The sequence below is a fragment of the Camellia sinensis genome, chromosome 6 (genome assembly GCF_055761805.1).
Source record: "Camellia sinensis isolate YWXY chromosome 6, ASM5576180v1, whole genome shotgun sequence".
In the NCBI taxonomy this organism is placed as follows: Eukaryota; Viridiplantae; Streptophyta; class Magnoliopsida; order Ericales; family Theaceae; genus Camellia; species Camellia sinensis.
The window spans coordinates 50193508-50265596 of NC_138966.1; the positions used below are offsets into that span (position 1 = coordinate 50193508).

The 72089-nt window shown below is 38.3% G+C and overlaps 1 protein-coding gene and 1 long non-coding RNA gene across 2 annotated transcripts; one reads left to right on the plus strand and one right to left on the minus strand.

The window, feature by feature from the left end:
- The first annotated feature begins 36378 nt into the window (after nt 1-36378).
- On the plus strand, nt 36379-38993 carry LOC114314870 (uncharacterized). Its single transcript, XM_082876085.1, has 4 exons — nt 36379-37451; nt 37690-38502; nt 38662-38734; nt 38820-38993. The coding sequence occupies exons 1-4, from the start codon at nt 36379-36381 to the stop codon at nt 38991-38993; spliced, it is 2133 nt and encodes a 710-aa protein (XP_082732211.1).
- Nucleotides 38994-39115: 122 nt separating this feature from the next.
- LOC114314815 (uncharacterized) lies at nt 39116-39787 on the minus strand. Its single transcript, XR_014331664.1, has 2 exons — nt 39659-39787; nt 39116-39568 (listed from the first exon to the last, which is right to left on the minus strand). It is a non-coding gene; the product is annotated as an uncharacterized LOC114314815 (long non-coding RNA).
- Between the last annotated feature and the right edge of the window lie 32302 nt (nt 39788-72089).

Consider the following 72089-nt stretch of genomic DNA (forward strand, 5'->3'; position numbering starts at 1 on the left):
ACCAAAAATGCACGCGGAGGAGGTACCACGTGTCTTCCGATTAGCTATCGGTGAAGTGGGGATTTGGTAATGTTGGTTATGCCTACTTCCAGACACTAACCTAGGGACTACTTGAGTCGCATTTACTGCCCTTTGAACTTTATTGAAACTATTAAATGGTCGAATTTTTAAAGTTTCGTTGTGCATGAACGTTTTCAAAAGACAAAGATGCATTTTGGTATATGCATTTCATCTCATGAGAATTTTATAAACTGTATATATTTTGGTAAGAATTTTTTAGTGGGTTTTGTGCTCACCCTATGGGATTTTGTGTAGGAAAAGATATGGCAATTCCACCAAACTAAAGACGTATGTTATATGTTGAAGAGCACAAGGCTCTTGTTCTTGTCGTAATCAATATTTTTTTGTGTAACCGGGCTTAAGCCTTGGACTTTGTAGCCTTTGAGGGCATTTAATTGCACTTGACTATTATGTCATATGCTATAGATACATGTACTAAGGTTGTTGAATGTATACTTGCATGTGGGGCCTTCTTTTGTAAATCTCTTAGCGATTATGAATGCAAATGTTGGAAGCAGGGATGAAGTTAATGTTGGGATTTATTTGTTTGTACCATAAGCTAAGGTCATTGGCGCCTTTTTATTGTGAAATTTTTAGGGCATGACAATACTTGTGCTTCATAGGTTTCAAATTATCTATAGTTGATCCTCCAGAAACTTATTGGGCTAAAAATTTCCTGACTACTCTATGTGTGTGTGTGCATTCAATTGTAACTAGTTTATTAACCAAATTAATTTCAATAGAATTGATCGACTAATAGTAATTTCAAAATTGAGTGGTACATTTTTCTCAAAATTCAGTAAGTAACCGGTACGGCTATGACATGTTTGTCGAAATATCCATACTTTATAGTCTTAAGATAATTCTAAATGGGAACTTATATATATATATATATTTTTAATTTTTTTGCAAAGTATATATTATTTAAAAATTAATTTTTTTTCATTATTGAGATATAAAATATTTATTAAATATTTAAATTTCATTTTTTTTTATATATTTGGGGGGAAAATTAATTTTAAGGTATAGTTTTGGGGGTAAAATGACTCTAAATGACCTTTGGTGCCACGTCAACACATTCCATCCAATTATAGATGGAATGTGATGGCGGAGATTAAATTGATCAATTTGTTGAAAGTTCAGGTACTAAATTGAAATAAATCAAAGTATGGGGGTCAAATTGAAAAAAGCATGATAGTTTGGGGGGCAAAATAATGTTTTCGCTTTTTTTTATTCACATTTCACCTACATTTTCTTTTTTCATTATCAAATCTCTCAACCAAACACACCGCTATAAAGATTGTCTACTTCTCTGTTCAAATTTTGGATGTAATGAATCCAGTTATAATTACTTTGAACTTTCTCATTGCGTTACATTGTGGGAAACATTACTTGAAACAAACAACCCTTGAAAAGTGCACTATATGAAGCTGGTCTCACTGATGCCCCCAACAAGCTTCAAACACATGTCAAGTCACCCATCCTTAAGAGATTATTTCATTTTTACCCCTATATTTTTGCACGATTTTCAATGACCTCCCCAGTTTACTTTTATTTTCACGTGTACCCCCATACTATTTAAGTTACTATCAATTTTGCCCCTGCCATTACATTTGAAACGAAAAATGTTAAAAAAATTACATTTTGGCCTCAAATTTCAAAAGAATGATGCAAACCCACCCTTTCCTGCCAGCAAACAATCACCACCAACCACCACTTCAAGCCTTTCTATCTCTTTCGTCATAACCCCGTTTTGTCTCATTTTTACGTCGTTGGATTCAACTCACAGTCTAATTTTCATATCACATCTCACATGTCTCGTTCTTCCTCTTTTTCCATGCTATCGAAGCTTCAAAAGTTGATTTAAAAAAAAAAAAAAGACTTTTCTTCTCATTTTTGACTTTTCTTCGAGCCATCTTCGAACTTCATATCTTTCTCAATTCTTGACGGTTGCACTTCATTCTTTCGCCATTCTCTTCACCACACTTCCTATTTCACCTTACACTACCTCGCTTTTTCACTTTTTCATATGATGGGCGGTTTTGGTTTGATGAAAGTTGTTCGAAACCTAATTTTGAAAATTTCAAAACATTACAACCCATATGTTGCAATTGTGTGAAAAAAAAGTGTTTAGTACCCTTCCCTTGCATCTCTCGTCATCATATCCTGACACTCCCATCTACAGAGTCGGTGAAGACCAACCCATCAAATCCGACAACCACCGAATCATCATGAACATGAATCGATTCCAAGCATTTCGAATTCAATACTTTCCAAAGCTTCATTGTCTTATCCCAAGAAGCTGATTATAACAAAGATTTGTCTTCGCTTAAACTAAGACACGGAATCATATCGAAATGTTTGATCCAAACCATATTTCAATTCCTTCTCACCTCAACACAATTGCTCGGATTGATCGAGCTTTTTATATAAGGTTTCAATGTAGGTAAAGTCCCGATTCGTTTGTGAATTGTTGGATTCTTCATAGACATTTTCCATAATTGAATCTTCCCGTCTTGATGGCCCGTGAAGATGATTTCATTTGCAATTACAATGGCTTTAACTAACCCACTATTCGATTTAAACCCAGAAAACTCCTTCTGATTCTTCTATACCCCAATGTTCTTGCTATCAGAACTACTGTATAACAAGTTGCCTCTTCTTGAGCTTTTCACGGTTGTGTTCTCTCATGTATGGAAAGGTTTTTGTTGGGTGAAATGAATTTGGAAAAGAAACTATTTGGTTCTAATGGAAATGAAGAAAGAATAAAGAGAAAAACCAGGTTCTCAGAAAATCGAAAGTGATTTGATTTTTGAAGGGGAAAGAAAAAAACATAGTAAGGAAAGAGAGAAACAGATAGAAGGGTGATTAAAGAATCAACAGGTTGGAGAAGATGGTGTCATATGCAGTTATATATATATATATATATATAAATTGTAGATAAGAAAAAAAGGGTTGTAATGGTAGTTCTCAGGGGTAGAGGCTTAATGGTTTACTAAGGGTCCTAAGTTTTTTGTAATGTTTTGAAATTTTCAAAATTAGTTTTCGAACAACTTTCGGCATACCAAAACTGCTCATTACACAAAGAAGCGACAAAGCGAGGTAGTGTAGGGCGAAGTAGGAAGTGAGGTGAAGAGAATGGAGAGAGAATGAAGTAGAACTGTTAAGAATCGAAAAAGATATAAAGTCCGAAAAATGGCTCAAAGAAAAGTCAAAAATGAGAAAAAAAAAGAGTCTTATTTTTTTTTTATCAACTTTCAGAGCTCCAATAGCATGAAAAAGAGAAAGAACGAGACGTGTGAGATGTGATACGAAAAGTAGACCATGAGTTGAATCCAACGACGTAAAAATGAGGCGAAATGGAGTCATGATGAAGGAGATAGAAGGGCTTGAAGTGGTGGTTAGTGGTGGTGATTTGCTAGTAAGAACGGGTGGGTTTGCATATTTCTTTTGAAATTTGGGGCCAAAATGTAATTTTTTAACGTTTTCTGTTTCAAATGCGATGGTAGGGGCAAAATTGATAGTAACTTAAATAGTATGGGGGTACACGTGAAAATAAGATTAGTCTGGGGGGTCATTGAAAATCGTGTAAAAGTATAGTGGTAAAAATGAAATAATCTCCATCCTTAATGCCAACTTCTGAAATTGCCATTTTAGTCTTCTAGTGTGCAATTATTTACAAGAAACATGGTTGTAAACATAAAGGGATAATAGTGTAAATAATTGATTTAACTTATTGTTCGGTTTTCTTTTTCTTTTTCTTTTTTTTTTTTTTTTTTGAACAAGTAAGTCATATTATAACTAAAAAAAAGAAATTTATTCAATGAAATTTAATAAATATTTTTTATAGGGAGCACAAAAATGAACAAAAATAAATTACTCATATCAAAAGAAATAAAACTAAGCTTGCAGAGGAAAAACAACATTCACAACAAAAATGACTCAAAACTACCCTCTAGCACTCCTCAAATTATGAAGTTTTTCTTTGAGTTTTCTTTTAATTATCCTCCTTTGTAGTCTCCCCATTACTAGAGTTACTTGGAGATGGACTCGCTCTATTTTTTAGGATTTTCATTTGGCACAACAATTCTTGACTTGATTCGCCATTCCCTAACTCTCCCATATGACACTAGGAAAATTGACAGTAGAGGATTTGGAAATGCATAAACTTTTGGATATGTTAATGTAATGAGATACAACAAGGTTTCAAACAAAGGATGGAGAGTTGAGAGGTGTGGGGGAGCACAAGATTTGTATTATATGTGGATGTGTTATGAGCTTGTGCGTGAGTGTGTTTGTATCTTACCTTACCATCTTGTCCATGTCCTAGCTTATAACAATTTATTGTCTTTACATTTGTATGGTGCCAAATCTATCTCTAGTTGTGCCCTGTCTTTGTGTTCATGAATGAAAGATCTGTATGGTAAGTATCCTCATTTCATTCAAGAGATTCGTTCTTTTATGTAGGACGCTAACCATTTCAGTTGAACTCACTAAATGTTTGAAGTCTATTAAAGATAATGCCTTTTTTGCATCTGATTATCCTGTTGTTATCACTCTGGAAGACCACCTTTCCCCAGATCTTCAAGCTAAAGTGGCTGAGGTGAGTATAAGCATTTCTGTAGTGATTATTAACGATATTTAATTTAATATGCAGGTTAGTTATTTATTCATTTATTTAGTTTTTCCATTTTCTTTCTCCCTCCTCCCTCCATGCAGAAACTTTATTGTTGTAGAGCCAGTTTGCTACATGCACTTCCTATGTTGAATTCCTGAATTTTGTTTGTTGTTCTGTGTATATATAAGCTTTATTTCTTTACAAAAAAAGAGTAACATCAACCAGGGTTCTTTTTGTTACCCTTTTCATAAATAATAATTAAGTAAATTGAAAAGTATTGCCTATAGAACCAGAATAGCAAGAAATATTTAACTCAAGTGTCTGTCTTTGCAAGAGATTCAGCGATTAGATGGGAAATATGAAAGCCAAAGCTACACTCGGGTTTATCGTTCTGTATAACTATGTAATTAGGAGCAATAATAGAATCATTGGTCTATTTCTGATTCAAAGGAATTGATTTTTTTAAGTTTCAAAAATTCTGAAGTAAAGCTCAAGTTATATGCGGTTTAATTGGTCAATGCTTAATTGGATTCTTATGAAAGCTACACATGTGGCCGAGGAAGCTAATAGCAACTGTTCAGAACAAAGCTTACCAAAAGAATCTCCCATAATAATGTAGTCATCAAATTTTTAGCCTTCTACCGCATGGTTTGAAATTGTTTGAAGCAATGACTAATCACATCATTATTTGCACCATAAGTTGTTTGCAATTGAACTCACCAATCTATATATGAACTGTGCTTTGACTGGATAATTGATTTGAGCTTTGGAGATTTGTTTATTAGAAGTTTAAATAGACAAAAAAATAAATACCAAGAATGTCTTTTTTTTTTTTAACAGGGCTATTTACGATCATTGTGGTTGATGCATGGGATGCTTAGGGCCAATGGTGGTTGTGGATATGTGAAAAAGCCCGATTTTTTGTTGAAGGTCGGTCCAAATAATGAGGTCTTCGATCCTGAAGCTATATTACCAGTCAAAACAACTTTGAAGGTGAGTGAAGCATATTCAAATCTGATTATCATCTAAGAAGACTTTGGATTCTCTACTGGAATTATAGGAGGTAAGAGATTATCTTACCCATTTACTTGTGTTTTTTTTTTCTTTTTTTTCCTTTTGTGTTGTGTAGGATTCTAACAATGTGATGAGTAATTGATACTTTCGAAACGTTATTAAAATTTGATGTACCTGTCAATCTTCGTTCCTTTGTTTACATGTTATGCTTATGTTGGCAGGCATTACTTGAGAAGAATCTATCCATTGCTCAAGCCACAGATGGTATGGCATGTAATTTTTTGTAGGCCATTCTGAAACCTGAGTGTTAGGCATTACTTTCTTTGAAATTCTTTGTATCAAGTAATATGATGATGTTTGTGTCCTCTCCTTCTGCTTTGAGCAGAGAAGTTATGAAAGTATATCCTTTAAATTTTTCTTGAAGACTCTGTTTATCATGAATAAACTGTTAGGCAGTACTCTCTATGATATATAGGATTGTCAATATGGGAATTTTGAACCCCTCCAATTTATACTTTGGGATTATATCTCTATATGACTTTGTATATGATGGTATCTAGAACATTTTTTTACAAATGTGCAATTACGAATTGTAGACGTGCCCGAACGCCTCGGTCCCGCGCGCGAAACGGTGCAAAAATCCAGTTTGTTCATTAGCTTACTACAGTTCGGATTCAAATGTCACGGTTCTGAATCTAATCTCGCAAAGTGCAATGCAAGACTGATAAATCACCAAAGAGTTCAAATCCGGCAAATCGTTTTGGAAAACTGATTTTAATAAAGAAGTGCCAAACATGGACTGCTTTGTCAGATACAGAGTCGCCACCTAAATATTTTATTTGTGGAGAATTTAGGAAACCCTGACTCGTGCCTAAGGCCACGTGTCCATCATCACCAAAGTTGCCTCGGCTCAAGAACTTGGGTACGAGAAGGGAAGGTCATGCAATGAGCACCCCCACTTGCTCGATCAAAGATCGGCCCTTACTAAGCATGATATATTGTTTTGAAGACATATGTGTTCATATTCCGGCTATTAGCTAGAATTACTATGTGATGCGCACAACATACAAGTATAGACTAGATCGCCTAAGTTGGAACAAAACATCTCATGTTTGTTTGAAAATGGTTTGAAGGTGCTACTCGCAAGTAGGCTAAGACGTGGATTTGCCACCCTCAAGTGGGCTTAGAAAACATGATTTTGCCACTCTGCAAAGTGGGCTTAAAACTCGCATTTCGATGAAGTGTTCTAATTCAAGCAATCCAACCTTCACCGTGGGTCCTTCTCAGTACCAACATTAATTTGGGTGATTTCATCAACCAAGGGTTTTACAAACCTCTCCTGCTCTTGTTCTAGCAAATATTTCAAAACTGGAGGAATTTTTTCCTCGTCGTTTTTATCGAAATTTTGAAAGTCTGAATTAATGCAAAAAATCAAGGGCACAGAAAAATACTCAAAGGCCACAGCCATTCCATTCTCATTAATCACTTCTAGGTCGCCTAATTCCTCTGTTACAACAGACTCAAAGGAAAAAGAAAAAGATGACCTAGACAGGACTGTGGCATCCGGGTTGTCACCCCCAGGAATACCGGACTCGGACTTAGACTCAAACGAGCTAGAACTTGATTCCGACTCCACAGACTCGGTGGAATCAGATTTCGGCCCACTACCTAACCCGGTGCTGCTCGATAAGAATCCCTCCTCGTACTGCCAGACGAGGGAGGGTGCGATGGACGCATCCAGAATGTTTGAAGATGGGCTCGCAGCCGTTTCATTCCCGATCATAGACACTGAAAGGTCATCCCCCAAGCACTCATGTACGATCAGAGGATCTGAAAGTAGACAAGCCAGTGCTACCCCCATTTCAATCTCTGTGCTCTCAGAATCCACTTCCTTACACTACTCAACCTTAGCTGATGGGTCTGTCTGCTCTTCGAGAACATCATCCCTGGTCAACTGCAAGTCAAAGAATATCTCGAACCTCGGCAAGCGTTGCCTTTCTGCGTTTAACCATGGCTCTGGGAAGCCGCATAATGGAAAGTCTTTCCCCTCCCGGACAAAGTGTCTATTCAGGGTGCCTTGGATGGGCCGATGCATCAACTCATAATGCTTCCCGATCTGCTTGGCCCTGGCTCTCCCGGCCATTTCTATGCCTTTCCTCACCCAGTCCTCTTTGGTAGGTAGATAACCTAAAACAAAGGTATGCGGGTTGTGCGGCACTTCGGCCGATAGAGTGATGCCCTTCCGGCCACTTTTTCCTAGTCTAATCCCAGGGATATACTGGAGCTTGTTCATGAGGTACACTTAGTGTGCGTTGACATATAACCCCTCATCAACAGCTAAGATATTCTGTATGACCCGGGCCTCGGCTAGGGTAAATCTTGAATGGAACACATCCTCCGTGCCATGCTCGATTTCCAAAACCGGTGTAGACACCTCTAGCGGCGGATAGATTGACGAATTCCCAAAAACTATAGCCACCCTTTTCTCATGGGGGTATTTCAACATTTGGTGCAGGGTGGAAGAGACCGCCTTCACCTGGTGCAGCCACGGCCGCCCTTGGAGTAGATTAAAGGTTGCAGGAACATCCAAGACATGAAAGTCAATTTCGTGTTGTCCTGGACCAACCTGTGTCCGAATCTGCATGGTCCCTATCACTTCTCTGCTCGTATTGTCATAGGCCCTTATCACCTGGGTAGTTGGCACAAAGTCCGTGGGCTTTAACCCGATTGCATATACCGTCATTGACGGTCACACGTTGATAGCGGATCCTATATCGACAAAAACTACCGGTATCCATTTGTCTTTACACTCGACAGAGATGTAGAGAGGTTTGTTATGGTTTGCGCCCTCAGGGCCAGTTCTTTGTCAGTGAAGGCCAACGTCAGGGAAGCTCCTCTCGGAAAGACCAGTCCTACTAGCTGCTCAGGCGTGGTATCTATTGAAAGTTTGGCCTTGTCCATTGTAGAAAGGATAGCTTGTCGATGAACTCTTGAGGCCATAAGTAGTCCCAAGATGGAGATGTCTGATTGTATCTTCTTAAGCTATTCTAGTACAGCCTCCTCCTCGAGTAGCTTATCTTTTTACTTCTCTGCCTCCTTGTCCTTTCCGGACGCCTATGGTTGATCTAAATGCGGAGGCTTGAATTACCACCCACTCCTAGTCATGTGGTCAACTTCGCCAATATACCAGGTATCATCCGGCTGGCTTTGCCCCTATCTTCATCTATGTGGGCAAGACATAGGTCGTCATCTTCCCACCATATGCCATCGGCAGCCGACAGACACCTGTTCGACTCCGTTACAACTATTCCTATGTCCGCAACATCCTGTGTTCCTGTGCTCGCAGCACGCTCCATTCCTGTGCACACTGCCCGTTCTGTCCCCACGGGGGCTTTGGCCTTTCTGGCTTTCTCAGAATCTTCGATCCTTTCCTGCTCAAACCGCTTCAATGCAGCTTGCTGTTCAATTTCTTCCGTACCCAAACTGCCCGTATTCTGAGCAAAATTCTTAACACCGATGCTCTCCGGCGGTGCATGCTGATTCCCGGCCCTTCCGGCCACTGTTGATGTCCCCGTCCCTGACGGACCCTGTTCTAGTTGAGGTTGTTCAACAACATCCGGCTGGTCGTCAAGCCACCCAGTAGACTCTGCTGACCCATCAAAATCAAACCAGTTGACTGTCACGTCTCTTGGATCTTGTTTGTTGAAAAACTTAAGGTTAGCAATGTCCTCTTCCAAATCCGCTAGGTCATCTAGCCCCTGATTAGGTCCATCCTCTCGTACTACACAAATCTCTGCCCTCACTAGCAATTCCACATTCGGCTTAGCCTGGCCTGCTAATGTAACGTAACCACTCGGGTTGTACATGAAGCTCGCAGACCCCTCAGGCTTTGTATTATCATTCTCATCTGCCCCCACAATCGACCCACTTCTATCTTCGATAGCCACCACCACCATTTCAGGTTGGCTTTGGGAGATGTCCAACACGCACAAGTCAATGCTGTCAGGAATGAACACCTCCGGCTTGGGTAGGTGAGAAGGGTTGATATATATGCTAGGGTCGTATGACATAACCCCAGTTTGGATCATATTGATGTGTTTGGGAGGTGAAGCTTGGTTATGTGGTGGGAGAGGGTTGGTTGTGACATTCGGTTTCTCCAGAGGCACGATCACCCTGTTGTCAACGAGATCCTGAATCTCGTGACGCAATCAAAAGCACTGGTCGGTGTCATGACCATGCTGTTGGTGAAAGGCGCAATACTTTGACGGGTTATGGAAGGGGGGAAGTTTTTCTGGCAATGGCCGCGGCTCTAGGGGCTTCAAGTGTCCTTTCCTGATCAAAGCCCCCAAAGCCTTGGACAAAGGCATGTATAGTGGGGTAAAGGTTCTTTGGCCTCAAGGTGAAAACTTGGTTGTTTGTGAGCTACTTCCGGACGCATCGGTGAATGGGGTAGCTGTAAGGGTTCTTGGGGTGGTGGTGGTGACCATACCGACATCTGAAGATCTGGCAGCTGCAGCACTGCTTGTGCCTGTATTCGCGCTGCGGTTGAATACCCTCTTGGGCTGCTCTCTTTCATGATCAATGAGGCCCTGCTTCATAGCATCCTCAATCTGCATCCCTATCTCATGTAGATCTGCAAAGGTGGGAAAGGGGAGGACAATCATCTTTTGCATAAGCTTGGGTTGGAGGTTACGCACAACCATCCGAATCTAATCTTTATCCACAAGCCTGATGGTCATCATCGAGGCCTTAGCCCTCCAGCGGGTCACAAAATCGGAGAAGCTCTCCTTCGGCTCTTGCCTAGTTGTCTCGAGATCACGAGTTGTGATCTTGATTTGTGTATTGTAGGAGTATTGGGCTACAAAGGCCTCAGTCATCTCCTCCCAGTTCCTCTTGACAGATTCCTCCAGTTTTGTATACCAAATAGCCGCTACACCCGACTGGGTCCGGCCAAACAGAGAAAGCTTCTGCAATCTGGAGAGGCCCATCAGCCTTTGTATATCCGAAAACAGCCGTAAATGCACCATAGGATCTCCAGACCCATCGAAATGATCTATGTGCGACATTTTAAACCAGTCTGGCAGAGTCATGGCCGAGTCGGTGTACCCATCCTCAATATCCGGAATGGACTTCACACCTTGAGACTTCTTGAACAGCTTTTCAAGCTTGCTCACTTTTAGGGCTGTCGGATCCACCTCGAACTCAAACGGTGTATCCCTCAGGTTGGTCTGTGCTTTGCATAGCTGGGGTAGGATTGAGGACGAAGCTGGCCCCGTTGGAACGTCCGTATTATCCTAGACGTGTGCTGTCTCCTCAAGTATTGGAATTCTTGGTGGGGGAGGAGGCGGGTGTGAAGCCGATGCTCCGGCTTGCTGTGGTGGTTGTTGTTGTTGCTGTAGTCTAGCAATTAACTCTGTCTGTTGTGCCATAACCTCGGCTTGGTGTGTAGCAAATTCCGCTTGACGGGTAGCATCCTGCTGTATGGCTTTCATACTTTCCTGGAGCTGACACATCATCTCCTCTATGCATGCCATGTTTTACTGATCTATCTGAACAACCGGTATATCTGTCCCTGTAGTAGAAACTGAGACCTCAGCCTAACTGTTCACTGGTGGGGTAGACCACTGATCTAGTGACCGCTGTACCAATACACTGCGCCTTTTTCACCTCCGTCTGGCAACCGGTAAAGAAAGGAACACTGCTTGTCGGTCTATCAGATCCCTGGATCAATTAAGTCTATGACCTCTAACCAGAGTGCTTAGGGGATATCTGCCTGGTCGGATGCAATGGTGCTAAACTACCTTGCAAAAAGATAAATAAAGCATAATAAAGAAATAACTAACAGAAAAACGGACATAATAACAACTTAAATAAAAACAACACACCGTTGGCAAACACAAGCTAAAAGAAATGTCCTCAACCACTGATCACTGTTCCCAAATCACTGCCCCAAATTTGAATCTGATACCCACAGGTAAAACTAATTCCCAAAATACTGATGCCCGCAGGCCAGATACCCAAACTTGTAGACTGATACATGCATTCCTGTAGAGACACACTCTAAAAGCACATAATAAGCAAGTGAGAGCCAAAACACCCCTATGTTGGGGTGGGGTTTTCTTGTCATATTTTGTTAGGAGCTAGGGTTTCACTATTCACACAGAGGTTTCAAACAACCTATAATCGGGTAAGCAACCTGTCCTAGCTTGGAATGGTCACTACAGTTTCCGAAATGCACTAGGTCGAATGGTCAAAAGGGTGCCCCGATAAAAACCGAGGTTAGTGTTCCCGTTGTGGCAGAGCCCGCAACCGGTCAGCCTTATGGCACGCTTCTTAAAGCGAGCCTCTGGCAAACCATTCAGGAATAGCGTACGGCAAACACGGTGTCCTAGGCACACCAATGCAAATGCAATGCAAAGAGACACATAAGTGTAAACAAAACAAGATATCATGAGTTCGAGTCAAGTTCTCTAAGTCGCCAGAAACTGTAGACGTGCCCGAACGCCCCGGCCCCGCACGTGAAACGGTGCAAAAATTCGATTTGTTCATTAGCTTACTACAGTTCGGACTCAAATGTCATGGTTCTGAATCTAATCTCGCAAAGTGCAATGCAAGACTGATAAATAACCAAAGAGTCCAAATCCGGCAAATCGTTTTGGAAAACTAATTTTAATAAAGAAGTGCCAAACATGGACTGCTTTGCCAAATACAGAGTCGCCACCTAAATATTTTATTTTGGGAGAATTTAGGAAATCCTGACTCGTGCCTAAGGCCACGTGTTCATCATCACCGAAGTTACCTCGGCTCAGGAACTTGGGTACGAGAAGGGAAGGTCATGCAATGAGCACCCCCGCTCACCCGATCAAAGAACGGCCTTTACTAAGCATGATATATTGTTTTGAAGACATATGTGTTCTTATTCCGGTTGTTAGCTAGAATTACTATGTGATGTGCACAGCATACAAGTACAGATTAGATCGCCTAAGTTGGAACAAAACATCTCATGTTTGTTCGAAAATGGTTTGAAGGTGCTACTAGCAAGTAGGCTACGACGTGGATTTGCCACCCTCAAGTGGGTTTAGAAAACATGATTTTGCCACTCCGCAAAGTGGGCTTAAAACTCGCATTTCGATGAATTGTTCCAATTCAAGCAATCCAACCTTCACCCACAGGCATCCAGGCAGTTATATCATTTAAGCACATAGCCTCATGGCAAGCATGCTAACATGGCAACATGTGCATTCATGCAAGATGCTAAAGCATAAAAGCTTACCTAGTACTCTGAGCCAAAATAATAGCTAGTTAGTCATCAATGCACGATCCTAGCTTATGCTAAGATGGCTAATGCAACGCATGCAACATGCAACTAGAAATAGGCTAGACTATTCTAAGATGGCATATGAGATGCAACTTGATAATCATGTATTCAAGTAGGAATTTAAATACAATGCAGTTTGTATGATGTGCCGAGCCCGGTGCATGCAATACAGATGAATGGATGTAAACATGCGAGCACGGGAATGCTAATCGAAATATGACCTAGGACTAACCATCATAAGCGGTTAAGTAAAAGAGAGAAAGACGTGGGATTGGAAGACATTCACACACTCACGCACACTTATTACAAAATCCGCCCTCTCGACGGAGCGTCCGAATAAATAATACAAACCAACTAATTAATTAACTACCCTAGCTAATTAATTTTTACAAAACTCTTAACTAATTAAACAAATTAATTAAGTTACAAAACAGTTAAAGCAGGCCCGAGAAGAGGGACATATGCATGCTCGGTCGGCTTCGCTCGGAAATCCGTTGCCATGCCTCATGTTGCCTCTGTTTGCACTGTCTTGCACATCTAAAAACTGTACAAATCTTTGTGATGCTCTTAAACCACCTCATGGATACTGTGAGAGGTCATCGACCAAATGGTATGGCCATCGGCCAAAGGAAAAGGGTCATGGACCATTTTTTAGTCCATCAGCCAAAAATTGTTAGCCGATCGACCATCTCTTCTTGTAAACTGCTCCTTTTGCTGCAACAGAGCACAAACAGAGGCATGGCAATACATTTGCAAGAAAAATGTTGTGCAATTACACCCCTTATCATGTTTGAAGCTCAAAGGAGTGTAATGCCTGACTCTCGAGCCATCAATCACGTATTCCGATGCGTGATGGCCAAAGAGGCCGAGTTGCACAATTCAATATGAATGAAATGCACGAAAACACACAAATACCTTAAACTCTATCATGTTGGATCAAGAGTGTCGGCGACCGAGGATTGAGGCACGTTTCATCATTTCAAGTGTGAAACGCCCCTCGTTCCTCGTGTTTGGCTTGACACCCCAAACCAAACACAATGCAATGCATGCAACATGGAGATGCAATACAATGCAACATAAGCATGCCAAATGCAATATGACTCAAGCATGCACACAAGGCTAAGGTAACAAGCATGCCAAATGCAATGCAACCTAAACATGCAAACATGTAATGTGCCAAGCATGCAAAATGCAATGCAACCTAAACATGCAAGCATACGATGTAATAGGCATGCAACAACAATATCAACAACAAGCATGCAACAACATGCAATGCGATAAGCATGCAACAACACACAAACCGCATGATCTATGGACTTATACTGAAAATGGATAGACCTCAGCCATACCAAAAACAGTGGCCAAAACGCTATGAAAATGAAGCATGAAAGCATATACAAACATGCATACACTTTGGTTCACAAACAAGGTATGAAGACAACTACTCTCAAACATGAGCAATGAATGAAAAGCATGGATGTATGACAATACTATAGGCCCTGAAATCATGCATGGAATGGTGCCAAACCACTCACCTAACATAAGGATAGCATGCAAGAAAGCTCAAAGTATGAAACTAACATAGGGACTTAAACAATGGCCATGCAAGGCAAACCCCAAAGGGCCAAGGGCACCCAAAACAGTCCCAAGGCAGGTTAAGACAAGACCAAAAACAAGTTTGAACCTAGCCAACATAAGCTAGAACAAGAGTCCGAAAGGCATGAGGCATGCAAGGCTAACATGGGGTATTACATTACACCTATTACAACCAAACATGGCATGACTTAACCAATAAAAATCAGAGTTATGGCATGTCAAAATAAGCCCCCAAACCCACTTAGATGGCATCCCAAAGACCTAATCAAAGACGCATGCACAATGATCCATTCTTGAGGCATAATGAGCCAAACTTACAAAGCATCCAATGAGTGAAAGATGCAAGTGTATGACCACATTACATGGACTGAAATAACATATGAAATGATGCCAAATCATGAAAATGGTCTAAGCAATGCATGTTAGTAACTTGGACACCTAAACCTAACAAGCTAGATTGAACCATAGCTATACAAAGCATCACATGCATGACCAAGACAATGCAAATCAGAGCTAGAGCATGGTAAAACAAGGCTAAAAGCTCCTTTGAGCTAAGCCAAAATATGCCAGAATGATAGTCTAAATGCATGATGCATGTTAAGGCAAATGAGAGGATTGCACTACAAGTGCATGGTGCATGCAAGAGGTCATCAAACCAACTTTAGACAGAGGTATAACATGGCGAAATAACACCAAATACTTGCAAAAATGGAGCCAAAACAAGCCAAGCAAACATGCTACTATTATGAGCCATTAATACAAGCATATGAGACACAAGGAGAGGGGGGTGTCCCTCTCCTATTCAAGACTCCAAAACCACCTCTCCACTACTGAAAATCCTCTGGATTTTAGTGGTGAGAAGGTCAAGACAAGATGGTTCCAAAGCTCAAAAAGAAAGGCACAAAACAAGGCCAAACAAGGCTAAAGAGGAGGTAAACTACCGCCAACACAAAAGTGACCTTAAACAATCATCACAAGGATGAAAATTTAGAACTTTTTTTAGTTTAGAGTTAAGCTTAAAACAATATGAAAATAGGTCTAAAAGCTTAAGCCAAAATGGGGGATTAAAAGGCAGTTTACTCACCCTTGAAGAACACCTTCAAGAACACAACTCCAGCACCTTTTCTGAGCTTAAACCACTCCAAGAACTCTAAAACCAACTCCTAAGGACCTCAGCAACCAAAGGATGGTGTTCTACTAGGTGTTTGTGTGCAATAGTATGAAGATTCTACACTTTTGAGCACAAACAAGAGCAGAGAGAGAGAGAGAGAGGTAAAATATAGAGAGAGAGATATAGAACTTGTATCTCAGATTTTCAGAACCTCTGGAAAGGGAGGGGAGGCTCCCTTCTTATAGAATTTCAATTCTCAAGCTTGTTCAACAAGCTTGAGTCTTGAAACAAATCCCTTCATACACGTGTATGGAGGATGAGAATTGTGCCCACCAGCTGCCACAGCTGGCACAAAATATTTGCAAAAAGCAGATGGAAAGGTCTCGGGTAAAAAATATGGCCGATCGTCCAAAAAGAGTGCCAATCGACCAAAAATAGTGTCGGTCGACCAAAAATAGTGCTGATCGGCCAACACTTATGGCCGATGACAAGAAAACATGGCCGATGGCACAATGTCTTAGACGATGGGTTGAGGGGACGGCCAACAAGCCACCCTCTTCCCTTAGAAGCAAAAACACAAGTCCTTGGTCCACAACCAAGCACAAAACAAACAAGTTGAGAGATCCTAAGGTAAGGCGCGCAGCCGAGACCTTCGGGAACTCAAACATGGATGATCATCGAGTGTTCAAACGATGACGTCCAAGTCTTGAGGATGGCCAAAAATGAGGTGTCTACACCAGTATGTGTATGCCCAAGGAGTTGAGTTGTTTTTCTTCTTTCAAAGGTAACTCTGGCCAACCTCCCAAGCGTTCAGAAGTTTCTAGGAGCTCAAATAGAGAAGATGATGAAGAATGGTCACAAATATCTGGCATGCACTCAAGGTATTTGTACAATCAACATTCAATTGTATTTCTTTTGTAGAACATTAAATATTTGAGATGGATAGAGCCTATTAAACTAAGTTGTTGGTTATATTGAAATTTCCGTTGAACTTGCCATTTCTGTGGGTAAAGTGACATTTTGTTTTTACATGCTTCATATCATGCTAGAGGTTTTTAATGTTAAGACATTTGAAGGGGTGTGATCAGTCGGATTTTATCTTTTGTAAGATTAGAGCAATCTCTACAAATAGTTAGTTTATTCATATGTTTCTAGTGGTTTTTGAATTAATTTGTGTTTACATTTTTCAGATCAGGAATTTCTTGGAAAGATGCAAAATATGGTCAAAGAATTTAAGAACTTAGTTTTTCAAATTTTTTAATTTTTTGATATATGTAAGTACAGTTTAAAACTTTTTATTTAATTCTTTTCTATATACTTTTGAACATATTTAACTTTCATTTATGAAATATATGACGTTATTCCATTCAATATGTGGTTGATTCAAAATATAGTATATAGTGTGTATTACATTCTTGAAATGCGCGTACAAAAATAATATTGATTATTCTTCAAATATGTCGAATCCTTTTTTTATTACACACATTAAATGAGATGAGAAATGCATATAACGTGTGATCTTATCTCATTATTAATCACAGGTTTTATTAGATATTAATCACACTTAAAATCTGTGATCTAAATGTTTATTATCACAGTTTTTATTAGTAATTAATTACACTTAAAAGATGTGATCTAAATGTTATTAATCACACTTAAAATATGTGATCTAAATATTTATTATCACAAGTTTTATAAGTTATTAATCACACTTAACAGATGTGATCTAAATATTATTAATCACGCTTAAAAGATGTAATCTAAATGTTTATTGTCACATGTTTTATTAGTTTTCAATCACACTTAAAAGATGTGATCTAAATGTTATTAATCATACTTAAAACATGTGATTAAAAATGATCCTTTTTAATCACTCCCAAATATCACACTTTGACAAAACTTAGAAAGTGTAATTAAATAACATAGATCACACAAAAAAAGTGTGATCTTTGATAGTAGAAAACTTGTAAACTATATAGGTTTTGGGATCCGTTTGTTTTTAGAGGTAGAATAGAGGGTATTGTCAGTGAGGGAACTATTAGTGAGGGGATTGTTAGTGAGGGGATTGCTAGTGAGTAGACTAAGAAAAATTGTACTTGTTTGATAACCAATGGACTAGTAATAATTCATGTTTGTTTTGAGATATAGGAGTGAGATTAACCATGTAAAATTACACAAATACCCTTATTGTATTAGTATTAAATTTAAACTTACACCAACTAATAAATGCATTATCCAATTAAACTATTCAAAAACTAAAATTAAAATTAATAGTTAAAAATAATAAAGAATTCAACTATTAATCTATTTATTATTATTAAAGAAACCAACCAAAGATTTCTCCAAAACCAGCCAATGGTTTTGAAAAAGGAAAATCCCATTGTGGACTTGGCCTTCTTGTGCAAAAATCCTGCTCTCTCACTCAGGTGTTTTTTCTACCTCATGTGTCTCCCTCTTGCTCAAGCTTTGCCATTGATGACCACAACTTCAAGCTGATTGGAGCTCTATTATTGACATGATCTCAACCTTCATATTCGTCAACAACCATGTTGACCTTCAAATTCAAGGTCAGGCAAACTCGATGAAGACCAGAGTGCTGGATCAATCTTTTCTCTTGGTGATTTTGTTGATTTATTATTATTATTTTGTTGATTTTGAGAACTTGTTGGATGATATTTGTAATCTGTTTGTGAATTTGTTGATCTTTTTTTGTTATTATTTTTTGATATTTGTAATTTTGAAAATTTGTTCAAAAAAATTTAATGCAGTTGAATTTTATTTTATTTTTTTTTGGGAAATTATTGATTGTTTCTGAGTGTGGATAAAAATTTGGAGGAGGGATCTGTTTTCTCTGTTTGATGATGTGGTGGATAGGATGGTCATTTACATTGTAATCCCAACGGCTTCTTTTTTCAATACCAAGTCCTATTAGGAATTGTTAATCCATTGGTTTGAGGGGATTAATAGTCCGTTCCGACTATGACTCCAGTGTAACATTGTCAAAATAATTAGGAGGTATGTACACTGTTCATCATTCATAGTCCACTCTGGACTGTGAAAGAAGAAAATAAATGGGGCCTTGGGTCTTTAAGAGCAAAACATTCATAGTAAGCTATTTCATTTTATATAAAATTTATGCACAATATTCTATTTGTATGGCATTAAATTTAATATTTTATAGTGCTATAAAATTAATTAAAAATTATATGATGACGACATTTTAACAATTCAATCTTGGTAGATGTTTTATTTTAAAATTTAAAATTCCAATGATGGCACCTATTTTATTCAAAAGTTGAATAGGATTACTCTAACAAATGATAAATGATACAATCGGACTTATTTACTCTCGAACACATTTATAAAAAAAAAAAAAAAAAATCGAGTGTGTGGGACCCCATACATTTACGTACAACCCACACTCACTTTGGGTGATCAAGTGATCGTGTTTGCAGCATTGATTCTAACAAATAATAGGTCATGCTGAGTAGTATCCATGGTTGAATGATAATGTATTGAAAGGAACATACATTTACGTAGAGCCCACACTCACTTTGGGTGTTCAAGGTGGGGAGTTGGGGTTCTTGTTGTGTCTTAAGGCACAACAGACTGTTGTAAGATCTGTTAGGAGCATATCCCGAGTCTTTTTTAATGATTCGAACCGTTCATATTGTAAGGTTCGTTAAATAGATCATTCATGCAAAAAATCAAGTAAATTGGACATTTGTAACCTTATAATAGAGCACATTTGTTTTTTAAAAAATAAATAGCTAACATGATTTTAATAATTTTTTAGAACAATTAGGAAATGATCATGGGATTATAGATGTCTGATTAAGTTAATTTTTTAAATGAACAATATACTCGACAAACCTTATAATATGAACGATTCAAATTATCAAAATACAGTCAAAAAGGGCCTCCACGGAACCTCACAGCAGGGTTGCTGTGCCTTATGGCACAGCAGCAACCCTCAGTCCGTTCAAGTGATAGTGATTGCAGCATTGATGCTAACAAATAATAGGAGCTGCTGAGTTGTATCCATGGTTGAATCCTAATGTATTGAAAGGAAATCTTTCGGAATATGTGGTGACCTGTACATAGAAAAATATCAAAATGCTCAAGTCTTGCCAAACAGCTTTAAAGAAACTTGGGACTGAACCACTCCATATTTGTAACAAAATATGAGGCACTCAAAAGTAAGTTGATTGAGGTTGCATTGGGAATCTAGTTAGGCATGCCAAACGCGCCAATACTCAAAAATTATGTTTCTCTGTATTTAATAGCCCCGCTACAGACCCCAAGGACCCTCACAATCCCACACATTTGTGAGAGAGAGGGTGGAAAAAAAAAAAAAAAAACATAATGAATGGTCACTACAATTGGGAGTTGTAGGGGTCACAAAATTTGAGGGTCTTAGTATTTCCCTTAATATACTTTCAATCGTATAATAGTAACAAATCTCAAAATATAATTATATGCCAGAAAGTGTATTGAATATAATACTCTATTTGTTTAAAGTATAAAAGATTTTTCAATCGAAAACATTTGAAAATTGTTCGTAAAATATGTTTTTTTGTTTAGTTATGTCCCTAAAACTAACTAGTACTAGTTGTTACATTAATGGTGGTGGTGTTAGTGATTGTGGTGGCAGGTTGGTTGTGGGGTGATGGTGGTGTTGTTGGTAGTGGAGGAGAAGGAATTGGTGGTGATAGTGACGATGATAGTGATGGAGTTGATAGTTGAAATGTTGTGGAGTTGGTAATGATAGTGGCGGCAATGACAAAGTAATGGTGGGGTGGAATCGGTGGAAGCAACTGCGACAATAGTGGTGACAAACGAATTAATTTTTGAAAAAATTACATATAAGTGGGATTTTTACAAATGATGAATGAAATGTTTATAAATTTAATTATTAATATTTATAAAGTTTACCATGAATTTGATTTTTTTTTTTTTTGAAAAGGTACACTGAGTCGTAATTCCTCCTTAATTTTTTTTTAGTATTACTTTTTTTATTGGTTTACTTTTTAATCTATAATTAACTTGGGAGCAATTATTCACATTTCACTTTGCTCTAAAAAAATATACTTCTTTCTTTACCTTTATTATACATGATTACATTAGTATCCTTTTTATTTTTTACACAGGGGCGGCGGAGGCATAGCAGGTCGAGGGGGGTCACGTCCCCCCCTCAATTTTGATTATTTATTTATTTATTTATTATTGTTATGTATAAAATGTATTATCTTTTTTCTCTTAGCATGTTCTTTCGCTAAGGGTTTATTGTATGGTTCATAACAAGTAATTATTTGATATTTTGGGAACACTATGTGGTATTGTTTATGTAGTAATTTAAATCAATAGTGTAGCAACAAATATTATAGATTGGATATAATGAACTCATTATTTTCAAGTAGTTGACATATCACTTAGCGTGAATTGTGATTTTCTATACTTTGAGCATCACGTAGGCAACGCCATATGGTACTCTAAGACTGTTTAATAATTTTCATTCAAAACACATCATTTATAAGCAATGTCATATCTTTAATATTTTTCTGTCAAATAAAAATTAAATAGATTTTATAATAATTTGTGCTATAATTGATGCGTTTTTTTTTTTTTAAATTAGGAATTTTGATTCATAATTTTTTGTGCTAAAATTGCAAACTTACATCATCCTCCTACACCAAGCTATTCCAAACTATTATAGAATTTTGATTTGTTCTTATTAATAATGAATATGCAATTTTTTATGTTTAAATTTATCTCATAATGTTTGGTTCTGTTTTTCAGAAAATAGTTTTCAAAAAATTCTACTTTTTTATTTTCCGTATTTTAATGTTTTCAATGATTTTTTTTAATATTTTAAGCTAGTTTTTTAAATTTTTAGATACACCTAACATAAATATACTTAAAAATTATAATATTTGTGAAAAAAATATTTAAAAATACAATAAGTACCAAAAATACAAAAAAAAAATATAAAAATTCAGTATATTTTTCGTATTTTGTGCATTTATTAATTTTTAAAAATATTTTTTCACAAATATTTTACTCCTACTTTTTAGATATATCTAAGTAAGGTGCATCAAAAAAAAAAAATTCTTAAAATTTTAAAAATATTTACTAAAAACAAAAAAACACAAAAAACAAAAAACTCAATTTTTAAAAAATTGAATTCAGAAAACAGAAACCCAGCACACTTATTATCTTAATGTTGCTCACGATTTTTTTTTTTAAATAAAAAATTATAATTAATAAGTGTCTCTTTAACTTAATTTCTTGACCCTGCTACTATTTTACCTATACCTCAATTATTGAACTATTTTAGTAATTATGTGTGGGTGTAAAGGTAAAAAGGGTTCTAATGTAATTACGTATAATAAAGACAAATAAAGAAGTGTATTTGAAGTAAAATGAAGTAAGAATAACAGTTCTCATTAACTTTTAACTAAAACTCACGAAGGAAGTTATAGTGCAAGCAATGAGTGACATTGATAAAATTTTAATTTCAAAAATATTCATTACCTAAATAAATTTAATTTCTTTTTGTTATATGAAATACTTTAAAAATAATAATAATATTTTTTTTGTCTAAAGGAGTAATAGAATAGGAATTTTTTACAAGCTGGCAAAGCATGCAGGTCCCCTAATGAAGAAATGATATGAACCAGGAAGTGGGTAAAACTGAGTTGTGGTGGTTGGAGAAAGAGTGAATCCACGTGAATGAATGTTGGTTGTTGTTTGGCGATTTAATTCGTGATGACGGTCGTATAATTACAGAGAAATATTTAGGATCTCTTTTTTAGGGGTTTCATGACCCTTAATTTGACTTGACTTGATAGTGTGTGGGGTTCACTCATATATGTGTGGGCTCCATATTATAAATGGTTGTGATGAAAGTGATGATTGTGAGTGTCATAAATGTGTAGGGGTCTCTATCACAACTGATAATTAAATATATACTAATAAATGGTGATGAGGCTATCTTCTAACTACTACTATTCTATCGTGGTAGGCAGGGGTAGGGCATGCTACTATGAGGTTAATTAAAAGCTTTTCCGAAACATATTTTGATAATTTAAATTAGGGAAAATTAAAAAATAAAATAAAATCTCAGAGTTTCGCGTGTTTTTCAAATTAAATCTTGTAGTTTCAATTTTGACAAATTAAACCCTGAAATTTCTTCCGTGTTTCAGAGTGAACCCTCCGTCCATATTTGTTTGATTGAACTAACAGAATCTGGGCAAAATTCTCAGATTCGAGTACACATGTTCAAATACTTATATCTCCCTCGTCGTAACTCCATTTCGCCTCATTTTTGCTTCGTTGGATTCATCTCATTGCCTAGTTTTCATTCCATCCCTCATATGTCTTGTTCCATCTCTTTTTGTGTGCTGTTGGAACTCCGAAAGTTGAAAAAATTGTTTTTTCTCTCTTTGGGCAAAATTTTCAGATTCAAACATACATGTTCAAGCACTTGTATCTCTTTCGTCGTAATTCCATTTTGCCTCATTTTTATGTCTTTGGATTTACCTCATGGCCTAGTTTTTGTATCACCCCTCATAAGTCTTGTTCCACCTCTTTTTGCATACTGTCGGAGTTCCGAAAGTTGGCCAAAAATAAGATTTTTCTTTCTTTGGGCAAAATTTTCATATTCAAACCCACATATTCAAGCACTTGTATCTCCCTCATCGTAACTCTGTTTCGCTTCATTTTTGCTTTGTCGGATTTACCTCATGGCCTAATTTTCATTTCACTCCACATGCACCTTATTCCAGCTCTTTTTGTGTGTCGTCAAAGCTCCAAAATTTGGCAAAAAATAAATTTTTTTTCCCTCTATTTTCTATCTCCATACTTCTTCCTTCCTACTTTCTTTCCACAATTATTCTTTTTTTCCTTTTCCTTCATGGCCCTTCCACCGAGCTCGTGATGGCCACCGAATCTCCGACGGTGGCGGTGTCGTCGAGTATGAATGTATATGACTTACAAGAACAGAAAGAATCATAAGAGTGGGGAAAGGGCCATGAAGGAAGAGGAAAAGAAAGAATAATTGTACAACGGAAGGAGGAAGGAGGAAGGAGGAAGGAAGAAGTATAGAAATATAAGATAGACGGAAAAAAAAAAGAAAAAAAAAAGAACATTTTATTTTTGGCCAACTTTCGGAGCTTCGACAATATGCAAAAAGAGGTGGAACAAGGCGACTATGAGGTAAATCCAACGACGCAAAAAAAAGGCAAAAAGGAGTTACGACGAAGGAGATATAAGTGCTTGAACATGTGTGTTTGAATTTGAAATTTTTTCCTAAAGAGAGAAAAATCTTATTTTTGGCTAACTTTTGGAGTTCCAATGGCACACAAAAAGAGGTAGAACAAGACGTATGAGGGATGAAATCAAAACTAGGCAATGAGGTGAATCCAATGATGCAAAAATGAGGCAAAATAGAGTTACGACGAGGGAGATACAAGTGTTTGAATATGTGTGCTTAAATCTGAAAATTCTGCCCAGATTCCGTTAGTTTAATCAGACGGATATAGACGGAGGATGGTTCACATTGAAACATGGAAGAAACTCTAGGGGTTAATTTATCAAAATTGAAACTATGGGGTTTGATTTGAAAAACATGCGAAACGCTGGGTTTTTTTTTTGTTTTGTAATTTCCCCTTTAAATTATTTATAGAGTTAATTATTTAAAAATTTTATTTACAAATATTATTGTAGTTCAGATCATATTTAAGATTTTAAAAATTAATAGGTCCTATTTAGTAAAGCTGAGAATATTATCAGTTTTTTCCAATTTGTAAAACTAAGAATATTATTAATTTTGCATAGTAATTGTCATGACCCGAACTCGCCCCTATGGGTTAAGGTCATAACCGGCCAGTAATCAAGAGATTACCTGCGGCCTCAAACCAACTAAATAAATTTACTCTATCAGAGTTAAGGGGCCAAATAGAAGCAACTAAAAAATTTTGTCCATAGAGCTGTGTTACATGTCACATCATAACATTTCACATATGTTCATTAATAACTCACATCATAAAGGAAAATAATTCACAGTTCCATACGTACAGGATCATTCAAGTCTAAGTCAGTCAAACCCAAAGTTTATATACAAAAGTGATCTAGTCTTTTCGCCATCATAACAAATTATAACAAAAGAACAAAAGAGGCGAAGACAAGTCTCGTGCATGAGACGTTTGGGCTGACTCTCCAAAACTTGATCTTTCTCACAGACTTCACTGGGGCTGGGTTTGGACTTTTTTTTGCTCACCTACATACACATGAATGAGTGTGAACGAAAGCTTAGTGAATAATATCAAATAAAGAAGGTACGCAAATGAGAGTCACACATATCGAACGGCCTTGGGCCTATGTAGAATTCTATTTAGTGCATTATTTTGGTACATTAGACGATTCAAGCCCAAACGTATCGAACAGCCTTCGGCCCACTTCGTTCCTTAACAAATGGCCTTGGGCCCAATTCATTCATGTATATCAAACGGCCTTCGGCCCAACCATTCGTATCCAACGGCCTGTGGCCCAATCGTTCATGTATGTCAAACGACCTTTGGCCCAATCAGTTGTATCCAACGGCCTTTGGCCCACTCATTCATTCGTTCATGTCAAACGGCCTTCGGCCCATTTATTCATTCATGTCGAACGGCCTTCGGCCCAGTCAATTGTATCCAACGGCCTTTGGCCCACTCATTCATTCGTTCATGTCAAACGGCCTTCGGCCCATTTATTCATTCATGTCAAACGGCCTTCGGCCCAGTCAATTGTATCCAATGGCCTTTGGCCCAACCACTTGGCATAACAGATATTTGTCCCAAATTCAATTTAACAAACTTATAAGACTTACATGGAAGTAGGCAATTGGACAAATAACATACTTCAAATATCTTTATTAAGATATTACTCACAATGATCTACTGGTGGATTTGCACTCGTGCTTGACCCTACACATTTCATGAACATAATGGGTCACAAACGATTCAATCCATTCTTAATTCATACATCTCTTTTAGGCTTCTTTCTTATCTTTTTAACTCATTTACAAAGATAAATGTATGCCTAAGAGTGCATAGAAATGGAAGAGAATGGAAATTGAAACACAAAATTAACTTTACCAAATTTCTAAAACAGGGAGCGTAGCTTTGGCCACTCGAATGGACCCCTATTGTCTGCAAAAAAAAATGCCGGTTGCCTTATTTTTATGCTCGAGCGTGAATTCGGGCGCTCGAACTGAAAGTCACACTACATGGCTCCCCGCTCGAGCGTGAATCTCCCCGCTCGAGCGGACATCCATGTCTACAAAAGTTCTAGGAACTAGCATTTCACGCTTGAGCAGCGCTTTCCCTGCTCGAGCGGACATGCCAATTTCTGGGTTTTCCAGAATTGTTCTTCAAGTGCAACCTTGATATTCAAAGGTCCAACATTCATGTTTTTGGTCCAAAAATATGGAAACACAATATATAGTATAAGGATGTAAGCAATATGAGGCCAATTATTCAAAATCCATAATCATACTCTCAAATTAATCAACATTTCTCTTGCATGGTTGAAACCCATGCATTCAAACTTCATATAATCTTCATATTTCCATTAATCAAACATGCATGTCAATTTTGACTCCAATTCTAGTACAAATAACACTTACAATCATGAAACTCATGGAGATTATACATGCACATGAGATTTGGTGCCTAATTCTTCTTGTTTAACATGAACCATGCTCAAATATGTAGTTCCATAGCAATTCTATGCATGCATGTACATATAAGCTTTCAATTCAACAAATTCATTTCAATTTATGTACTTGACCACCATCAAACCTTGAATTCACAATATCACAATATTACAAACTTAACTCATAAATCTTTGCTCAACTACTCACCTATGAGCTTCAATTCTTCCAAATTATCGCAAATTCTTAAGCCTAGCCTTTCAAAGCTTGAGCTCCTTAGCAAGATCTTCAAGATTGGCCCTTCTCTCTCTCTAAATCCGGTTGTCTCTCTCTCTCTCTAAGGTGTGATTTCAGCCAAATGAGTTTAAAACAGAGGAATTGAGTGAGAATGAGCCTTTTTATAGGCTCTCTTAATCACCTATGAGCTTCAATTCTTCCAAATTATCGCAAATTCTTAAGCCTAGCCTTTCAAAGCTTGAGCTCCTTAGCAAGATCTTCAAGATTGGCCCTTCTCTCTCTCTAAATCCGGTTGTCTCTCTCTCTCTAAGGTGTGATTTCAGCCAAATGAGTTTAAAACAGAGGAATTGAGTGAGAATGTGCCTTTTTATAGGCTCTCTTAATCACATTTCACTAAAACTAATTAATGGAGTACTAGCTCATCAATTTAATCTATTTAATTTGATCCGAATCAATTTTCAATTAAGTTTCACTGTAGGCTCTAAAAATTACGCTAATCACAATGGCGTAGTCAATTTCGGTTTCTGTGGCCGACAAAGCCTTCAATTTTCAGTTTATAACAGTAAGTTGAACAGATATTCCTACGGTGAACAGATAGAAATTCAAAACCACATATATTCATATAAATGGCACACAAAATCATATCAAACACATAATCACAATCATAATTAAGATTAATTAGCATAATACGGGACATGATTATCACAGTCTTCCCTCCTTTAGGAGGTTTGGTCCTCCAAACTTATTTTACCTTCGTTGAGAAACAAATGTGGATAGCGTAGTCGCATTTCATCCTCTTTTTCCCATGTGGCATCCGTCCCATAGTGTTCTTTCCATTCCACTTTCACCATTGGGATGGACTTGCTTCTCAATTGTTTCACTTGCCGGTCAATGATTCGTTTCGGCTATTCGGCGTACTCCATATTTTCATCAAGAGCTACCTGGTGATAATTAATCACATGAAACGGATCTCGAAGATAACCCCTCAACATTGATACATGAAACAAAATATGGATTTGTTCGAATCCCAGTGGTAAAGCGACTTGATAAGCAACTGGACTAAACCTTTCCAGAATTTGAAACGACCCAATATAACGGGGCGACAACTTACCCTTATTTCCAAACCTGACTTGGCCTTTCATCGGAGTCACACGGATAAACACATGGTCACCAACTTCATACTCAAGAGGTCTTCTTCGAACATCTACATAATTCTTTTGTTGATCCTAAGCTGTTTTGAGCCTTTGCTGAATAGTTTTGATCTTCTCAGAAGTGTCTTGCACAATTTTAGGCCCAAGAAGAGCTCTATCCTCGACTTCTGTCCAACAAATTGGTGATCTAAACCTTCTACCATACAAAGCCTTGTATGGTGCCATACCGATGCTGGAGTGGAAGCTGTTATGGTATGCAAACTCTGCGAGTGGCAAATAATCTTCCCAACTCCCTTGAAAATCCAAGGCACACATCCTTAGCATATCTTCCAAAGTTTGTATTGTCCATTCTGATTGTCCATCTGTCTGTGGGTGGAATGCAGTACTAAACCTTAATTCTGTCCCCATAACCCTTTGCAAACTTTCCACAATCTAGACACAAATTTCGGATCTCTATCCGAGACAATAAATACCAGAACTCTGTGTAAACGAACAATCTCATCAACATATATAGTAGCCAGTCTATAAGCATCAAATGTAGTTCTAACAGGTAGAAAATGTGCAGATTTAGTCAGTTTATCAACTACAACCCAAATAGAATCCATACCTCGAGGAGTCCGAGATAGACCAATAACAAAATCCATAGTCACATGTTCTCACTTCCATTCAGGAATAGGGAGAGGTTAAAGTAGACCGCCTGGTTTCTGATGTTCAGCTTTTACTTGCTGACACTGAAGGCACTTGGACACATATTCTGCAAACTCTTTCTTCATCTTGGGCCACCAATAGCTTTGTTTCAAATCCTGGTACATTTTATTATTACCCGGATGCATAGCAAATACTAACTTATGGGCTTCATTTAGAATTCTCTTCTTCAACTTGGGAATGTTCGGAACACACAATCTGTTTTGAAATTTCAGCACCTCATTTACCACACTATATTCCGATCTCAGATTCATTTCAAATTCTTCAATTATCTTTTTAAGGAATTCATCCTCCTTCTGTTTCTGTTTAATCTCATCAATGATTGCTAGTTCGACTGAAATAGCGGCTATCAATCCGCCCTGTTCACACATTATCACTTCAATCTCGCACTTTGCAAAATCCTGCAAGATGTCTTTCTGTTCTGTGAGCAAACAAGCCAAATTTCCCATTGATTTTCTGCTCAAGGCATCAGCAACTGTATTGGCTTTCCCAGGGTGATACTGGATTTCAAGATCATAGTCATTTATCAATTCAAGCCATCTCCTATGTCGCATGTTCAACTCCTTCTGTGTAAAGAAGTATTTTAGACTTTTGTGATCCGTGTAGACTTCACACTTTGCCCCATACAAATAATGCCGCCAGATTTTCAAAGCAAATACAACTGTGGCCAATTCTAAATCATGTGTTGGGTAGTTTTTCTCATGTTGTCTCAATTGTCGGGAGGCATAAGCAATTACTCGCCCATTCTACATTGACACATAACCCAAAGCTTTATAAGATGCATCACTGAAAATCACAAAGTTTTTCGTACCTGATGGTAGTGTCAAAATTGGCGCAGTGGTTAGTCTCATTTTCAGTTCATGAAAGACAGATTCTCTTTCATCGTTCCATTCAAATGGTTGCCCTTTGCGTGTTAGTTGGGTAAGAGGCACAGCTATTTTGGAAACGTCCTTCACAAATCCCCTGTAGTACCCGGCTAAGCCCATGAAACTGTGGACTTCTGTCACATTAGTCGGCGTAGGCCAATTTACAATCGCCTCTATCTTCTGTGGGTCTACTGAAATTCCCTCCTTGTTGATAACATGCCCTAAGTAAATAACCTCATCCAACCAAAATTCACATTTCTTTAGTTTAGCAAGTAATTTCTTTTCTCTAAGTGTTTGCAAAATAGTCCTTAGATGTTGTTCATGTTCAAGTCTATTCTTCGAGTATATCAAAATATCATCAATAAAAACCACAACAAATTCATCAACGTAGGTCTTAAAAATTCGGTTTATTAGGTCCATAAACGCAGCAGGAGCATTAGTCACCCCAAATGGCATAACAAGAAATTCATAATGGCCATACCTTGTTTGAAACGCAGTTTTCTCAACATCCTCTGCTTTGACCTTCAATTGGTAGTATCCGGATCTCAAATCAATTTTAGAAAACACTTGTGATCTTTGCAACTGGTCAAACAAATCATCAATGCGAGGTAAAGGATATTTATTCTTTATTGTCACCTTGTTCAATTTTCGATAGTCAATCCACAAGCGCAAGGTTCCATCTTTCTTTTTCACAAATAACACCGGTGCACCCCATGGTGAAGTACTAGGTCGGATAAATCCTTTATCAAGCAGGTATTGCAACTGTTCTTTTAGTTCTTTCATTTCAGTGGTAGCCATTCTGTAGGGAGTTTTAGAAATAGGTTGAGTGCCTGGCACAACTTCAATAGTAAACTCTATCTCCCTGTCCACTAATTCCCCTGGCAATTCATCTGAAAACACATCTGGAAATTCGCTAACAATAGGAATACTACTCAATTCAACATTCACAATTTGTTCAGACAACACATAACACAAATAACCCTGGCACCCTTTCCTGATCAGTTTACATGCCTTCATTGCAGATATCAAATAAGGTGGAGGCACTATCCCGTTACCCACAAACACGATTTCTTCCTGTTCTGGTGGTTTAAATACAACCCGTTTTGTTACACAATCAATGGTGGCACAATATTTGGTTAACCAATCCATGCCCAGAATTATATCAAAATGTCTAAAGTCCAAGGGTAACAAATCTACATATAGGACAACATTCCCAATACGCATGTCACAAAATCGATATATAGACGCACATAACACAGATTCCCCAGATGGAGCACATACATATAGCAAATATGGCAACGGTTCTAGAGGTCTACTCAGTCTAGATGCAAATGCACACGTTACGAAAGAGTGTGTTGATCCAGAATCAATTAACACAAAAGCATCCTGATTACATATAGAAATAGTACCTGAGACAACGGCTTCAACATTCCATGTATCGCCCAGAACAAGTGCAAAAACTCTGCCTTGCCTCACAGTATCTCCGATGGTAGTAGATCTTATAGTATTTCCCGGCTTCAGGATTGATACAGTTGAGCTAGCAGCTAGCTTTCCATTGTTTTGATTATAATCTCTGGCCATATGCCCTGTTTTATCATATTTGAAACAAGTTCCCGACACACGGTAACAAACTCCACGGTGTCTTTTACTACAAATATTGCACATTGGAGATGTATCTCAGGAAGAATTCGAAGTACTCGAGGAGCTCGTATTCTGTTTCTTTGAAAATTTCTTCTTCGAAAAAAAGCTCTGTCTTTTGCTACCCTTCTAGTCAGTTGTTGATCTGGTCTGTCTAGCTATGTTAGCTTATGATATTATGGCCCAGTGTAGCACCCCAATATAGGTTTCCAGCTTCAGGACATTTACCCTTTCTAAAATATCACTTCGAAGCCCACCTTCAAAATATCTCGCTTTCTTGTAGTCGGTATCGATCACATGTGGTACAAACCTGGCTAACTCAGTGAATTTGGCCTCATATTCAGCTACTGTCATGCTGTCTTGTTTAAGTTCCATGAACTCCGACACTTTCCTGTCACGGACACATTGAGGGAAGTACTTATCGTAGAAAACTTCCAGGAATTTCGCCCAGCCAATGTCTTTATGATTCTCACGCACTAACATCCACTATCTTCTTGCTTCATCTTCTAGTATAAAGGTAGCCAGAAGTACTTTCTATGTCTTTGAACAAGGAAACACCTCAAACAGCTTTTCAATGTCAAGAACCCATGCTTCGGCCTTTAACGAATCCAATCTCCCATGAAACTATGGCGGTTTCATTTTCTTAAACTCTTTGGTGAGAGCAATTACTCAGTCATCATTTTGCTTATCTGGCACAGGTGGTACTGGAGGAGGAGGCGGGGAGTGTAGTTGTTGCCACTGTTGTTGCCACTACTGTTGTTGCCTCAATGTTTCTGCCATTTCTTGAATCAATCTTTCCATTCTATCCATTCTGGTAGTAGAAAACTCCTTTATTTCATCACCTCTTGTTCTCACCATCTGATTGGACTTGCATTATTCTTTATACAAAAGATTCACAAGTATGCGCATACTAAAGATCACACATATTCAAATAATTTCCAATGCAAGCAAATCACAAACTTATAGCACATAATTGTTCACCTTGAAACATTTAAGCGTATTCTTGATGCTTTCAGATTCATACTTATCACATGAATGCATCCTAGATCTTATCTAGACGCTTATTGCTCTTTTCGACAAGTGTGTGAGTTATTAACTTGTGCTCTGATACCACTCTGTCATGACCTGAACCCGCCCCTATGGGTTAAGGTCATAACCGACCAGTAATCAAGAGATTACCTGCGGCCTCAAACCAGCTAAATAAATTTACTCTGTCAGAGTTAAGGGGCCAAACGGAAGCAACTTAAAAAATTTGTCCATAGAGCTGTGCATACATGGTACATCATAACACTTCACATATGTTCATTAATAACTCACATTAAAAAGAAAAATAATTCACAGTTCCATGCGTACAGGATCATTCAAGTCTAAGTCAGTCAAACCCAAAGTTTATATACAAAAGTGATCTAGTGTTTTCGCCATCATAACAAATTATAACAAAAGGACAAAAGAGGCGAAGACAAGTCTCGTGCGTGAGACGTTTGGGCTGACTCTCCAAAACTTGACCTTTCTCACAGATTTCACCGGGGCTGGGTTTGGACTTCTCTTTGCTCACCTACATACACATGAATGAGTGTGAGCGAAAACCTAGTGAATAATATCAAATACAGAAGGTACGCAAATGAGAATCACATATATCGAACGGCCTTGGGCCCATACAGAAAACTATTTAGTGCATTATTTTGGTACATTAGGCGATTCAAGGCCGAACATATCGAACAGCCTTCGGCCCACTTCATTCCTTAACAAACGACCTCGGGCCCAATTCATTCATGTATATCAAATGGCCTTTGGCCCAACCATTCGTATCCAACGGCCTTTGGCCTAATCGTTCATGTATGTCAAATGACCTTTGGCCCAATCAGTTGTATCCAACGGCCTTTGGCCCACTCATTCATTCGTTCATGTCAAATGGCCTTCGGCCCATTTATTCATTCATGTCAAACGGCCTTCGGCCCAGTCAATTGTATCCAACGGCCTTTGGCCCAGTCAATTGTATCCAACGGCCTTTGGCCCACTCATTCATTCGTTTATGTCAAACGGCCTTCGGCCCAGTCAATTGTATCCAACGGCTTTTGCCCCAACCATATGGCATAACAGATATTTGTCCCCAATTCAATTTAAAAAACTTATAAGACTTACATGGAAGTAGGCAATTGGACAAATAACATACTTCAAATATCTTTATTAAGATATTACTCACAGTGATCTACCGGTGGATTTGCTCTCGTGCTTGACCCTACACATTTCATGAACATAATGGGTCACAAACGATTCAATCCATTCTTAATTCATACATCCCTCTTAGGCTTCTTTCTTATCCTTTTAACTCATTTACAAAGCTAAATGTATGCCTAAGAGTGCATAGAAATGGAAGAGAACAAAAATTGAAACATAAAATTAACTCACCAAATTTCTAAAGCAGGGCTCCCCGCTCGAGTGTGGCTTTGGCAGCTCGAGCGGACCCCTATTGTCTGCAAAAAAAATGCTAGTTGCCTTATTTTTACGTACGAGCGTGAATTCGGGCGCTCGAGCTGAAAGTCACACTACATGGCTCCCCGCTCGAGCGTGAATCTCTCCGCTCGAGCGGACATCCATGTCTGCAAAAGTTGTGTAAACTAGCATTTTATGCTTGAGCGGCGCTTTCCCCGCTCGAGCGGACATGCCAATTTCTGGGTTTTCCAGAATTGTTCTTCAAGTACAACCTTGATATTCAAAGGTCCAACATTCATGTTCTTGGTCCAAAAATGTGGAAGCACAATATATAGTATAAGGATGTAAGCAATATGAGGCCAATTATTCAAAATCCATAATCATACTCTCAAATTAATCAACATTTCTCTTGTATGGTTGAAACCCATGCATCCAAACTTCATATAATCTTCATATTCCCATTAATCAAACATGCATGTCAATTTTGACTCCAATTCTAGTACAAATAACACTTGCAATCATGAAACTCGTGGAGATTATACATGCATGTGAGATTTGGTGCCTAAATCTTTTTGTTTAACATGAACCATGCTCAAATATGTAGTTCCATAGCAATTCTATGCATGCATGTACATATAAGCTTTCAATTCAACAAATTCATTTCAATTTATGTACTTGACCACCATCAAACCTTGAATTCACAATATTACAAACTTAACTCATAAATCTTTGCTCAACTACTCATCTATGAGCTTCAATTCTTTCAAATTGTAGTAAATTCTTGAGCCTAGCCTTTCAAAGCTTGAGCTCCTTAGCAAGATCTTCAGGATTGGCCCTTCTCTCTCTCTAAATCAGGTTCTCTCTCTCTCTCTAAGGTGTGATTTCAGTCAAATGAGTTTAAAAGAGAGGAATTGAGTGAGAATGAGCCTTTTTATAGGCTCTCTTTAATCACATTTCACTAATACTAATTAATCGAACACTAACTCATCAATTTAATCTATTTTATTTGATCCGAATCAATTTTCAATTAAATTTCACCGTAGGCTCTAAAAATTACACTAATCACAATGGCGTAGTCAATTTCGGTTTCTGTGGCCGACAAGGCCTTCAATTTTCAGTTTATAACAGTAAGTTGAACAGATATTCCTACGGTGAACAGATAGAAATTCAAAACCACATATATTCATATAAATGGTACACAAAATCATATCAAACACATAATCACAATCATAAGTTAGATTAATTAGCATAATATGGGACAGGGTTATCACAGTAACGCTTTAAATAATTGTTTCACTAACTAATATAAAAAAACAGAGTATGATATTAAATGTTTTTATTTTTCTACTTATTGGTTTGATTTAACTATCCAATAAAACGGATAATATTAACAGTTTTTTCAGTTTTAAAACTGAGAACATCATTAGTGTTTTTTTTTTTTTTTTTTTTTTTTTTTGCACATCAATGTTCCATTATCATGCTCTTTTATAGACATAAAATTTTCAATTATGCACAAAAAAATAATTCAATTTTTTTTTTAGTTTTTTTAATTTTAAAGTTTTGAAAATCAAAATAATTGTCAAATCATCATATTTCTTTATAGATAATCGCAAATGATGAACACTCATTATTTGAAGGGTAATTCCAACTATTAAAAATTTAATAGGACTTAAAAGTTCAAAATATCTTAATTAAGACTTAATGAAATATAAATTTATAAATTAGAACTTGTGCATAAATGTCCCTTTATATTATAAAGTTTGTGAAATATATTATTCATAAAAAATTAATTTAAGTATAAATATGTAATCTCATGATTAAGTCTTTATTATTATTATTTTTTAAAAAGTATTAAAATCATACTAATCATTTTATGAATATTACAATATAAAACCACCAAGGACACTCAGGGTACAGTGTCATATGGCACAGCAGTATCGGGAGCTTCTATATACACACACCTAATCCCCTCAATACACACACTTAATGATATTTAATTTTATTACAATTTTATCCCTAAGTGAAATTACCATTTTAGACACCATTGTTAATTGAAAACATCTCAATGCCCACCTTCACATTGTTGCATCGTGTGTGTAAGACCACTGGTTTGGCATGCTTCTTTGAAAATGGCTTTGGCATTTCTGTAGGGTTTTCATTTTTTACAAAGGGCTGTGGCAAGGGCTGTGGCATTTCTGTAGGGAAAATATCATTGTGATGGAGGATTTGTCTTCTGAAAATCAGCAAATAAGTATTCATGTGAAGCAGAGCAAAGGAAATGTGAGTTTAATTTTTTTTTTTCGCAGCGTCGTTCGGATAACCAGAGCCGAATTTTGTTATTTTGTTCGGAAATGTACTACCGAAATAATTATGTATTTTCGGAAGTTGATGTCCGAAAAAAGTGATAAATTTTGGAAGTTGTTGTCCGAAAAATGTATTCAAATTCGGAAGTTGTTGTCCGAACAAAGTTAACTTGTACAACATTCAACTTCCGAAATTTGAAAAAAAATTCGGACAACTACTTTCGAATGAAGTAAATTTTTTTTTTTTCCATTTTATATTCCAAATTTGCAAACTGCATACCAAATTTACAGTTTCAAATTGCAAATTAATCTTTATAATGCCATTAAAAAATTGTAATGTTATACAAAACATGCAGGAATATGTGTCAACTCAAGGAAGTCAGGTTTGCGTGGATTTTGTGTTAGATTACACCACTCATTTCACAACTGAACAGGTTCAGTCTATGAAATTATAACGATTATGTTTTGAATTGCTCACCAAATGTAAATGTTTGATAATATTTATTTAACTTTGTAGGTATTCAAAAGTAAGGATGAATTGCTCAACTGGGTACGTGAAGTTGGAAAGAGAAATGGTTTGGTCATTGTAATCAAAACATCAGACTATGGTGGAGGGAAAAAAAAGACCCAGGATGTATCTTGCTTGTGAGAGGAGTGGCCAATATAGAGCAACAAAGAAGTTAAAACATGATGGCAACAATACATCAAGAATAACCGGTACGAAGAAGTGTGGTTGTCCTTTTGATATGAGGGCTCACAGGTTTACCACATATGATGAATGGACATTGACTGTAGTATGCGGATTGCATAATCATCCACTTGCGGAGCACCTCGAGGGACATTCATATGCGGGGAGGCTATCAAAGGATGAGAAAGCATTGTTAATGGATATGTCAAAGAGCATGGTTCGGCCAAAAGAAATCCTAGTAACCTTAAAACAGCGAGATGCCCTCAATGTAAGCACACTTAAAACCATTTACATTGTACGCCATCGAAACAGGGTGGTACAAAGAGCTGGAAAATCACAGATGCAACACTTATTGGATGAATTGGCCAAGTATAATTACATTGAGCGCCATCGGTCTGAAGAGTCCACAATGACTGTGACAGACTTGTTTTGGGCACATCCTACCAGTTTGGACTTATTTCGGTCTTTCCCACGTATATTAATTATGGATTGCACATATAAAACCAACAGATATCGGCTTCCTCTTCTTGAAATTGTGGGAGTGACATCAACTGAAATGACATTCTCTATAGCTTTTGCTTACTTACAGTATGAGAGGGTCGATAACTATGCGTGGGTGTTAGCCACATTACGTGATGTCATGGATGGGTTTGTTGTGCCAACAGTTATTGTTACTGACAGAGAGCTAGCCTTGATGAATGCCATACAGAAGATATTCCCGAGTGCCAGACATTTATTATGTCGTTGGCATATCAGTAAGAATGTGTTGACCAAATGCAAGAAAATGTTTGAGACACAGCAAAAATGGGAGAAGTTCAACCATGAGTGGAACTCTGTAGTGTATTCATCTTCTGGAATTCAATACGAGGAGTGTCTTAAATCATTACTTAAGGAATTCAGTAGTTATCCTGATGCAGTCAAATATGTCATGGATACTTGGTTGGTTCCTTACAAGGACAAATTTGTGGCGGCATGGACAGACACGTGTATGCATTGTGGCAATGTTACAAAGAACCGGTAAGATTACTTTTGTTCAATATGTTATTAATAACTGCCATGTACTTGATTTTAACTTGACTTACATTGAATTGAACAGGGCTGAGAGTGCACATGCAAAACTTAAAAGACAATTGGGTTCATGTCAAGTCTCATTTCAGGCATCATTTGAGAAAATACACAGTCAGCTTGAGTTGCAACACTGATTTGAGAAAAGTCTAACTGTTGTGCAACATCAATTTAAACCTTCTCAATTCAGGGAGTTACGGGGGAATGTGTCTATCTCTGCATTGGAGTATTTGCTTGTCGAGAGTAAGAGAGCCAATTCCATTGGTATTGATGTTGAAGCTTGTGGATGCGTCCTTCGCCACACTCATGGTTTACCTTGCGCCCATGAGATTGCTGACTACATCAGACAAGATCGTCCTATACCACTTGCTACCATACACTCACAGTGGAGGCAACTTCATATCTCCATATGCAAGAAAGAAGAGGAAACAGAGGTGACTTGTCATGCAGAAGTAGAGTTGTTTGTCAACAAGTTTAATGAAAGTGATAGAACCATGCAATTGGAGCTTTTGAAGAAGTTGAAAGAGATTGTATATCCGGAAAGCACTCTTCTTGTTGAGTCGGAGGTGAAGCCCAAAACACGTCCTCGGGATCATAAGAAGATCAATGTTTCTACCCGTCGTGACCCGTATGCATTTGAGTTAGTGCAATCTGGACATGATTCCTTCTCACCTAGGGACACTCAAATCACTACATTAGCTTCTACTCTACAAACCAAGAAGAAGCGACCTGTTAAGGGAAAGGAGAAGGTGAACTCGAAAGGGAAGGCATACATTACTAGAACAGTGAAACCTGGTGCATATGTTGATGCTTTCCCTACTGGGTTAAAACCATACATTAAGTTTGTCAAGGATGTAGCTGCGGATGGGAATTGTGGTTTCAGGGCTATAGCTGCTTCAATTGGTCATACAAAAGATGATTGGGCTCAGGTTAGGCGTGACCTATTGGGTGAGCTGCACACACACAAAGAGGAATACATTACACTTTATGGGTCCTATGAAAGGTTTGAAGAATTGACAAGCATATTGTCATACTTTGAAGATAGTCCTGGATACTCACATTGGATGACTATGCCAGACATGGGGCATCTTGTTGCATCGTGCTACAATCTTGTGTTATACCACTTGTCTTTATAGCAATGTCTCACCTTTTTACCTCTTAGAACCGTGCCAGTACCTCAACTTGATAGACGTGAGATTGCCATTGGGTTTGTCAATGGAAATCATTTCGTGCAGGTATAACAGAAACTTATCAATTGCGTTTATGCATGTACAAGAAGTTATGAGGTATGACCACTAAGTCAATTGATATTTGGTACAGGTTTTGTTGCAGCCAGGCCATCCAGTTCCTCCTATTGCCACTAATTGGAGAAAATACCGTCACCCTTGCGCTATGGACTGGGATGATGCATATGTGCGTCGCATTCAACATTTCAAGGACATTATTCATGATAATGTAGCTACTCGAGAGACTTTTGATGTTGATGTCGCATGACACATGTATGCATTTGACAATGTTACAATTATGGAAGAAATTAATGGATGTGTTTTTGATGTTGATGTGTTATGTTTTGCAATGTGGATTGAATGTTATCGACCATTGTTACCATTCCATTGTAATAAGAAAATATCATTTACAAAATCAACGACCATTGTTACCATTACATTCTAATAATAAAATGTCATTACAATGTCATTACAATACCATTGTTGCCATTCCATTCTAATAAAAAAATATTAACCACTGTTACCATTACAACAATGTCATCTTACAAAAAACACCAAACAATATTCATCAACTAACAAAATAACATGTAACAACATAACATGTCACGAATCAGCTGTATGCCTACGCCTAGGCCTACGACTGTATGTCAATGTCGAAGATGGAAAGCGACCTCCAGCAGAACTAGGTCCAGCAGAACTAGGTCCAGCTTCGTCAATGTGCTGACCTTCAAGAACATATGTCATACTCTCGATAGCCTGGTAAAGTCGATAAGGATGGCGAATCCCCTCCTGATTACCAGCGTCAATAATAGGATGTGAAATCTGCAGTGCATGTGCAATACGCTGCATTTGAAAAGAATATCACATTTTAGGGAACATATCAGGAAAAAAAAAAAGTAAGTTACATATGCATCAGAGAGGATAATAGATTACATCCGCATGTTCGCTAAAATCCTGATGGTCATGGACACGCGGTTCATCAGTGTGCTCGACATATAGGTGCGTGATATTCTTATACCAATCCATGTAACCCGGTACACATTGCCAAGGCTGACGAACTGGAAGAGTGATTATGACACTTTAGGGGCCCTCGTTCCTACAACACAAATGATATCTCATTACAAACTACCATACAACACACCAAAAAAAAAAAAAAAAAAAAAACTCATATACAAATGAATTTCAGTTTTACTGAGGAATGTTTACCTTCCCGTGCCAAATAACTGCAACCACATGACTATTGAAACTTCGCAGTATTGACGGATCATTCGGTCCACCTGGAAAAGCATGAGTAAGGTACTCTTCCTGGACAGGAGGAGAATCAGGTAAAGAGGTATCCTCCACAGCAATGTCAGGCATATCATAACCTTCAACTCGTCTTTGGCTTCGGCCCCCACTTTGACTGGCACTGGGAATATCATATTCTACCGAAACTGGATCACGACCTCGACCACGACCTTGACCTCGTCCTCGCCCACGCCCTCGTCCCCGTTGATGGTCTACATCCAATTCACGACGTCGTCTATTTGAAGCAGTAGGTGGGACACGTTGTTGATATTCGGAATCCATATTATCTGCAAAAAATACTAAGTGTGTGTAATGAGTGTGTGTGTAAACAAACATAGTGTGTGTAAAATTAATGAGAGTGTTTTAAATTATAAGTGTGTGTGTAATGAGTGTGTGTGCAAAATTAATGAGTGTGTGTGTAAATAATAAGTGTTATAAATTATAATGAGAGTGTGTGTGAAATTAATGAGAGTGTGTGTAGTGAGTGTTATAATTAAGTGTTATAATTAAGTGTTTTAATTAAGTGTTAGAAGGAAAAATAAAAAATAAAAAATTTGTGTTCGGAAGTTGTTGTCCGAAAACACCTTTTCTGTTCGGAAGTTGTTGTCCGAAAATACCTGTTCTGTTCGGAAGTTGTTGTCCGAAATTATAGCTAATACTCGGAAGTTGAAAACCGAAAAAAAAAATTATTTTCGGCACTTGAAAGCCGAATCAAGTAAATATTTTCGGAACTATAGTGCCCAATAGAAGCAGAAATTTCGGAACTCTAATGCCAAACAAAAACAAAAATTTTGAATAACCAGTTTCGAATGAAACACGGCAATCACAGTGGACTGAAAATTTCGAAAATGGTAAAAATTAACCCTACATTACAAATAAAATAGGAATGAAAAGATTCTAATCTGTGTAAACTAACCTAAAATGTGAAAATTTCAATGCTCTTCAATGCCCTTCAATGCCAATACTTCAATGACACAAATGGATGAATGAAGCTTTTGGGGAGGAACGGTGAAGAGTGTGAGAGATGGGTGTGTGTGTGAGAGGGGTTCTCAGATGGGTGTGTGTGTGAGAGGGGTCTGTCACGGGGTGTGTGTGTGTGTGAGAGGGGTGTGTGTGTATGATTTACATTTGGGGGTATATGTGGAATGATAGGTGTGTGTCGTGAGTCAAATATATTAGGATTTATTTTTTTAGTGTGTGTATTAAGAAGGATTTGTATAGAAAGAAAAGGGTGTTGTATATAGAAGCTCCCGGCAGTATCGTAACTCCGGTGGGCAGCCAGCACGTCCTTACTATTCTGTTAAGTTTCAACCTTTTAAAATTCCAACAACACACCATTCAATTTAATTGATGAATCAATCAATGGGATTGTTTGATATTGTTTGTAATTTATTATTATTTTAAAAGTTTATTGTTTGGTACAATTTGTATTTATAATAAATAATGTAAATAAGTTTTTTTTTTTTTTTTTTTTTTTTTTTAAATCTTTGACGACACGGAAGAAGGCTGTCACGTAAAATAAAATTAAAAAAAAAAAATGAAAAAAACCACTTTTATTGATGTATATAACATTAAGATGCTGTTAAAAAATATATATTAGAGAGAAATAGAAATTGTTATTTTGAAGAATTTTTTTATTTTTTATTTGTACTTTTATATTGTTACACTCACACATTATTGGGGTGTCCTAAAAAAGTGCACTTTTTGTCTTTTTACGAAAAGATGTGCAAAAAAGTAGAGAGGTGATGTGATGAAAAAAAGATAAAAAAATAAAAAGATAGATTATATAGTTTATGCCAAACCAACCCTAATTATTGCCGGTTGCAATCACCTTTGCTCAACAAGTCACCAGAAACTCATCGTTGCTAACATTAAAGGCCGGTGATGACCGATAATTGTAACAGATTAGTGGAGTAATATAGTATTTCAAATTATTGTTGTTTCTTTAGTTTAAAAAGAATAGAGTTTCAGGCAGTTTCTTCATAAGTTTTAAAATTATATTTATGATTCGAGTGTTCAAAAGAAAAAAGAAAAAAAATGTACTCATTTTTCATGGTATGAATATATAAATTAGTGATTCACAATACATCTCTAAGTGTAAATTTATATTTCTTGATGGTTTTAGGTGAGTTAATAAATAAACAAGACGGGTTGAATTTGAAGACAGTTTACTGGAATTTGCAATTAACAATTATGTTTAGTTTTAATTTTTTGTATTTAATTTTTTGAAAATTGAGTTTTTTTATTTTTATTTTTATTTTTAGTGAATATTTTTTAAATTTTAAATAATTTATTTATTTTTTTAGATGCACCTTACTAAAATGTATCTAAAAACTAAAATATTTTTTAAAAATAATAAATATACAAGAATACGAAAATGTACTAAATTTTTATATTTTTGATATTTAGTGAATTTTTAAAGATTTTTTTTCACAAATATTATGCTTTTTAAATATATTTATATTTGGTGTATCTAAAAATTAAAAAAATTATTTAAAATATTAAAAAAAATTCGGTAAAAACAAAAAAAACATGATAAACAAAAATTTTAATTTTTTAACAAATGAATCATGAAAAGTGAAACTAAACAATCACCTCCTTTAAAACTTAAAAAATAGAGAGAAAAATTAATAACTTTTTCTCCGGAGTTGTGTACTTTTAATAATAGAATAGATTCGTCATGGAGAATGGGATGGTGTTGTCACAGCATCCCATTGTGACGGTTCGATTGAGGTTTGTATCGATTTTATTTTGATAATTTGAATCATTCATATTATAAGATTTTTCGAGTACAATATAAGTATATAAATTAAGGTTAATCGGACATGTGTAGTCCATTGGACCATAATTGTTTGAAAAAAATTACTTATGCTAATCATTTATTTATTTTTTTAAACATAAATGTTGTCTTGTTATAGACTACATATGTCTAATTGACTTTATTTTATTTTATTTTAATTTGTTTTAGATGATCTACTCGATAAACCCTATAATATAAATTATTCACATTATCAAAATAGATTTAAAAAATGCCCCGACGAACTAACAACACGGTATTGTGCTCCCGGGTAAAGGTGAGCATGGTCTGAATTGGGGTAAAACTATGACCAATCCGTTGTCTACAATTCTTAAAAAATTAGAACTAATCAAATCCGTTTAAAACGTGAACCAATCCGAACCAATTCGTTTAAATACGGATTGGATCGGTTTAGGACCACAGATTCACATAATTAAATAACAAATATATATTTATATATATATAGAACATTTAAAGCAAACAAAAGCAAACAGCATCATGTGTGAACTGATCAACAAAAACAACAACATATAAAATAACAAAAACCCATTAAAACAATGTCACCAATTTTCCAAAATGTCATCTTATGTAATGTAACGCTCCGAAATAATTATAATAATTCATCCACAATATCAATAAACGACAATAATGATAAAGTAGTTATCTTCCATTAACTCCAATTGAGTTTACAAAAGAGAAACATATGTAGTATACATTCATAATGCTTGGCCCTGCATCTATAGCGCATATGTTGCCAGCTAAAGAAAAGAATGGAAGGTAAACAGATAAGAATGCCCTAAAGGCTTACATCTTTCCAAGACGATGCTTGGTTATAACAAAAGTGGACTTAAGTCCAATACAGTTAAAGCGCTTGGCTTATACAAAATAAGAATAGTAAATACACAAAAGAAGTTCTTGCTCCAAGTCCTCCCAAGCTATTGTCATGGTAGAGACATATCATCAGCACCTAAAATGTTTTTCCCACATAGGGCGAGCCAAAGCCCAGTAGAAATAATCCAGTAGAGTGTATGAATTTTAATAAGGCTAGGAGGTGGATGCATATGCAATGCACATGCTGAAAACATTTTATATCTCTTTCAAAATCATGCAATGCTTCATAAAACATTCTTCTTTCAATGGACACACAGGGCCGTGAATCATATCTCAGGGAATCTCAAACCAATACAACCTTTTACGAAAATGCCGTTCATGGGAAATCGTAAACCGGCACCAATGTAAATGTAGGCTATACAAGCATTACTATTGCTATTTTACGGATATTTCGTCTATAGGATTGGCACCCATGTATACATGTGGTTTTCGGGACTTTCATCTTAGACATACAAGCCAACTTATTTGATGTACCAACAATCTCTTTTCCAGATTCACCCATTTTCTCAAAACAATATACATGTGCAATGTATAAATATAAAATAATAACCAATGCAAATAGATGAGAAAATTGGTTTCAATTTCCCTAGTTCTTATGCAATTTCTACAACACTCATAGCTATTATCTACCGATAGCCCAAAATAGATATTTCTAAACAGATAATTAATATTCCATAAAGACAAACTTTCCAAATTCAAGAGGTGAGTGATAATACATATCCAACTTTACCATCCTCATCAATAGCTGTGACGCCCCGATTCTGCACTATAGGTTGCAGTCAAGGTAGAGTCACTAATGAGTCCTATGGTCAATAACCAAGTAAGATCCCAGATCGCCGGAGGAGTCAAAATAGCCTCCCTTCTAAGTCCAGCTTTCTTAGGCAGCGCACTACCCTTTTGATAGATCTTAAAAGGTATTGACACAAGGTCTCATAAGTAACGAAAGGGTTCATACATAGAATATATAACAATCAATATATATAACTCAAAAGATAGTTCCGTTACATTACATTCCAGAAGAAAGCTTAAGTCTTTAAATGAGTCTTTACAAAACATCCAAAAAGAAACTTCTAATTTTTTTTCTAGAATAACCAAAAGTCTTCAAAAGTTTCGGGCTTGTTGTCTCCAGCTATGAGTTCCGCTTCGTCACCTGGCATGATACTCCGTGAGTTTTGAATGCCCAGTAAACACACACACACCTTACCCATTTTTCCCAGTCCAATACACAATCACAATTATAACATCAAGTAATAAAGCATGATACTTCAATAAATAAATGAAGGGTTAAGTTAGATGTTAGCACCTAGAAATCCCCCAAAGAGATTTCGTCCTCCCAACCACAAGAATCGGACGCGGATTATTCGGTATGCCCCCTCTTTTGCTACTTTGTTGCAAACCTAACCTCGAATGCCTACCAACGGTTATGTACCGTGTAGCGCCAACCGCAGGGCCTCAAAAGAGATGGTAAAATAGGGCCTTGTCCGAAATCCCTCCTTACACCAAACCACCTAGGGTCCGAATACAACCGCTCCGTTCAAGGGTTCCGAAAACCACTTGCGCAAGACTTTAACTTTCAAATAGGGAACGCATCCCAACAATCCATATATCACATTTCTCATCTTTTCATTACTCAAGTGCGCGACAACCCAATACCCTCCCAATTAGATTTCCCGTTAAATTAAATGCTTTAAATCAAGTTAATTCAACTTGCAAGACAATAATATCCACATAGGCATGCATCCATAAAGCGAGGAAGATAAACAACATAACCATAATACACATAATAACATGCCAAGATATGCTGATATGTAAGTAGGAAATTTCATGAATTCAAGGGCATAAAACCTCCATGCATAACACAGTTTCCAGATTTAACATCACATGAAGATTGAAATAAAAGGGCTATTTTAGATCTTCCACCAGACTCGGTCTCTCTATGGTTTGTAGAGAATTTGATCTAGTTTCTAGAACACTTTCCAGAAATGGGATTGTTCTTTTCAGATTTTAAGTTATTTAGAAAATACTCCAGCGCTGTCCAGAATCTGTCCAAATCCGTCGACCGTTACGAAAATTTGATTTTCTTGCAAACTGCTTGATGTTTTTCGATGAAACCAATTTTAGTTGAAAGCTAACATCTTCAGGAAGGTTTTGACATAAAATAGAGGTCCAGAATAATTTTTTACATTTTTCTAGAATTTCTGGAAGTGGGCTGTAAAAACAGATTCTAAGGTGCTTTGCCCAAAACAAGAAGATTTATGAAAAAGGGGTTCCACCAAGGGCAAGTTTCATTTCTTTTGTGAAGAAAATATGCTAACTATCACATATTTAACTCAGAAAATTTGTTTGAAATAGTGCTCTTGAAAAGTTGAGAGATTGGTACAAAAAGAAGATGGTTTTGTGCCAAAATGGGAAAGATACAAGAGAGATGGAATCAATACTCAATCCTTAGCATTTTTAACATAAGAACTTAGTAATAACAGATCTGAAAACATTATTTAGAACTTTTAGAAACATGTATTAGAAAAAGAAAATGAAGGAGAAGGATGTGTTTGTGGCTTACCTACTAAGCTTTGCACAAGAAAGCTTTCTTCTTCCTCCTTCTTCTCCTCTAGACTTCTCCCTCTTGCTCTCCTCCTTCTCTCTAACCGAAATGTGTGTGTGAGTGAGTGTGTTGTGTGTGTTTACAAGCTAGGGGGTGTGTTGGTATTTATAGACAAACCTTTGAGGCAAAAAGTCCTAAAAGCCCCTTAGTTGGATATGGATGGAAAAGTTAGGATTTTGCTTGGAATCCAATGGAATAGGGGTGGTTTTGGAGTTGAACCATAGGATTATGCAACAATTGGTTGATTCTTAGTTGAAAGGAAACTAGTTTTGAAAACATCACCCTAGGTCTAGGGTACTAGGTCTTGGTTTTCCTAGAACATCATGATGGTGGTTCTTGAAAATTGGCTCCTCTTATTTAAATCATTTTAGGTTCTACGCACACTCCTCTAGGTGTATATATATGTATATATGTATCTTACAAGATTGATGGTGCTCAAAGTACAAGGTACAAGGTATAAGTACTAGTTCTTGGGTAAGTTTAGAATTTAAATAAAGAGTGAGGGCTTGGAGTTAAATATGTGTAACTTATGTAGAATTAAATTAGGTTAGGGATCCTAATCCGGTTAGGGAAATTCCTGTTTCGATAAAAATAAAAATAGTAATGCTAACCGACAAGATTCTAATTAATTCAAGTAAATGAGGGGTTTAAGAAAATAATTCAAACATTAGGGTTTTCAAAGTGAATACATATTTCTGGGGCTTCACAACCTATCCCCCTTAAAACAATTTCATCCTCGAAATTCAACTACATACTGTCTTCGAAAAGCTCGGGGTAATTTGCCTTCACCCAATCCTGATGTTCCCAAGTAGATTCCTCAACTCCCCGATGATGCCATAACACTTTTACCAAGTGAACCGTCTTGCCTCTAAGGTTCTTTTCTCGATGATCTTGTATTGCTACCGGTCTTTCTTTAAGCATAACATCTTTGTCAAGACTGATCTCTTTTCATTTGAGGATGTGTGTCGGGTCAACGATGTATTTTCTCAACATGGATACATGGAAGACGTTGTGTATCCCTGCTAACTGCGGGGGTAGACCTAATCTATATGCCACTTCGCCCACTCTTTCCAATACCTCAAAAGGTCCAATATATCGTGGCGGCAGCTTCCCCTTTCTCCCAAAACGTACGACTCCACGCCTGGGTTATACCTTTAGGAACACGTGGCTGCCTACTTCAAACATCAATGGTCTTTTCCTCCTGTCTGCATAATTCTTTTGATGGTCTTGGGCAGTCTTTAACCATTGTCGGATCAATTTGACCTTCTCAGTAGTTTCTAGAACAAGTTTAGGCCCTATTAGGTTTGCATCACCCACTTCCGTCCAACAAATCGGCGATCTGCAAGGTCGTCCGTATAATGCTTCAAAAGGCGCCATGCCGATGCTAGCTTGAAAGCTGTTGTTGTAGGCGAATTCAATTAGGGGTAGGTGTCGTTCCCAACTTCCTTGAAAATCCATTGTGCAAGCTCTTAGCATATCTTCGAGTGTCTGGATAGTGCGCTCAGATTGTCCATTTGTCTGCGGGTGAAAGGCGGTGCTAAAACATAACTCCGTACCAAGAGCTTCCTGCAGGCTTCCCCAAAACCGAGAGGTGAATCGTGGATCACGATTTGGCACAATAGATACCGGAATTCCATGTAGTCGAACGATCTCCCCAATGTAGAGTCTGCACATAGACTCTAAAGTGTCGGTCATCTTATAGGGTAAGAAATGCACTGACTTGGTGAGGCGGTCCACTATTACCCATATAGCATCGCGCCCTCTAGGTGACTTAGGCGACCATGTCACAAAGTCCATTGTCACGTACTCCCACTTCCATTCGGCTATTGGTAGAGGTTGCAACATTCCCCCTGGTTTCTAATGTTCCGCCTTCACTTGTTAGCAGGTCAGACATTTTGCTACAAATTTAGCCACTTCCTTCTTCATTCCATTCCACCAATGCTGCCTCTTCAAATCTGGGTACATTTTAGTCCCTCCTGGATGTACCGCGAATGCAAAATGATGACATTCCTTCAGTACCGTTTCCCTAAGCAACTCGTCACTTGGTACAAATAATCTACCTTGGTATCTCAAACTCCCATCGGGGTGAATTACCCAATCGGGCATGGGCTCTCCTAATTCCAGACGTCCCTTGATGTAGGCTACCTCTTGATCGTGCTTTTGGGCCTCCATGACCTCATTCATCAACTTGGGCATCACCTTCTGCGCACTAAGATATGCTTTTGTATCTTGAGAGTCTACTTGGATCCTGAACTCATTGAGTGTCTTAACAATATCCCATTCCTTAATGGAGATCTTAACCATCATCCCTCTGCTCTTGTGACTTAGAGCATCTGCTACTACATTAGCTTTACTGGGGTGATATGAGAGAGTGACCAGGAAATCCTCAAGATACTCCATCCATCGTCTCTGTCTCAAGTTAAGGTCCTTTTGCGTGAATAGATATTTCAGACTCTTGTGATCTGCGAAAATCTCAAATTGTTCCCCATACAGGTAATGTCGCCATTGTTTTAGGGCAAAAACTACAGCCGCTAATTCCAAGTCATGTGTAGGGTAGTTGCGCTCATGTGGTTTCAACTGCCTAGATCCATATGCGACTACCTTTCCATTTTTCATAAGCATGCAACCTAACCCTTCTTTAGACTCATCGCAATACACAGTATACCCCTCTTCTCTTTCTGGGATGGTCAAAAATTAGCGCACCAGTTAACCTCTTCTTTAGCTCTTGGAAGGATTTTTCGCAAGCTTCGTCCCACTCATACTTTACTCCTTTCTGCGTCAAACGAGTCATTGGTTTAGCTAGTTTGGAGAGATCTTGGATGAACCTCCAGTAATAACCGGCCAATCCTAAGAAGCTGCGGATTTCTGACATGGATTGGTTGTCTCCAATCTAATACTGCCTCCACCTTGGTTGGATCCACCGCAATCCCATTCACATGCCCTAAGAAATTTACTTCATTCAATCAGAACTCACTGTAGACACCCCATTTTTGACCGTCCTCAAGACTTGGACGTCACCATTGGAACACTTGGTGATTACCCTTGTTTGTGTTCGTTTGGAGTTCCCGGAGGTCTCGGCTACGCGCCTTGCCTCAGGATCTCCGAACTTGACTGTTTAGTGTTTGGTTTTGCACCAAACACTTGTGTTTTGCCCTGGAGGGACAGGGAATGCCTAGTGAGGCACCCCCACACATCACCGGCCATGGCCAGAGGCCACCGGCTAGTGTTTTGCTGCCATCGGCAATCTATATTGCCGGTCGGCATTCTTTGTTGCCGGTCGGCACTCCCTTTTGCCAAAATGGCATTTTTGGGCAGTCGACTACTGTTTATCTACTTTTGTAGATATTTTATTACAGCTGTCTTGCATTTGGCTCCCCTCCATACACGTGTATGGAGGGATCTCTCTCTTTAGAAGCTTGTCTTGTAAGCTTTACAAGACAAAAGGCTCTATAAGAGGAGCCCTTCTCTCCCTTGCTTAGGGTTAGACACTTTAGAGAGTTTAGACAGCCATATTAGGGTTTTGAGTTCTAGGGTTAGAATCCATACACATTCTATCTCTATACCTCTCTCTTTTTACCTTTGTGTGTGTTTAAGTGTATTTGTGTCTTACTATTGCACACAAACACATAGTGTTTCACCTTCACTTAGCTACTGAGGTTCTAAGAGGTTGGTTTTGGTGTTTTGGAGCTGGATTCAAGCCAAGGAGGGCTATTGGAGCATCATTTGTGAAGGTGATCTACAAGGGTGAGAAACTTCCCTTTATTCCCCATTTTTGCATTGCTTTTCTACCTATCTTAGAGCTGTTTTTGTGCTTATTGTATAACACAAAAAAGTTCTGTTTTTTAACCCTTTTGATTGTTTATTAAGAGTGTTTTGTGGTTTGGAGGTGTTTGACCCCTCTTAGGCCTTGAAAGGCCCCATTTTGTGCTATTTTGTGCAAGTTTCGAGACTTTGGTGTTTGGCCCTCTTCACCACTGAAATCTTGAGGGATTTCAGTGGCGGAGATGGTGCCTTGAGGTCTTCAAAAGGGGAGGGTCACCCCCTCTCCTTGTTGTCCTTGAAAGGGACCCTTTTTGGCCTCTTGAGGGAGCATCATGTTAGAGTGTGTATTGATCATGTCTTGGCGGTTTTCCATGCTTATTATTCCATGATATAACCTTGTTGTGTGTTGGTTTTGGTACACCATGCATGCTTAGCATACCTACCTTGTAATGCCACTTTATTGCCTTAATATGCCTTAGGTTGTTAGCCTTTGCTCTAGCATGTTTTAGGTTTAGCCTTGTGAAGGTTTTGTGCTCATTTTGCCATGTTTTAGGTCTGTCCATAGTTGTTTGGGTTGATCTTGGCATGCGTAGTATAGCTCCTTTGTATTTGAGCTTGTATGCTTCAAGTATGTGAATGTGTAGTATGTGTTGCTTGCATCATTTCGGTGGTTTGGAACCACCCTACGTGTTATTTCAGTCCCTTTGACGTGCTCATATGTTTGCCTCGGATGCCTCTTTGAAGCTTTGGAAGCTTGCCTTGCATGTTCCATGTTTTAGCATTTATGCATGCCTTTAAATTCAAACCATCTAGATGTTATCTAGTTGGTCTTTTGGGCTTAGTTTCATGTGTTAAAACTCTGTTTTTGGTTGCCTAAGTCCTGCCATGTGTGGTTGTACTAAGTGTAGTTCATTGCCTCTTTGATGAGCCTTGAATACTTGGACTATTGTTGCTTGGTTTGGCACCATGTTTTAACATGATTTTCAGAGCTTAGGTTGCATGCTAATTGTCCATGATATCCCTTTTCAAGTGTGCCTTAGAGTTGCTTATTTAATGCTTAAGTGTTGGTGCAACTTACTTGCATGTGTGTATGTACGTTTGATCCCAATTCCTTGGTTTTTGGCCACTGTTTTAGGCCTATTTAGAGTTGCCTAAATCATGTCTAAGTCCACCTTTTCATCAGTTTGCATTGCCTCGTGTTTGCTTGTATGCTTGCATAAGTGTCTTGCCATGCCATGTTGCATCCCTAGCTTGCATGCCTAGGTTGCATTGCATCTTGCATGCATGCCTTGTTCCTTGACTTAGTGATAGGAATTGGGCCTTGGTTCGTTTGTTAGGTTTGCACTTCATTTGACATGAAAGTTGCACACTTGACTCTTTGGGCCGTCATGCATGGAAATGCGTGATTGGCGGTCCGAGAATCGAGACACATGCCCTTTTGAGTCACAAACATGATAGAGGACATGAATGGTGCATACATTGCTTGAATTGTATTGCCATGCAAGTTCTGTCCTCTGCTGCTGTGAGTTGCAGGTTCTGCAGGCTTTCTTTGCCGACCGGCAGTATGCATTACCGACCGGCAGTAAATCACCAGCCGATGGATTCATTTTGTGCCGGTGACCACAATTCACTGCCGGTGGTAATTCTACTCAGCCGGTGGTGATTCCCAATATCCAGAGAGGCATCCTTGAGACTTTGGCAGTCTTCAGAGAGGCAGAGCAGGGAAAACAGAGGCAGACTATGCGTGGTCGTGCACTTCCGAGCAAGACCCGAGCATGCGCTGCATCTGGCTCTCCTCCCGAGGCGATTTACTGCTTTTCCTAGTTTAGTTAGTTTGTTAGCTGATTAGGCAATTTGTAATATTTAATTAGCTTGCGTAGTTAATTAATTTGTATTATTTATTTGGTCCCTCCGGGCGAGGGCAAATCTGTAATAAGTGTGTGTGAGTGGTGTGTATGTCTTCCAATCCCCACTTCTTTCTTCCCTTTTATTTACCTGCTTTGATGGTTAGTATTAGGGCACGTTTAAATTAGCATACATTATGTTATGCATACGTGCATCCATACATTTGTCCTGCATGTGCCGGGCTCGGTACATCATTTTAACTGCATTTGTATTTCAATCCCAAATTGAATACGTGCATTAATTGGTTGCATTTCACATGCCATGTTTAGGTTAGCCGAGCCTACTCTAATTGCATCTTGCATGTGCTGCATTAGCCAACCTGACATGAACTAGGATCACGCATGTTTGCTAACTAGTTTATTGTTTTGGCACGGAGTACGATGTAAGTATTTATGCTTTAGCATCTCGCATGCGTGTGAATGTTAACATGATAGCATGCTTACCATGTGGCTAGATGCTTATGCGTTATAAATTGTTTGAATGCCTGTGGGTGAAGGTTGGATTGTTTGAGTTGGAAAAACTCGTTGAAATCCGTATTTTAGCCTACTTGCGAGTAGCAAATTCCAAAACATTTTTCCGAGACAAACGGATATGCAATGCTTCTTTCCAAATTAGGCAATCTAGTCTATACTTGTTTGCTGTGCGCATAACATAGTAATTCTAGGCTAATAAATGGAATAAGAACACATAACGTTTTCAAAAACGGATATCACGGTTAGTAGAGGCCGATCTTCGGGTCGGGCGAGAGGGGGTGCTCATAGCTGACCTTCCCCAATCGTACCCTAGCTCTCGAGCCGAGACAACTCTGGTGATGACGGACATGTGGCCTTCGGCACCGAGTCAGGGTTTCCTAAATTCCCCCATAAAAAAAATATTTAGGTGGCGACTCTGTATCTGGAAAAGCAGTCCATGTTTGGCACTTCTTTTCGAAAATCTGTTTCTCAAAACGATTTGCCAGATTTGGACTTTTTGGTTCAAGATTAAGAACCGTGATACAAATCGAGTCCGAGCTGTAGTGACCCCAAATGAACAGAACGGGACTCACCCTCCCATGGCGTTCGGGGACGTGCTACACTCACATTTACTCGCCTTGGCATACAACCGATTATCCCTAAGAACTTTGAGGGCAGTCTTTAAATGTTGCTCATGCTCTTCTTTAGACCTCGAATATACCAAGATGTCATCAATGAATACTACTACAAACTGGTCAATGTGTGGCCTAAAAATCTTATTCATTAGGTTCATGAATACTGCCGATGCGTTGGTTAGTCCGAAGGGCATTACTACAAACTCATAGTGGCCATATCTAGTACGAAAGACAGTCTTTGGTATATCCTCCTCATTGACTCGTAGTTGATGGTAACTTGACCTGAGATCGATCTTTGAATAGCACCTTGAGCCTCTAAGTTGGTCAAAAAGGTCATCAATCCTTGGGAGTGGGTAGCGGTTCTTAATCGTGACTCGATTGAGTTGACGATAATCGATGCATAGCCTCAACGATCCATCCTTCTTTTTAGCAAACAACACGGGTGCTCCCCGTGGCGAAGTACTTGGCCTAATGAATCCTTTCTCGAGCAATTCCTGTAGTTGTGTCTTCGATTCTCGTAGTTCTGCTGGTGCCATTCGATACGGAGCCATGGATATTGGGGTAGTTCCAAGTTGCAGCTCGATGCTAAAGTCTACTTCCCGAGTTGGCGGCAATCCTGGTAATTCCATAGGAAATACATTTGCATAATCGCATACTACACGCGGAAGTTCTATTTCTCCTAGGCCCTCCTCATTTAGAATCAGACTTGCTATCCTACCTGCAAGTTGATCGTGCCACTGCATCCGATGTTTTGTTGAAGCCATGGGGTCTTGTCTATCCCCCTTAAACTGGAAACGTGTTCCATCTTGCGTGTGAGCTACCACTTTCCTCTGACGACAGTCGATCACTGCTCAGTGGGCAGACAACCAGTCCATGCCCAAAATGATATCGAAGTCCGACATTCCTATTTTATAGTCCTTACAGATCAATCTTATCCGAACGCATCCTCCTATAGGTGACATTACATCTAAGGCAGCTTCTAGGGGTTCTCCCACCAGTTCTAATGATTTAGCACAAGCAGAGGATATAAAAGAATGTGATGCACCAATATTAAATAAAACATGCACCCAAGAATTGCATAGCACTAAATTACCCTCGATCATAGATGGGTCTGCTTCTTCCTCTTGCAAGGCAAAGACTCTGCCGGCTGCCTTCTGGTTGCTCCTTTCTGGTCCCTCATGAAGTTGGGTTTTCTTTCCACAAGCTCCAAATCCTCTTGGATTCTACCTCATTTCATTCTAAAGTCAATGTTGTGCTGATTATTTCCACAAAGATGGTAAGACTCCTCCAAAATTTGATTCTTGATAGGGTTCAGGATTTTAGCCACGGTTATTAGTCCATTCTTAAGGTTTCGATTTCCTGGTACTGCATTTCTATTGTTGCTTGCAAGCTCATGTTATTACTTTTCTCGAAGTATGGTCCACCATTTGTTTTTCTTTGAATGGCGTGAGTCATAAGTCAAATTATAACTACAGAGGCAATTCCTGATCTTAAGTTAAAGTTTAATTATCCTAGGGTGTTCACACAACACAACTTCATATATACAAAATAATAATTACAAGATTCTTAAAATTGGATTGAAGTGGAGACGAAGAATACGAAGCAGTTATGGTGATAACGTTAGTATTAACTGAAATATGGATGAATGGTATGATGTTATGGTTTCGAACTTCAATGTGATCAAGGTTATAGATGTAGTGACTAAACTAGATATTTAACTTGAAACTGCGTTGGCCATCCGCGTTTGAAACTAAATATCCAAGATTCATCACCGAGTAAAGAAAATAAAATTATTTACAAGAAGTCTTGGGCTAAATGAAATAATCAAGGGTCAAAGGAGGTTGAATTTACAAATAGTAGTATATAAAACAGGACCAGATGGACAAGACTTAATCTTGGAAAAGGATGACATTGAATAAAGGTTATGAATACAAGATGAGGGTACGACAATCGATACAAGACACGTAGAACTAATAGTACCCCTTGCTGCGCGATGTGAGGCCTCACTCAAAGTTAAAACCATTTCACGATCCTGAAGTAGGTCCTCACGAGTTGATGTTGGTGTGCCCGAAATTCGAAGAAATTCCCTAAGATAGGTCAAGAAAGATTCTAACATAGTCAGGGCAAGGTAGTCTCTAACCGCAGGTCGAAACGCGTGGGTAAGGGTTGAACCTAGGCTCTGATACCAAGTTGTGACACCCCGATTCTACACTATAGGTTGCAGTCAAGGGAGAGTCACTAATGAGTCCTATGGTCAATAACCAAGTAAGATCCCAGATCACCGGAGGAGTCAAAATAGCCTCCCTTCTAAGTCCAGCTTTCTTAGGCAGCGCACTACCCTTTTGACAGATCTAAAAGGTATTGACACAAGGTCTCATAAGTAATGAAAGGGTTCATACATAGAATATATAACAATCAATATATATATAACTCAAAAGATAGTTCCATTACATTACATTCCAGAAGAAAGCTTAAGTCTTTAAATGAGTCTTTACAAAACATCCAAAAAGAAACTTCTAATTTTTTTTCTAATATAACCAAAAGTCTTCAAAAGTTTTGGGCTCGTCGTCTCCAGCTATGAGTTCCGCTTCATCACCTGGCATGATACGCCGTGAGCTTTGAATGCCCAGTAAACACACACAGACCCTACCCATTTTTCCTAGTCCAATACACAATCACAATTATAACATCAAGTAATAAAGCATGATGCTTCAATAAATAAATGAAGGGTTAAGTTAGATGTTAGCAACTAGAAATCCCCCAAAGAGATTTCGTCCTCCCAACCACAAGAATCGGACGCGGATTATTCGGTATGCCCTCTTTTGATGCTTTGTTGCAGACCTAACCTCGGATGCCTACTAATGGTTATGTACCGTGTAGCGCCAACCGCAGGGCCTCAAAAGAGACGATAAAATATGGCCTTGTCCGAAATCCCTCCTTACACCAAACCACCTAGGGTCCGAATACAACCGCTCCGTTCAAGGGTTCCGAAAACCACTTGCGCAAGACTTTAACTTTCAAATAGGGAACGCATCCCAACAATCCATATATCACATTTCTCATCTTTTCGTTACTCAAGTGCGAGACAACCCAATACCCTCCCAATTAGATTTCCCGTTAAATTAAATGCTTTAAATCAAGTTAATTCAACTTGCAAGACAATAATATCCACATAGGCATGCATCCATAAAGCGAGGAAGATAAACAACATAACCATAATACACATAATAACATGCCAAGATATGCTCATATGTAAGTAGGCAATTTCATGAATTCAAGGGCATAAAACATCCATGCATAACACAGTTTCCAGATTTAACATCACATGAAGATTGAAATAAAAGGGCTATTTTAGATCTTCCACCAGACTCGGTCTCTCTATGGTTCATAGAGAATTTGATCTAGTTTCTAGAAAACTTTCCAGAAATGGGATTGTTTTTTTTTCAGATTTTATGTTATTTAGAAAATACTCCAGCCTTGTCCAGAATCTGTCCAGATCCGTCGACCGTTACGAAAATTTGATTTTCTTGCAAATTGGTTGACGTTTTTTGATGAAACCAATTTTAGTTGAAAGCTAACATCTTAAGGAAGGTTTTGACATAAAATAGAGGTCCAGAATAATTTTTTACATTTTTCTAGAATTTCTGGAAGTGGGCTGCAAAAACAGATTCGAAGGTGCTTTGCCCAAAACAAGAAGATTTATGAAAAAGGGGTTCCACCAAGGGAAAGTTTCATTTCTTTTGTGAAGAAAATATGCTAACTATCACATGTTTAACTCAGAAATTTTTTTTGAAAGAGTGCTCTTGAAAAGTTGAGAGATTGGTACAATAAGAAGATGGTTTTGTGCCAAAATGGGGAAGATACAAAAGAGATGGAATCAATACTCAATCCTTAGCATTTTTAACATAAGAACATAGTAATAACAGATCTGAAAACATTATTTAGAACTTTTAGAAACATGTATTAGAAAAAGAAAATGAAGGAGAAGGTTGTGTTTGTGGCTTATCTACTAAGCTTTGCACAAGAAAGCTTTCTTCTTCCTCCTTCTTCTCCTCTAGACTTCTCCCTCTTGCTCTCCTCCTTCTCTCTAACCGAAATGTGTGTGTGAGTGAGTGTTTTGTGTGTGTTTGCAAGCTAGGGGGTGTGTTGGTATTTATAGACAAACCTTTGAGGCAAAAAGTCCTAAAAGCCCCTTAGTTGGATATGGATGGAAAAGTTAGGATTTTGCTTGGAATCCAATGGAATAGGGGTGGTTTTGGAGTTGAACCATAGGATTATGCAACAATTGGTTGATTCTTAGTTGAAAGGAAACTAGTTTTGAAAACATCACCCTAGGTCTAGCGTACTAGGTCTTGGTTTTCCTAGAACATCATGATGGTGGTTCTTGAAAATTGGCTCCTCCTTGGGGAAGTGTGATGGGATTATTATTTAAATCATTTTAGGTTCCAGGCACACTCCTCTAGGTGTATATATATGTATATATGTATCTTACAAGATTGATGGTACTCAAGGTACAAGGTATAAGTACTAATTCTTGGGTAAGTTTAGAATTTAAATAAAGAGTGAGGGCTTAGAGTTAAATACATGTAACTTATGTAGAATTGAATTAGGTTAGGGATCCTAATCCGGTTAGGGAAATTCCTGTTTCGATAAAAATAAAAATAGTAATGCTATCCGACAAGATTCGAATTAATTCAAGTAAATGAGGGGCTTTAAGAAAATAATTCAAACATTAGGGTTTTCAAAGTGAATACATATTTCGGGGGCTTCACAATAGCAATAAAATTTCACAATTTCAACATCAATTTCATTATTTATACAAAATCAATATTTGAAGCATTTAGAGCAAAATTCCTTTTTCTTTCCAAAATCCACCGCAAGTATCAAAATCAATTCTTTCTCCCCAACTCAACATTATTTCTAACATCAAAATCATTTTCAAGAATCCATGTGAAAAACCCCTCTTTTGATTTTTGCCCAAAACCCTAGATTTGTTTCAAATCTTCCAAAATCACAATATTGTTTAGAAATAACAAGTAGTTAAGTTAAAACTCATAAAAAGAGTAGAGATATCCCTACCTCAAGCTTAGAAGATGAAAGAGAGAATGGAGAAACTTCAAAGATGTCGAAATCCAACTTTGTTTGGATCAAAAGGAAGCCCACGACGTGCTTTTCCTTTTTAATAAAGGGACACAAGTGAAGAACTTGACGGATCTAGGTGTATTTGCAGAGAGAAGGTGAGTTTTAGAGAGAGAGGGTTTCAACTTAGGGTTTTAAAATTTTTAGAGAGAGAGAGAGAGCAAGATAAAAAGTGATGTAAAAAGTGACTTTTACGGATTGATATACGCACAGGCCGCTCGAGTATCTCGAGCGCAAGAAGTGACGCTCGAGTGTACATGCACAAAAAATGTGACCACTCGAGTGCAAGAAGTTGTCGCTTGGGCATGAAATACAAATTCCCAGTAGTTTTACAGACAAAAGGCTAGCTGTAGACACCCCGTTTTGACCGCCCTTAAAACTTGGGCGCCTCATGTTGAACACTCGATGATGAATTATTACGATGTACAATCGTTTAATTTCTTCAGCAAACTATTTCGATTTTTCAAGTTTTAGAACCTAAACCTTGCACCCCCTTTGAACCAAAACCTAATTTTTTCTAGTCTAACCACTCAGAGGCCTGCTGGCCAACAAGTGGTCCGCAGACCATTTTTGGTTGGCCGACCGTCCCTCTCTACGGCCGGTCAACCATGTTTAGCGTTATACGGATATTTTGCAGCCAGTTGTCAACCTATGTGCATGTCTTGCACTAGCTCGCTCAATATAGATATTTCTGACGTGAGATAGTGTTTTTCTATAAATAGATGACTACCTCTCATGGTTAGGGGTTAGCAAATTTTGGCCAAAACCAAAAACTTGTCCAACACACTTCCTCTCTTTCTTGCAATACACATACACTATCCATACACTTCCTACACCAAAAACTTGAGGCCTCTTGCTGAGATTCTTGACCCTAAATTTTAGCTCTTGAGAGTGTTCACCTGGTGGTTTGCTTAACCAAGAGTATCTTCTCCTCAAGAGGTATAACCTTTGCCATCTTTTGCCTTGTTTACACTACACTTCTCTTCTCTTTTTATTGTTGTATATACACTGTTTTGGGCTGGTTTTAAGGTCTGAAACTTGTGATTTAAAAGCTACCCAAAGTGGAGGGGTTAACCACCCTTTCTTGAACCTGATCCCATAGCTTATATTCTTGTTCTTCCCATTTGTTTCTTTGCTTTTAGCCACTATTTTTCAGAGTGTTTTTAAGCTTAAAAATGTGATTTTAAGTCATAAAAGGAGGTGGGTCTAACCACCCTTTCTTTGGTTTGTTTACTAGGCTTTTTTCCTTTTATTTTTGTTCAAGTTTTCTCCCATTTTCAAACTGATTTTCAGCACTATTTTGTGCTATTTATGGGCTATTTGGTGTATTTATTTAATTTATGCTTTGAATACAATGCTTGTATTATTGTAAGTCCTCATAGATTTGGTTGTTTAGGCCATAGACACCAATCTATTTGAGTTGATAGCTCTCTCTACATAGTTTTCATACATATAGTCTCACTTGTAAGTAATCACCTTTGCATAATCACTTCTGCAATCTCCCTCTTTTCTTTGCTTTCTTTGATTAAGAGTTGTATCCGACACTAGATTGTTGCACAAAGCATAAGAAAGAGACTTTCCATACTGAATGGTTTAGTGTCTTCGGAGGTTCATTACCAAGACATTACATCTCTCTCATGCTAAGCACAACTTCTTGTTTGACACCACTCTTTATCATTTTTTGCACTTAGTGGACGTAATTATCACTTTTGGACAAAATGAAGAAAAGATAAGGAAATGAAAAAAAGGTAATATAAAAGAGGGTAATAAAATTGAGTTGAGTTTAATTGGCCATTATATTGAACCTATGGCGTCTTGAATCATTACATACTTCTTAGTGATGTTTAGTGATTCAAGAAGCAATGTCCACCTCTTTCTTTGAGGTAACTCCATGATAGGGAAGATGTGTTGTTGGTTTTTTATTTCTTTTTATTAAGATTTTTTCCTATTGGTTCTAAGATCATCACGCAACAAACGTACGAATATTGATGATTTATGAACCGAATCTACTTCTCGCTTGATTATCTTTATGATAGGGAAGGGCATATAGGATAAATGTAACAACCCCGACCTATGATTAGCTGATAAACTATGATTAATTATGCCTAATGAGTAATTAAGGTGAAATTCTGAATTAATTGTATGTCTGTTGCATTAATTTTGTTTCTATCTGTTTATCGTAGAAATATCTGTTGGTGTTTCTGATTTGTTCTGTGAATTGAAGGCCTTATCGGCATCCGATTATAGAATTGATTTGATTTATGTGTTAGTTGGAATTTTTAGAATATTATGGTAGGTTCAATTGGATTTTGATTTGGAACAAAAGAATTAGAATAATTAACGCTCAATTAAGCCTAATTAATGAACTCCTTAATCTAAGCTTATAAAAGGCACTAGTGGACCCTTGTATACAATTTACACTCTCATTTCATCCTTCTTGAGCTACAAATGTGTGAGGGACAGAGACCAAGAGTGAAAGTGAGTTCAACAAGGGAGAATGGGAGAATTACTAGGAATTGTTGGAGAATTTAAGAGAGTTTAGAAGTTTAAGCCACTACACTTGTGAATCCAAGGTATAAGGTAATAATTCAAGCCTTTGGTCTTGCTTTTGAGTTGGTAAGTTCATGAATACAAGAGAATTAAGTTGAAATTGAGCTAGAATGATAGAATACATATCATACTATGCATGCATGTCCAATTTCATCATAATTTGAGTTCAATTTTAAGAATTCTCCCATGTATGTTATCATTTTACCTTAGTTTTGAGAATTCATCTTGTTTTCCATCATTTTGTCTCATTTTATCATGTTTTGAAAGCTTTGAACTTGCATCTTTACATGTATGATATGTAATGATATGTTTTCACAATTTCAAGTTTGAGTTTTGAACAATTGGCAAGTTTTTGGGCCTTGATTTGGCAAAATGGTTTTGAATTCATGATGTTTAATGAGTTTAGACATGTTTTCTCAACCTTATGGCCCAAAAGAACATGATTTGTGGCTTTGAGTTTGAGTTTTGAGTTTGGAAGAGCAATTTGGAAATTCGAGATTCTGCCTCTCCGCTCAAGCGACAGAACCTACGCTTGAGCGACCACACACATTTTCACACTTCTGCTCGAGCGACCAAAAGTTAGCTCGAGCTTAAAATTCATGCTCCCAGAAGTTCACATGTTTTGCAGACTGCTCGAGTGACAATAGTTGCGCTCGAACGAAGACCTCAATCACATGCTTGAGCGACCGTCGAACAGAAAATTCACACAACTAGTACTTTTGCAGAGTTTACACACTGCTTGAGTGACTGAAGTTGCGCTTGAGCGACCACCCTTATTTTTGAACCTTTGCTCGAGCGAAGGAAGTTGCGCTCGAGTGAAGACCCTGTTTTCAGCAAATCTGATTAAGTGTTTTGAATCACATTTTGACATCCTCATTACATCTTAGGCATTCTTAAGCCCTAATTATGACATAATAATGAGGACAAAGACTTATAAACACACTAAAAGCAAGGAAAATTATGTCACGACCCCATCCTGCTCCTAGTAGAATGGTGCCGTGATGGCCAGTAATCCGAGATTACCAAAGGCCAACTTACAAAAATTCACACATAATCAGAGTGTACATATGGGGCTTACATGTGCGGAAGAAAATTTAAATCTAAGTAGTCCATAAGAGTTGTGCATAGATCAAATGAAATGACATACATCTTAACATGGTTTACAACTTGGAAACAAATAAAACGAAGTACATGTTACATCTTGATCAAAAGGCTTCTCAAGCCGAAATATACAAAAGACATGAATTACAAACTAAGAAGTATAATCTTCAAGATGCTAGAAAAACATGAATCCAAAACAACTTGCAAATGACATCTTAGGCGTCACCGCCTTCTTGCTCGTCACCTACATATATATAAAGGGGAGGGTGAGCTTGGATACTCAGTGAATGATATTAGTAATAAATGTTTGAATGAATGATATCCGAGATCTTTATCAAAACAATACATATAATAACTTGTACAAAACATGGGATGAATCAAGTTCATCAATCAAAGTCTTTCAAAGCTTCATGGATGTTAATAACATCTACATAATACCAAAGGATGACATTCCGGACAAAACAAGGGAATAACCGTCCCAGAATTGAAGCACACCCATTCACGACCGTTGGTGGCCGACCTGGAATCGGTTAGACAACCCACGCGGAAAATCGTTAGTGGCAAAACAAGGGAATAATCGTCTCGGAATCAAAGCACACCCGTTCACGACCGTCGGTGGCCGACTCGAGATCGAGTAGACAAACCCACCCGTACAGGACCGTCGGTGGCAAAAGAGATATCTCAACATAGGTGCTACATAGGCTTAACGTCCCCTAGCACGAAAGAACATTCCAAGAATGTCATCAAAACAAACATAATACTTGATACAAAAACTAGGAATAATCATTCATACTTGAACAAATACTTTTCTAAAACGAAACAAAGCAAAGCTTTTATCAAAACATTGTAACATAGCTTTATTAAAAATACCACTCACATAGCTCTTCAGGTGTAGGGATTAAGGCAAGGATCCAAGACCTACAAATTCATGGCAAAGTCCACTGAATGCATTTCAACAAGACAAGAAGTAATGCTCAAAGATGGATGTGCAATGCATCCTTAAAACAAGCTCTACATGAATGAAAATGATCCTAACATTTCTTTCCAAAACCAAGTCAAGACAAAGCAAAACATGTGTTGGGAGTTAAAACACTGTTCTTCATCTCAGGAAAACATGTTGGGTACTAACCAAGTCTGGGCCGAGGTCCCACACCTCTTGGCCGAGGTGTGGTTACCTAGGCTTCGGTGTGCTGCTGCCTGCTGAGGTGTGCATGCAAGACAGACTAATGGTGCAAGTGATCATGCAAGATAGGCTAAGGTGAGATATGATGCTTAGCCTAGGTATGAGATCTAGGCAAGAGTGGTCTCGGTGAACACACCTGGAGAAAGGTGAAGTCTGGAAATCTGGGTGTCCTCCCTTGAAGAACATGAAGAACATGAATGCTAAAATCATAACTTCTGATTCCAAAATCTGAGATTTTATGATATGAGTTCAAAACATGGACCTTGGTACCCATACTTGGAGATTTCATGAAAACAAACACAAAAACATGGATCTTGATACAAACTTTCGGATCAAAACATGATTTTTCTTCAAGAACACAAGAACATCATTTTCTTTTTCTAAAACCAAACTTTAAATCAATGCATGGCTGATGAATCATGCTAGATCATGCAATGTGATTATATATATACAAAGAATAACCAGAGAAGATCAGGATTCTAACCTCAAAACACGGATCAAACGGTTCAAGGTGTGAAGATTGAGCTTGGAAATCTATTCTCACTCTAAGAACTTCTCTTCCTCTGCCTAGAGCTTCTCTCTCTTAAAGGCTAGGATATGACAAAATGATATGAGTTTCTCACCTAGCACCTGACTTAACCATCTACTGGGACACGTGGCAATGCCGGATTGGATAACCTCAAAAAGGCGCCAAAATGACAAGACAAGAGTATGACAAAGTGTGTATAGCAAACAAGCTGACAAGGGCACTCTGACAAGGCAATGACCTCGGATCAAGACATAGGCTTCGGCAAGAAGGTTTCAATGATCTCGGCTAGAAAGGATAACACTTGACCTAGCTATGCCACATATCGGCCTTGATGTGCCACACCTCGGTCTAGGTCATACCAGTCCAGGAATAAGATCACTAGGCGCAAGGATCAAAGATCTAGGACACCTAGATGATAACCTCTCGGCCTAGATGATACACATCTCGGCCTAGGTGATGCACACCTTGGCCTAGATGATGACATCTCGGCCAATATGCCTAGGTGATGGTGAGGATTAACCAAAGTGGTTCCAAGATGGTCCTAGGTGTAAGAGGTTCAAAGGTGTGACCTAGGCTTGAGATGACTTAGGCTTAACATGACCCTAGGCTTGACATGACCTAGGCTTGAGATAGCAAGCAAGGAGCAAAGTATGCATATAACACTTAGGCAAAACACATAAGCACAAAACATGACAGGAACTTTTACTTAGGCAAAACAAGTCAAAGTCTATAAATGCAAGCTTAACAAGGCAAAATCATGTGAATGCACATGAACATGACTAAGACAAGAATATGGGTTATTACAAATTAAGTTAAGTGTTTTCCGAGTATATGTTTTAGTGTGCATCCGTTATCTATTTGTGTAGGTCACGCGCCATAAGCTATTTGATCTGTTTGTCTGCCTTTGGAGCCAACTGTGCGTAATAACATTGTAAAGTTATGTTCAATTATAAGTATTTTCTGAATGATGTAAAATGATCTGTTTTTTGAAATATTATTTTCTGTATGAATGAATGGTTGTCCAATGTTTTTGAAATGTAATCGTGGCATCATTAGTTTCAGAAGACATTTGTTATCTGTTCTGTTATGTCCCAACTATGGACCAACTGTACGTCTCATGAGCCAACGGTTATCTTTTTGTATACGTCCTATTTATAGGCCAACTGTACATCTCATGAGCCAACTGTACCGTCTCCATACACGTGAGTCAACTGTATGCCTTAATGGTCGTCCCTTTATGGGTCAACTGTTTCTGTTAGTTCTAATGGATGTATGTAGACGTCCCCGAACGTCCCGGGAGGGAATCTCGTTTTGTTCATTTTGGGCTTACTACAGTTCGGACTCAAATGTCACGGTTCTGTATCTAATCCTGCAAAGTGCAATGCGAGACCGATAAATCACCAAAGAGTCCAAATCCGGCAAATCGTTTTGAAAAACAGATTTTTAAAAAGAAGTGCCAAACATGGACTGCTTTGCCAGATACAGAGTCGCCACCTAAATGTTTTATTTTGGGAGAATTTGGGAAACCCTGACTCGTTTGCCTAAGGCCACGTGTCCGTCATCACCACAGTTGCCATGGCTCGGGAACTTGGGTATGATTGGGGAAGGTCACTTTGTGAGCACCCCCGCCCGCCCGATCAAAGATCGGCCTCTACTAACCATGACATCGAGTTTTGAAAACATATGTGTTCTTATTCCGGTTAATTAGCTAGAATTTACTATGTGATGCGCACAACACACAAGTATAGACTAGATTACCTAATTTGGAACAAAGCATCGCATATCCGTTTTGTTTGGAAAATGGTTTGGAGTTTGCTACTCTCGAGCAGGCTAAAACATGGATTTCAATGAATTGATCCAATTCAAGTAATCCAACCTTCACCCACAGGCATTCAGGAAGTTATATCATATAAGCATATAGTCTCATGGTAAGCATGCTGTCATGTTAACACTTACACGCATGCAAGATGCTAAAGCATAAATACTCATAGTGTACTCTGAGCCAAAATAAGGAACATGTTAGTAATCAAATGTATGATCCAAGTCCATGTTAAGATGGCTAATGCATCACATACAAAATGCAACTAGAATAGGCTCGGCTAATCTAAGGATGGCATGTGAAATGGAACAACTTGATACACGTTTTCAACTTGAAATTTGAAATAGTATGTAGTTAGTATGATGCGCCGAGCCCGGTGTATGCAATACAGATGAATGATGCAAACATGCATAGCATAAGGATGCTAATTGAAACATGCCCTAGAAATAACCATCATAAGCGCTTAAGTAAAAGGGAGAAAGAAATGGTGGTTGGCAGACATGCATCACACGCACGCACGCTTATTACAAAATTGCCCTCTCTCGGAGGGTCCAAATGAATAACACAAATTAACTAACTAGAAGCTAATTAAATATTACAGACCCTTAATTAATTAAACAAATTAATTAAATTATTGAAAGTAGTAAAACAGCCTCGGGAAGAGGGACAGATGCATGCGCGCTCAACTCCGCTCGGAAACCCACCACCATGTCACATGTTGCCTCTATTTACACTGCTCTGCACCTCTGAGGACTGTATAAGTCTCCAGGATGTTTCTGAACCACTCCCTGATCACTGTGGGAGGTCACCGACCAAGAGGAAACACCACCGGCCATGGAATTATGGTCATCGACCAAAAGTTGGTCCATCGGCTGGACTTTTGTGGTCGGCAGGCACTGAAAATTACCGACCGGCCATTTATTCCTACAAAAGACTGGCTTGCTGCAGCAGAGGACAGACAAGACATGGCAATACATTTTCAAAGCAATTTATGCACAAACACCCTCCTTATCACGTTATGAACTCAAAGGAGTGTGATCCTCGACCCTCGGGCCATTAATCACGCATTTCAATGCATGATGGCCCAAGATGCCAAGTTGTGAAATTTCAATATCAAATGCAATGCACACAAATACACAATAAAAGACCCTAACCTCTATCATAATTGGTCAAGAGGCAAGGGATGCAAACATGCTTAATGCTATGCAAACTAAACATGCTAGCTAAGCATGCAATATGAGCACAGGAACAAGCATGCAAACATGCAAGTATGTAACAAGTATGCAAGCTAACAAGCATGCAAGATACAATTTAAACATGCAAACATGCAAGACATGTAACAACATGTTAAGCAACTTAATCAAAGATGCATGCCAAATGCAATATCACCTAAACATGCAACAACATGTTAATAGTCCTATCATCTAGACGTACAAACATACATAGCATGCAACAACATGCAAAGGAGCCCAGTATGCGACAACATGCAAGGCAAGCATGTAACAACATGCAAATGATGGTCTTAAACCAATATAGGCAGCTCTCAAATAGGCCCAAATCAGCGGCCAAAGTGATACAACAAAAGCATGGAATAGATATGCAAACATGCATGCACAGAGGCCTATCATCTAAGGCATAAAAGGGGAACCCTTAAGAACACTTAAAAGAGGACAAACATGGACATTAGATCAACAAGCTAAGTTCTAAAAAAAACATGTAAGGGATGATGCCAAATCAACCAAATAAGGCAAGCAAAGCCTGCAAGAAGGTCTAAGGCCTAAAGCTTGCCAAAGGGGCTCAAACCATGGCCATACAAGGCAAGTTCCAAAGGGTGAAAGGGACTCAAAACAGTCCCAATGTAGGTCGATACAAGGCCAAAAACACACTTAGATGACATCCAAATGGCCTAAGCATAGAGGCATGCCCTATGACACATCCATGAGGCATGCAACCCTAACTCTTTAAAGCATTAAAGGGGTTATAAGTGCAAGCATACAAGCATAACATATGGACTGAAATAGCATTATAAGTGGTGCCAAACCACTGAAATGATCCAAATGGAGCATGCTAGAGGATTCAACACTCGAAGCTAACAAGCAAGATTACATGGTAGCTATACAAAGCAAGTCATGGATGACCCAAACAACCAAAATCAGGCCTTAAACATGGCAAGTGAAGGCCAAAAGCTTCATGGAGTTAGGTCAAAACAAGTAAGCATAGTGGTCTAAATGCTAGGTGCATGTTAAGGCAAAATCAAGGGATTACAAGACAAGTATACATAGCATGTATGGCACGTCTAAACCAACTTTGGACAGAGGTAAATCATGGCAAAATAACACCAAATATCAACTAAGACATGGCCAACATGAACTTAAACAAGGTGCTCACACATGAGGCAAATATGACAAGTATTGAAGACAATAAGGAGAGGGGATGGCCCTCTCTTTCTTAGGACCTCAAAACACCATCCCCACCACTGAAATCCCTCTAGATTTCAGTGGTGAGATGGCCAATACAAGGTGGTCCCGGAGCTCACAAAAAGGCACAAAAATGAGGCCAAACAAGGCCAAAGAGGGGGTAAACAACCCCAAACACCAAAGTGATCTTAAACAACTATTTTAAGCCCTTAAAAACAGAACCTTTCCCAGTTATACACTAAGCTTAAAAATAAATGCAAAGATAAATTAAAAGCTTGTACAAAAATGGGGAATATAAAACGATCGTGCTCACCCTTGAAGAACACTTTGAGAACACCAACTCCAGCCCCTCCTTCTGATCAAAACCAACCTAAAAACTCTGAAAACAGCCCCTCAACACCTTAGTAACCGAAGTATGGTGTAACACTAGGTGTCCTAGTGCAAAACTAAGAACAAAACACACTTTAGGTCACAAAATGGGATCAAATAAGGGAATATAGATACAAGGTTGTATCTCACTCTCTAACCCTAATTTTCAGAACCTCTGGAACCCTTGAGGAGGGAGGAGAAGCTCCCTCTTTATAGAATTCCAATCTTGCAAAGCTTCCAAAACAAGCTAAGCAAGAGACAAATCCCTCCATACACGTATGGAGGGGGTGAATTGTGGATGCCAGCTATGACAGCTGGCATAAAATATCTGCCAAAAGCAGATGGAAGTGGGTCGACCAGCCAAAATGGCCAATTGACCAACAAAGGTGGCCGACTAACAACAAATGGTGCCAACCGGCCACAACCATTGGCCGATGGCTAGAATATGGGGCCGGTGGCTTCAAGCCTTGGCCGGTGGGGCCAGTGGGGTGTAGGGATGGCCAACAAGTCATTCCCTGTCCTCAGAAGCAAAAACACAAATGTTTGGTATACAACCAAGCACAAAGCAAACAAGTCGAGAGGTCTTGAGGCAAGGCGCGCAACCGAAACCTTCGAGAACTCAAGATGAACACGAACATGGATGATCATCAAGTGTTCAAACGATGACGTCTGAGTCTTGAGGACGGTCAAAAATGGGGTGTCTACAGTTGCCCCTCTTTGACAGAACTCGAAAGTCATAACAATGACGGGAGTGAATGTTAATGCCCAGAGACGACCCATTTTTGACAAGGCCGAAGACTTAGACAAAGCATACAAGCTACAGATGAAGATATGCACCCGAAGGCAGGGATAAAATGCAAGAACAATGCATGGTGCCGAACATAACTTATGATCGTGCAAAGAAAGCTGTAACGAAGCAAAAACATACAATAAATGCAACAGTTTTAAGCAAACCAAAAACCAAACTACATTACAATGCAGAAAGGATGTAAGAATTATGTAATTCTCGCGGAGAATACAATACCTGTGCGGTTCGTCTGGTTGTGCCAGCTTCAAATGAACCGTACATACAATATCGTTCCTGTCCGGTTCGTTTGGTTGTGCCAGCCTCAAATGAACCGTACATACAATATCGTGCCTGAAAAACAAAGAGAACTTAACAGGTATAATATCGTTAGATACATGTATAGCGACGCAAGTGAAAAGTGTGTGACAATGCGAGTGAGAGGGTGCATGACAATACAGGTGGAAGGGGTGCATAACAACGCAACCCGGGTGTGTGCATAACAATGCGATTTGAAACAAGCATAACAATGCTACGAAGGCACAAACACATATAAGTAAAGTACACGCGACAACGTGCACACTGTGTGAAGGTAAGGAAAAGTATACACATGTAAGTAAAGCACATGCGACAACATGTTCAATGTGTAAAGTAAGAATGAAATGTACACATGTAAGTAAAGCACATGCGACAACATGTACAATGTGTGAGGCAATTGTGAAGATAAGTATGAACACATGTAAGTGAAGCATGCGCGACAACGCATGCAATGTGTAAAGTAAGGAATAAAATGTACACATGTAAGTAAAGCACATGCGACAACATGTACAATGTGTGAAAATAAAAGAACTTGAACACATATAAGTAAAGCAAACGCGACAACATGAGCAATGTATATGGCAGGAATGAACACATATAAGTAAAGCATGCGCACTAACGCAAGCAATGTGTAACCTCCTGAAAATATGCATGAACACATATAAGTAAAGCACACGTGGAAACACATACAATGTGTAAAGCAAGCAAGGTATGAACACATATAAGTAAAGTACACGCGAAAACGCATACAATGTGTAACCACCTGGGGGGATGCATAAACACATATAAGTAAAGCACACTTGGAAACGCATGCAATGTGTAAAGCAAGCAAGGTATGAACACATATAAGTAAAGTACACGCGAAAACGCATACAATGTGTTATCACCTAGGGGGATGCATAAACACATATAAGTAAAGCACACGCGGAAACGCATGCAATGTGTAAAGCAAGCAAGGTATGAACACATATAAGTAAAGTACACGCGAAAACGCATACAATGTGTAACCACCTAAGGGGGATGCATAAACACATATAAGTAAAGCATACACGGAAACGCATGCAATGTGTAAAGCAAGCAAGGTATGAACACGAATAAGTAAAGTACACGTGAAAACGCGTACAATGTGTAACCACCTGGGGGGGATGCATAAACACATATAAGTAAAGCACACGCGGAAACGCATGCAATGTGTATAGGAACTTGAACACATATAAGTAAAGCATAACGCGACAATGCATGCAATGTGTATCGGAACTTGAACACATATCAGTAAAGCACGACGCAACAACGCATGCAATGTGTGTAGGAACTTGAACACATATAAGTAAAGCATAACGCGACAACGCATGCAATGTGTATAGGAACTTGAACATATATAAGTAAAGCATAACACGACAACGCATGCAATGTGTATATGAACTTGTACACATATAAGTAAAGCACATGTGGAAACGCATGCAATGTGTATAACAATGTGAAGAGGGGAGAAAGGTGCTAGTAAAGGTTAGTGAGGGTTAGAGTTACGTCCACACGCAGCACGCGAGTGGAGAAAAGTTAGATACGTCCACACGTGGCACGTGAGGTGAGAGAAGTTAGATACGTCCACACGCAGCACGCGAGCGGAGAAAAGTTAGATACGTCCACACGCGACACGCAAGTGGAGAAAAGTTAGATAAGTCCATACGCGGCACGCGAGTGGAGAGAAGTTAGATACGTCCATATGCGGCACGCGAGGGGAGAAAAGTTAGATACGTCCACACGCGGCACGCGGGCGGAGAAAAGTTAGATACGTCCACACGCGGCACGCGAGCGGAGAAAAGTTAGATACGTCCACACGCGACACGCGAGTGGAGAAAAGTTAGATATGTCCACACGCGGCACGCGAGTGGAGAGAAGTTAGATACGGTGTAAGACAATGCACATGAAATATGTAACGATGCGATAGATTGATATGCATGATAATGCAAATGGAAGATGCATGACAATGCAAGTTGTTCGAAATGCATGACATTGCACACAAAGAGATGCATGACAACGCGTGTTGTTGAAATGATAACGCGAATTATTGAAATGCATAACAATGCAAATGAGACATGCATGATAATGCATGAACAGGAATGCACGACAATGCAAACTATTGGAATGCATGTCAATGCATGATTTATTAAAATGCATGACAATGCAAACTTTTGGAATGCACTAGAATACAAATGAACTCGAGTGCACGATGACGCTCGTTTCTTGAAATGCATGACAATGCAAATGAACTCAAACGTGTAACGATGCACTTTTCTTGAAATGCATGACAATGCGAATGAACTCAAACGTGTGACGATGCACATTTCTTGAAATGCATGACAATGCGTGTAATGCATAACAATACGTGATAAGGGAATGCATGATAATGCATGTACTGAAACGCATGACAATGCGCGATATGGAGATGCATGACAATGCGAAATGAGACACGCATGACAATGCATGGATTGAAATGCATGACAATGCATGTAATTGAAATGCGTGACAATGCATGTAAACTCAAATGCGAGACAACGCACGTTTTGTTGAAATGCATGACAACGCAAATGAACAGTGCATAACAATGCATGTAATGTGCTGGAATGCATGACAATGCATGTAATGTGCATGACAATGCTCGAATTGAAATGCATAACAATGCACGTAATGGGCATGACAATACTTGTGAGATACGCATGACAATGCATATAATGTGCTGGAATGCATGACAATGCATGTAATGTGCTGGAATGCACGACAATGCATGTAATGTGCATGAATTCATGACAATATGGTAAGGTGT

What these genes read in the sequence shown, in the direction of transcription:
- LOC114314870 (XM_082876085.1), top strand. Translation starts at nt 36,379, where the DNA reads ATGTATCTTGCTTGTGAGAGGAGTGGCCAATATAGAGCAACAAAGAAG. An exon ending in GGCAATGTTACAAAGAACCG is followed by an intron (nt 37,452 to 37,689) that starts GTAAGATTACTT and finishes TTCTCAATTCAG; the next exon opens with GGAGTTACGGGGGAATGTGT. An exon ending in CTTTATGGGTCCTATGAAAG is followed by an intron (nt 38,503 to 38,661) that starts GTTTGAAGAATT and finishes TTTACCTCTTAG; the next exon opens with AACCGTGCCAGTACCTCAAC.